Consider the following 70,257-nt stretch of genomic DNA (forward strand, 5'->3'; position numbering starts at 1 on the left):
TCTGGTATGGGGGTTGATGGCCAAAATATCAGTATTGGGAAGCCTGGCAGATTGCTTATATCACACTGCCACAAATCCACCAAGACAAATACCACATGCTTACAATGGTAGAAGTGACAACCAGATGTCTGGAAATATATCCTGTGCCCTATGCCACTGCTCCAAAGCACTAGCCTGAGCCTTGAAAGGAAAGTTTTACAGTGACGTGTTACCACAGAAAGAACTGAGACATCAGAATTCATTTCTGAAACAACCTCAAAGACACCAGTGTCAAAGAGTATGGCATTGAGTGGGTATATCACATCCCCTATCATGCACAAGCCTCTGGGAAAATGGAACAATACAATGGACTGTTAAAGACTACACTAAGAACAATGGGTGCTGGGACATTCAGACATTGGAATATGCATTTGGAAATAGCCACGTGCTCAGTCAATACTAGGAAATCTGCCAAGTGATCTGGCCCTTCACAGTCAAAACTTTTATTTAATGTAGAATGGGATAAAGTCCCTGTAATGCACATAAAAACAAAACAAGCAAACAAACGAACAACAACAAACTACATGCTGGCAAAGACAGTCTGGGTTATTCCTGCCTCAGGCAAGAGCAAACCAAAGAAGAATGAATTTTGATGGAACCAAAGTGCAACGATGATACAACTGGACAAGTATAGCAGTGTTACACCAGAGCTGGCCTCTGCATGCAAAAATTTAACACCACACACCACCTCTTCTACCCTGAAAGACCATTATGTCTGATGGAGCCCAAAGTCATGAAAGCAACAGCCCTGGCATAGAGGGCTGAACCATAGAGGGGTAGTCCGTACACCAAGGGATATCTGTGTGCATATACCAAAAGGCTGGAAAGGCGGTGATGATTAATGAGAATGTTTTGGAAACTGTGAGACCTGACCATGACATAAATGGTATAGAATAAGAGGTGGATATTGTCCTGGTTTTGGCTAGGACAGAGTTAATATTCTACATAGTGGCTGCTATGGTGCCATGTTTTGGATGTAGGAGGAAAACAGTGCTGATAACACACTGGTGTTTTAGCCGTTGCTAAGCAGTTCTTACCCTAAGCCAAGGACTTTTCAGCTTCTCATACTGCCCTGGTAGTGAGGAAGCTTAGGATCCACCAGAAATTGTGAGGGGACGCAGCCAGGACAGCTGACCCAAACTGAGCAGAGGTGTGTTCCATACCATATGATACCACACTGAGCAATAAAACTGCAGAGAGTTGACCAAGGGGGCTTCCATTATTTGGGGACAGGTTGGGCATGAGTTGGGTGTTAGTGAGAAATTGTGTTGTGTATCACTTGTGTTTTGTATTCTTCCTCCCCTCCCCCATTTTCTTTCCTATTAAACTGTCTTTATCTCAACCCATGAGTTTTATCTGTGTGGTACCTAGCTGCCGGCTGGGTTAAACCACAGCACATTGTCTGTCCAGGTCTCCAAGTACTCAGTGAAGAATCCTAAAATCTGAATAAGTCTGTGATGAACCTTTGTCTCTTCTATGATGGAGAACATTTGCATAAACTAAACTAAACTAAACTAAATTAAATTGAGGTAAATACCTGTATATTAAATGAGTAAGACTTTCCCATTCTTACACAGTAGCTTTGTTCTCTGTTCACCACTGCTTGATTTCCTGGACTACTATTTTATTGTGATAATGATAAATTACCAATATTTCATGCAATGCATTGATCTGAACAAAGAATATTTCTTAAAAAAAAGTTTGGACATTTTGAAAATTTTGATATAGAATATATATACTTCTATTCTACTTTCAGAAAAAATCAAAAATGTTTTCATATTTATTGTCAAGTCTTATGTTCTGCATTTTTTCACCCGATCACAAATATTCCACATGAAAACAAAAACAACAAAAAATAAATCTGGAACAACCATACATAAATTCCCTAGAATTTTTTAAAAATTAGAAACTTAGAAAAAAACTGGACCCTTAGTAAAAGGAACTACTATAATGGACAAGGGATGTTTTTATTGGTTTAATTATTGCTGTTGATTTTCTGTTTTCATACAGGTTCATTGTTTTATTAGTCTGCAACCACTTTGATTTCCAAGCAGTTATTACCTTCAGAGACAGCATTGTCATCTTAGTCTTCTGTCAATTGTTGTTATTTAAATTTCTTTTTATGATTCTATGATTCTTTTTCTAAAGCAAAAATCAGTTATTATGATGACATTATTTGCTTTGATTTTATATTTCTCTGTAAAAGAAAACAATCATCTATGAAAGGAATGACAGTTGTGAATTTCTCATTCTGAAAAAGATATTGTTGAGAAATTTCTTGATGGCATTCTTCATCTCTGTGTTCCTTAAAGTGTAGATTATGGGATTCAGCATTGGGGTGATGATAGTATAAAGAGATGACATGGCTTTTTCCGCCACAAACTTTTTGAATGGCCATGCATAGATGAAGATGCAGGGTACAAAATGGATGCTCACCACTGCAACCTGGGCTCCACAGGTGGAAAAGGCTTTGTGCTTCCCTTCTGTGATATGTGCCCTGATTTTGACCAAGATGACAACATGTGACACAATCAGGACAATAAATATGAGGATCATAAGCAGTCCACTGTTGGACACCATGAGCAACTCAACCGCATAGATATCTGTACAGGCTAGTTTGATTACCTGTGGGAAATCACAGTAGAAATTGTCTAGTAAATTTGGTCCACAGAATGGCAACTGAATGATCAGTGCTATCTGCACAATAGAATGAACAAATCCCCCTATCCATGCTCCTGTGACCAGGCCAAGGCAAACATTGTGATTCATGATGTTTAAGTACTGCAAAGGTTTATGAACAGCCACAAACCGGTCCAGAGTCATCACTGTGAGGATGAAAACCACAGCACCTCCTGTGAAATGGAAGAAAAAAATCTGTGCAATGCATCCTCCAAAACTAATGGACTTATACTCAGACAGGAAGTCCCATAGCATCTTGGGCAGAGTCACTGTGGATTCACTGAGGTCTATGAAGGCTAAATTTCCTAGAAAAAAGTACATAGGCTTGTGAAGCTCTTGATCTATGATTACTGTGGTGATGATGGTGACATTTCCAAGCCAAGTCATTATGTAGATTATGAGGAAAGTTGCAAAAAGTACATACTGTAACATGGCACTTTCAGTAAAACTAACAAAGAAAAAATTTTTCACAGTGGTGGTGGAATTCTCCAGCTCCATTACTACCCTATAGGATGCAACCAACAGAGATAAGATTAGGTGAAGTAGTTATTATTCATAAATACTGTTACTCAGAGTAGTCTGTCAGATATTCTATTGTTCTGCCTCAAATGACATACCTGGCAGATTCTGGAGTTCCTTCTTCTCCGAAAGTGGCCTGATTCCTTGTCTGTGGTATGGATGATGAAGAGCTGTGATGGGAAACTTCTTGGGATAGCTAGCTTTGAAACCAGCAAAGATGATGTGAGGTATGGATTCTTCAGATACACAAGAGCCAGTTGTATTCTAGAGATGTCTGTTATTCCTTGTGTAGTTTTGTGGAGGCTTAAACTTCCTGCTAGTGGGTGAAAAGATTGTTGCAGATAACAGTTCACTTTCATGTGACATCTTATACACTAAAATAAAAAAATAGTTTATCTTCAAGGGCTTTAAAAATATTGTAGAATCTGCAAGGTACGTGTTCTCAGTGTTACTTGTACCTTTTGGAAAAACAGAAGTGTTTCTTCAGTCTATCCAGATGTTGACAGTTCCAACACACAAGATTCATTTTAGCTAGTTGTCTACACTGATTTCACATTAAACAGAAAGAAACAATTCTTTTCACAGGACAATTTTTAAAAGATCTTTTAGGTGTTTACCCCAAAGTAAATGAAATCAAGTTCAGTAAGTATTGCTTTCTTCTTAAACTATACAATCTTAACGTCTATCTCCAATGAGTTTCTGAATAATTTCAGCTAAGGGCTTGTTAATGATTGCAGCACTGCAACAAGTAGTTGCTTAGTAAAATTGTCATAATTGAGTATGTAATTGGCTGGTTTAAGGCAAGAGTGAAGGGGGTGTATTCCACATAAATTTAAGCATTTAGACACTTTAATTAGGAGTGAGCAAGCATGCAAGCAAACAAATAAGATTATTCACTGTTTTCATTTTTTTTTTTCCCCAGGCAATGAGATCTGCTAGGTAGCGTAATGTAGACAGATAGGATTGATCTCACTTAAACATAGCTGCCTAAAACTCTATTGACTAAGTCTACACATCATCCAGATCCTATCTGTAATCAGTGGGAGATTTTACAAGGAGAATTTATCTCATCAGAGTTGTCCAAGACTGGTCAGATGAATCACCACAGCTGCTGATACAATTTCAAAAGGGGAGTAACATCCATTTACCACAGAAGGAGTAAGGGAGCTGGTGCTCATATTTCTCCAGGCCTAGTCTAGGAGACAAGCTATTCTTTGTCTAGCGTACATGAATGGAAAGGGTTGTTTCTATTGTTACTTCACTGCCTTGATTTTTTTAAACTTTTGCCACCTTAGGAAATATCTTCACTTTGCCAACTAAGTTACCTGTGCAATTTGCCTTCAATGCCTCTTGTGATTACTCATTTGGGATTACTCTTGCTTCAATTCCATTCTCTTTAAGATGTTCTGAAGACTGGTACAGTTCTGAGGAGAGTTCACTCCATTTTCTGTTTTCTATTGGAAGTAAGGTTGACACCACATAAACTTTGACTTTTTTCACCAGAAACAATTTGTAAAGCTATCACAGCTGTTACTGCACTCTCAAACACTCCTAGATGACCTTACCTTATCGTATGTAACAATGGCACTTTGGCATTCATGTTTCAACCCTTCTTCTGGGTTACGGTTCAGGCACTTCAGCGTGTAATAATAACAATTACGTTTTAAGATGCTTTATTGGTCTCTGAGAGAGGTCTAGCTTAACCGATCATAACGTGAATACAGCCAGTCCTGTGCAGTGAGCATGAGCTGTTCTGCAAGATTTTTTTTAGAGGGAAAAAAATAACTCCTTAGGACAGCTGTTTGTATTACAGATAAATACATCATGTTAGCAATCAAGGTGAGGCTGATGCAGCCCCATGTGTCCAGGACCAACCAGTACCAAGGCTGAATATATATCCCCAGTTGGCACACACACACACACGCAGAGCAAACCTACACACCATATGTATGTACATATATACATGGCTGGAACACAGAGCACCCATGAACACAGACAGTGCCAACAGCCTCCCCTCTTTACCAGGACAGGATGGAAGTCCACTAGTGAGAACATGCATATACGTACAAGGTGGATCCCTCCAGCAGATGGGCTCAGACACTCACTCTGCTCAGTAGCTAGCCCTGGATCCCAGTCTCCCCAGTTGCTGGTATCCGGACATACAAATCCCTGAACACAGACAGTGGGATTAAGTGCACCATCAGGAATTTTGGAAACAACACCAAGACGGGTGCTATGGTCCATACAAGGATGCCATCCAGATGGGAAAGTTGTTATGGTCAATACAAGGATGCCATCCAGATGGAAAAGGTGCTATGGTCAATACAAGGATGTCAACTCACTGGGGTCTCTCCCTGGTGACCAGACCATTTGGACACAAGCATCTTAATGGTTATGGGTGTGTAGAAGCAGAAGTGAGTGAAACCACTCTAAGGATGAGTATGAGTGACTGAAATCAGATTTTTAAAATGAATGTCACTTTCCCTTTCTAGAAGATCTCACTTTGTACCATGCTACATTAATTGCTTATACTCCAAGGTTGCATACATGCACCTTCCCACGTATTAGTGGAATTTACAAGAAAATTTCCTCCAAACCACCAAATGTAGGAAGGGCTTGAAAGCTGATTGCAAATGGAGCTTAATCCTAAAAGCCTAATCCTAAAACATTCAACAGAGAATTTCCTTACTGGGACCAAGCAGAAGAATTCTTCAGTGTCCATGTGGTTATGCCAGTCTTTGAAGGCTGTCTCTTTTAGGAAGCAGTACACACTGCAGCTGTCAGTTAACTAACAGTAAAAGGGTGGGGGGAAATGAGATTTTTCAGTAAACAATGACTAACAACTCAATAGAAAATATATACTCTTAATCATGTGAAAATATGGTTTATAGAATCATAAACTTCAGTAATAGAGGACCAAAAGTTAAAAAATAAAAATAAAATAAAAAATAAAAAATAAAAAATAATTGGATGAGGAACATTGACAGAATAAAATGCAAACTCTGCTAACTGCTGGCCTACAAAATGTTGATTTTTTAGTTTGCTTTTTAAAGAGAAAGGTAATGTAAGCCATCTCAGGATACATTGTTTGCCTGACTTCAGAATCTTCACAACAACTAACTAATGGCAAAATGGTTAATTATATTTAGCAATTGTTTTTTGTTTAGATGTGCCCAGGGAAATTAACTTCCCTGTGCAACATTGGAAGCCTTATCTCTTCATAATTAAAACACTGGAGAAACAAAGTTAAGGAAACTTCATTTAAGCTTCAACTAACTTTGCTTCTGAGAGATGATCTACTTTTACCTCCATGAAAAGAGTTAGAAAATTCAAATTTTAAATTTTATTTCCAAAACAAGCAAGGTAAGACCTGAAGTGACTTTTTGTTTTGTTTTGTAAAAAGATTATTTAATTTAATACAGTAACTCTACAGTGAGCAGCCTGAATCACTTCAAGGGACCATGCCTTTAAAATGGCTACAGATTTTAATTTTGCCTCTTTTAAAGATGATTCAGATTGCGCTCCAAGAGGAAATAGACGTTCAAAATCATTCATCCATTTAGAATAAACATTATTTATAGTTGCTGCAGAGCCCACCCATCAAACTCTACCATCAATATACCATGTTCCCCGAATTCACCTCTCCTGCTCCCTGTTTCTATATGCCACATGTGCATGAAAGAAACCCCAAATGAATAGCTCGCACAAACAGGAACTTATGTTTTTGATAGTGAGATTGGTCTTCAGCTAGTGTAAATCAGAATTTCACCTCTAATAATAAATACTGACTTTTGGTGTCTAAGAAACACAGCTATTGATTTTGCTAGAGTCTACCTCACTCACACATGCCATCCTGTCTCCTTTATAAAGAAGGCAAGTTCTGGTTAAATTGTGTCATTTAGTAGCTCATAGTTTCACAGGCTGTAGCCAAAATAGACCTAGGAAGCAGCTTGTGGTTGGATTCATGTCTCTAACTCCCATACATGATCTATTGATTCCAACATGTCCAAATGACGTGTTTTTTTTTCTTTGTTTGGTTGCTTTTGTTCTTTTTCTTTTTCTTTTTCTTTTTCTTTTTCTTTTTCTTTTTCTTTTTCTTTTTCTTTTTCTTTTTCTTTTTCTTTTTCTTTTTCTTTTTCTTTTTCTTTTTCTTTTTTTTTTCTTTTTCTTTTTCTTTTTCTTTTTCTTTTTCTTTTTCTTTTTTTTTTCTTTTTCTTTTTCTTTTTCTTTTTTTTTCTTTTTCTTTTTCTTTTTCTTTTTCTTTTTCTTTTTCTTTTTTTTTCTTTTTCTTTTTCTTTTTCTTTTTCTTTTTCTTTTTCTTTTTCTTTTTCTTTTTCTTTTTCTTTTTCTTTTTCTTTTTCTTTTTCTTTTTCTTTTTCTTTTTCTTTTTCCTTGTCTGGCATTAATTAATTAATTCATTTATTTTTCCTGTGCCTTGAAGAGAAACTTTTGGGACTCCACAGGGAACATTCCCTTTATTTATGTAACATTGATTCAAAGACCAACATAATATTAGGAGTACATGAAGAAGATGGAGAAATTTTTGAGAATATGCCATCGAGTGTAATATAGGCATCACTCTTAGGTATCCCTCCACAGAACTAGCATGGCACCGATCTTGGAAAGGTATTTTTTTTCATCAAGTACTGCTGCCCAACAGATATTCTCAGGCCTCTCACGAACTGAGACATGCACATACCTGGTTCTTTAGGTGTATATCAGGAATGATCTTTAATCATTAGTTTCATTCAGAGTTCATGATTAGCTGTAACAGAGATAAAACTTGTGCTGATACAGAACTTGTATAAGAATAAAGAAGAAACAGAAGTTGCAAAGGCATTTTTTTGGCTCTTCACTAGCCTTAAGGTATATATATGCATGCTTGAAGGTTCACCTCTCTATGTGCATACACACAAACACAGCACACTTTCTGAAGTAAATAAATGCATTGTACTTGTGATATGTTATATAATATTTATAATGAATACAGTATCACATTTTTTTTGGAAAGGTATCCCTTCAAGGAAGAAGTTTTATTTCACCCAGGCAAAGGGACCACCATGGAGAAAGGCATCCAGTACCTGAGACAATTAGCTGTGCTGGAGGTGATTTATGGTGACCTAGACAATAAACCCAAATACAAAGATCCACATGAAGTCAGATGCACACGGCCCATGTGGTGGAAGTTTGTACAGAATGCACCATCGTTGTATGCCAACTCATTGGCAGTAACAACCTGGAAAGATGGAGAGGAACACAAGGTAGATGCATTGTCTGTCCAACTTTAGCAATATGAAGAAAGCCTCTCTTCCACTCTATGAGCATGTGTCTCAGCGATGAAGAAACTTTCCCAAGAGGTCCACCAAATCAAAGAGTTATGCCCTATTCCTCATCTATATGAACCAGTGTCTCAGCTATTAGGAGTAAGTGTTCCTCTGCCCAAGAGAGGACATAGTGGGTACACACCATGTGCCATCCTGTGGTTTTTACCTGCACAACCGCAGAGAGGACATGAAGTGGGATGGAAAATCTACCTCAACACTAACGCATAGGTACATGAATGACAAGGAAAAACAATGGAAAAAGGGAGTGAAAAAGGGACTGCTAAGAAAATGACTGCTGCAGTATCCAGTGAACAGATCTCCAGAGTAGATGAGTTGAGTTTACTCCTGGCTTCAATGAAGGGACATTTGATCCACATTTACATGAAGTGAGTAATGAATTTCAACACAATGACCAGGATTGATTGGAAGGACCCTGCCTCCAGCCAGGCAGAGGAAAGAAACAATCAGGTTTATTGGACTGCGTGGATTCAAAGGCTTGGCACATCAGACCCACAGTAGTATTAGGCTCTAGTGGACACTAATACACAGTGTACCTTAATGCCAACAAGCTAGAAAGGGGCAGAACCCATCTTTATTACTGGAGTGACAGGGACAGATGGTTGTATTGGAGGCCAAGGTGAGTCTAACAGGGAATGAGTGGCAAAAGCACTCCACTGTGACAAGTGTGGAGGCTCTGTGCATCTTTGTCATAGACTACCTCATGGTATTTTAAGGATGCAAAAGGGTACTAGTGGGCTTTTGGCATAGCTGCCTTGGAGACAGAGGAAATTAAACAGCTGTCTGCCTTGCCCAGTCTCTCAGAAGATCCTTCTGTTGTGGGATTGAAGAGGGTTGAAGAACAGCTGATATTGCTAATACATTTTTCTCAATCCCTTTGGCAGCAGAGTGCAGGCCACACTTGGCTTTCACTTGGAGTGGTGTCCAGGACACCTGGAATCGACTGCCCCAGGGTGGAAATACAGCCCTACCATTTCCCATGGATTGATTCAGACTGTGCTGGAACAGGGGGAAGCTCCAGAGCACCCGCAATACATTGATGACACCATCAAGTGGATCGGTACAGCAGAAGAAGTATTTGAGAAAGGGAAGTAAATAATCCAAGTCCTTCTGAAAGCTAGTTTTGCTATAAACCAAAATGCAACGCTACAGGCTTGGGGCAGAGTGGCTCGAAAGATGTGCAGAGGAAAAGGATCTGAGGGTGCTAATTGATGCTCGCCTAACCATGAGCCAGCAGTGTGCCCAGGTGGCCAAGAAGGACACTGGCACCCTGGCTTGTATCAGGCTTGTGCCAGCAAGACCAGGGACGTGATCTGTATTCTGCTCTGGTGAGGCTGCACCTTGAGTAGTGTTCAGTTTTGGGCTCCTCACTACAAGGCCATCGAGACCCTGGAGCATGTCCAGAGAGGGGCTACAAAAGTAGGAGAGGAGAGGAACTACTGGTCTGTAGTTCCTCAGTTCTTCCTTTATACCCTTTTTAAAAATGAGAGTGATATATCCCTTTTTCCAGTCACCGGGTACTTTTGGCCTGAGTGCCTTGATTTTTCAAATATGATGGCGACAGGCTTGGCGACTACATCAGCCATTTCCTTCAGGACTCTGGGATGCATGTCATCAGGACCCATAGATTTGTAGTTGTTAAGTTGCATCAGGAGGTCCCAGGCTTGTTCTTTGCTTAGAGTGGGAGGGACTCTGTTCCCCCAGCCCCTGCCTAGAGGTTCGGGGACTCAAGAGATATGGGAAGCCTGACCACTAGTAAAGACTGAGGCAAAGAAATTAAGTATCTCTGCCTTCTCCACATGTGTCATTATCAGATCTCTGTCTTCATTTGTCAGAGGCGGTACTCTCTCCTTAGTCTTTCTTTTGTGGCCAATGTACATGTAGAACCCCTTCGTATTATTCTTTGCATCCCTCGCCTAGTTTAGCTCTTGGTAACTGGAGATTCCTCTCTGAGAGGCGCTGAGGGACCCATTTGCCACCCAGACAATCTCTCAGGAGGTTTGCTGCCTACCTTGAACCCGTATTCATGACATCACAAAGATGCTACCAAGATTGGTCAAGCCGGAGGACTATCACTCATTCCTCCTCTTAAATAATCATATACCTTAGGGCTTTTATTAAGACCCCTGGGCGTCTCACTTAGCGCTCTGGAAGCACAGCTGCTTTCTATAATTATGTAACCTCCACACTTGGAACAAGAAACCACCTGCAGTCCCAGTTGTCTGTTAAGGAGACAAAGAAACTAACATACAGAGGATGCGAAGAAACAAAAACTTCTTCATCCTCTGGCATGCACCATTCATCCTTTATTGGCAGTTGGTGAGTGAAGCAGCTAAGGTCATAGGCAATCTGGTTGCAGTCTGTTGTGCTAGTGCTGACAAGCAGACAGGGAAAAATCACTGAGAATGGGCATGGAATTTAACAGAATTGAACCTCTGGTGCATGCACAGCAGTGCTAAACACAGGGGTGTGGGGGAGAGGAAGAGAAAGAAGACTTCAAGCCAAGATGATGGACTACCAACAGAGATCCTGAAAGTGAGATATGTATTGAAGATTTTATGTATTTTAGCTTTTGTAGGATTCTAAAGCTGGGATTGTTTCAGAAATAACATCACGGCTTGGAGTGAAGCTGAGAGTTTGGTAGCTGGAGAGCTGTTGGTACCTGGGAAGCACTTGGGAAAACAGTAGGTAAGAGATGGAAGGATTAGGGGAGTTCAAGTCTTAGCTGTCTTGCATTCACACGTGATTCAGGGAATGCTGATAAAACTGATGTCAGTAAGAATAACCCCAAATCAATGAACTCTCACAACCAATAAGGAAGAAAAGAATTACAGGCAATACTGTTCTCCTCCCAATACGGGGCTTGAGATGTTAACTGCTCACCTTGCCTGAGGAGGAAGGACGTTCTACCTTGAACAGTGGATGACAAGAAGGGTGAGAACACTAGTTGCACAGACATTTAGGTTCAAGAATGCCAGTCAGAACCAGGGAATAAATTCAGAGATTATATATAATTTTAATCTGTCCAAAGAAAAATGCAACTGAAAGTCTGAGGTAGACATGTAGAGCAGAATTCGAACAGCGGAACATAGCATTCAGTGCTGTCAGGTTAAGGGCTGGGATATCTCAGACATCTTTACCAGGTCTGCCATAGCTGAGACGCAGGACCCATCATTTTAGATCTGAAACTGTAGAGCAGAGCACATAAAATGGCACAAGAGAATTGTGTTTATGAACCTGTGTTCTATCCCTACACTTGCTAAGGAGAATTGTATCTTTTACCTTATACTGTGTCCCCGTGGCTGATATGTTTGTTATGTTGACATCTTCAGATGTAGATATGTACACACCAGCATCATAAATTATGCAGGAAGTAACTAACTCTAAAAAGGTGGCTTTGCTGTAGAAAATACGAGAATAAGTCATCACACTCAGATTGTGATTCCTTGGGCTCCTGTAAACAGTTTCTTTTTGAAGCAGATGACTTAATGAAATGAAAAGACAAAAGAAGGTATTACATGTCTTTCCTGGCAAGTTTCTTTCCAGTAGTGAAGACTCAAATGCAGCAGGGGAAATAGGAAGAAGGCAAAAGAAGGAATAAACTTGAGTTCAGAGTAGCCACTCTTTTTCACAGTGGAATGGAAACTGGGTGAACTGCAATCGGCAGCTGAAGAGCGGAGAGAATCTTGACACAAGAAGGCTTGTGTCAAGACTTGGGTCATCAGGGAAGTAGGTACAAAAACTGGGAAATATTTACCACCCTTCTGACATGGCACGGCAGGAAACAGCAAAGCGGATGTAGCTTCAATTGCTTCTTTAGCAGTTAGGGCTGAGCAACCTAGGTAGTAGAGATGTGCAGTCATGAAAGTCAAGTGCAACCACAAAAGTATCTATAGCTAAGTAGAGGTGAAAGGAGAGTGTTACTGCATTGGATGGGTGTGTAGGGTCAGATAAAGGACAGCAGTGTGGAGCAATAGATTCCTTCAGGAATCTTCCTGACATGTGATGGGATGGGAAGGGTTGTTAGATTAGTTCCAGAGCTGACCAGATCAATGAGAGGAAATTTTAAGTGAGGCAGAGACACTTAGCTCCAGATGCCTGTCGGTATGGATTTGCAGGTAGCTGAGAAATTAAATATTGGACAATATGGACCTATTTACACACACATCTAGCACAATGAGATTTTCAACTGTCCATGTAATAAAGGAGCAAATAAAAAAAAAAAAAACACAAAATGTCAATAATGGTTTTTTTGTTTGTTTATTTCCAGGAATGGTGAGAAATTTTGATATTTGACAGAAACATCAAAAAGTGTCTAAAAGGGTATTTTTCTCTCTTTATTCCTTCTTTTCCTTTATTTCTTTATTTTATTTTAAAGTTTGACTATTTTTTGCGACTTTCTCTTCCTCTCACTTGTTTTTCTATTTTCAGTTTCCACTGTCAAGACCAATTTCATTTCTCACTGGTCTCAATAAGGGAACTAACTACAACTGTTCTAAAACTAAATGATGCTTACAGATCTGAGCATCTTTTCCCATCACAGCATTTTCAGTATGGTTTATTCTATTGCAAACTATGAATGCAGTAACAGGCAGACATAGTCATGCATACAAACATACCATCTTTGCAGCAAAATGAAAGAAAGATATTAAAAAAGAAAGGGAGACAAAATCTCATGTAACTTTCTTCTGACTCAGAAGAAACAGAATTGGAAGGAATGGCAGAACTTATTTTACAAGTCTTTCTATTTAACTAAATTTGACTGTTTTTTTTTTCTGTTTTGTTTTGTTTTTTAATGCTTGTCTTTGTGAGGGAGGAGTTAAAATCCACAATTTCATTCAAATGTATGGAAATTGAAATGACTTGATACATTCCAAGGAAAATCTCACTTTGTTTTCAAAAATCTGTCTTCAAGTCAATTCTTGGTGGATTAATTTCAGAGAGATATTTAGATAATGGAATTTTCTTGATGGTTCCAATGCTCTGACGATTTCATTGGAAAATTAGACACTGCTGAGGGATTTCTTTGAGGAAAGGTGGAAGTCAGTATGTGATCTCGGCACCCTTGAAAGACAATCGGGGAAAATATATTCTTTTAGAAAATACTTGAATCGATGTATTCTTGGGAAAATTTATGATGGAATTATTCACTCCTTAGGCTAGCTGTACCGATATTGACTCTGAAGTGATTTTAAATTGTTCAGTTATAATACTCTTTGCAGCTGCCAGACAAATTCACCCAAAGAATTCATACACATTCATTCAGATATGAGTGATCTATACTTAGTTTCCTTTCATACTCCTTGGATGTTATTGTTAGGTTTATTGAGTAAGTAGAGTGCTAGAGTGCAATTCATCCAGACTTGTTTGACTGTCTATATTAGAATGAATTGTATAGTACCCTGGAAGGGCCTACTTTTGTCATTTGGAGAGGGTGTATACAGGAGTAGCTCAGATAGACAGTTACATTGTAAACCACAAAAGTTAGCCTACTATAGGAGACTGGACTGATACTTTATGATTTACACTTAATCCTGGTGCCCGTTCACAGGGTGTAGAGAAAATGTGGAGCCCCTGACAACATGTGGATGTTTTCAGTTTATATTTCCAGTACAATGCCCAAGTTAGTGGGAATCTAAACTACTAGCTTTCAAGTATTTCACCATAAGGAGTTCCTTAAAACTAGACAATGGTCAAAGGGTGTGCATATTAGGCAGTCTAAGTACACCTGAATTTGCTTAAATATTTTAGTATATTTACACTGGTATTTGTTTATTTTTCTGTGATTGCTGTTTTTCAGGGTTTTACAGAGTCAAAATGGAGTATGAGAACAACACAGTGGTTAAAGAGTTTGTTCTGTTAGGATTTTCTCAAACCCACAAAGTCCAGATGATTCTCTTCTTCTTCTTCCTGCTGTTCTATATGATAATTCTCCCAGGCAACATCCTTATCATTCTCACAATTCAAAGGGAGTCCCAACTGGGAACACCCATGTATTTTTTCCTGGCCAATTTGGCATTCTTGGACATCTGTTACTGTTGTGTGACCCCACCTAAAATGTTGGCTGACTTTTTCTCACACCATAAGACAATCTGCTACAATGCTTGTATGGCGCAGCTTTTCTTCCTCCACTTCCTGGGAGCAGCTGAAGCTTTCCTGCTCATGGCCATGGCCTATGACCGTTATGTAGCCATTTGCAAACCTTTTCACTACACCAGGCTTGTGAACAGGGCAGTATGCTATGTCCTGGTTGGAGCTTCATGGGCAGGGGGCTTCATCCATGGCATCACTCTATTTGCTCTCACCATTGCTCTCCCCTTCTGTGGCCCCAACATCCTGGACAACTTCTTCTGTGATGTCCATCAACTGGTTAAATTGGCCTGTGCTAATACTCACATGGTGGAACTTTTGATGTTTCTCAACAATGGAGTTGTCATTGTCATGTGCTTTGCACTTCTCCTCATCTCCTACGCTGTCCTGCTGCTGAAGCTCCAAACACAGTCCTCCAAGGCAAAGAGCAAAATTGCTTCCACCTGTCTTTCCCACATCATTGTGGTTTTTGTCATGTGTGGCCCAGCTATGTATATCTATGTCTTACCCTTCCAAGCTGTCCCAATGGAAAAGGTTGTTGCTCTTTTCCATACAGTCATCTTCCCACTGACTAATCCCTTGATCTATACCCTGTGTAACAAGGAGATCAGAAGCTCAGCGTGGAAGTTGGTCAGCAAATACATATTTACATGTGGAAAAATAAAACAAACAAACAAACAAGTATTTTAAAGTAAATGAAACTGTTGTTGTTTTGTTTGTTAATGCAGTTCTCTTAGGAACAACTCCATGTTGTACATTATGTAAGAGCATAATATATAATCAGTAATCTTTAAGTAATTTTCTTCCATCCAAAAGTCATAGGGTGATACTAATTACTGTATGGAATAGTTTAGAGAACCAAGCTGTGTAAAGGAATCGTATCAGTTGTGCTATGAAGTTACTGTTAAAAATCTTTTTTTTTTTTTTTTTTTTTTGAGAAATAATCTGGTAGGAGTTGAGACCTTCTAGAATTATTAATGGACTTCTGGTTCTGATGCAGAGAGTCACAATGGTTGCAAGCATGTTAATTCAAGATTTCGGTTTATAGTTGAACTTGAACGTTGATGCTGCCGCCCTGGAGGCATGACTGCCTCCCCTCTTCCATGGCTGCCTTTTAAATGAGTTGATTGCTTCCCCACAGAGGGACAATGTGTAAACTGCTGGATCACCTAGTTTGTAGGCAAGCTTTTGCTTCTCATACAGCATAGGTAGTCCACTGCAATCTGAAACTGTTAAGTAAAAATCAAAGGCAATGTGGTCATGGTCTTACGGAGGCATAGAATCATATGTTTGGATTGGAAGAGACCTTAAAGATCATCTAACTCCAAACCCTCTGCCATGGGCAGGGATGCCACCCTCTAGACCAAGTTGCTCAAAGCCCCATCCAACCTGGCCTTGAACACTTCCAGGGATGGGAAATCCACAACTTTTCAGGGCAACCTGTCCCAGAACCTCACCACACATTGATTGTATTGTTTATCTATACAGTTATAGACATCTGCAACATAGAATCCTATGGATTCCTAAGGATTCCTGCAAAAAGCATTTCTAGAGAGAAATTCCGCTAACACATTTTTAATTCCTACTTTGAGTTGAAATAAACTGTGCCTTAGATTTTTTCTGTCTTGGCCCTTACATGCCCTGTAATTTACCTCTTGTTTTGTCTCTAAAGTAGAATTGGCCAAATAATTCCTTGTTGAGAAAAATTAATTCCTTTTGTTGAAAAATCAGGATTTCGGATCAGGAATATACTTCTTACTGAAGTATATATTCCATAGACAATGTAGATGCAGAATATGCTAAATATAGCTCCATCCACAAAGTCTCCAATAATATCCAAGAAGGCACTGCACCGTACAGAATCACAGAATGGCTGAGGTTGGGAGGGACCTCTTGAGATCATCTAGTCCAACCCCCCTGCCAAGCAGGATCACCTAGAGCACATTGCATAGCATGGCATCCAGGCAGGTTTTGAATATATCCAAAGGAGAGTCCACAACCTCTCTGGGCAGCCTGTTCCAGTGGTCTGTCACCCTCACAGTAGAAAAATGTTTCCTCATATTAAGCTGGAACTTTCTGTGATTCAACTTGTGCCCGTTGTCTCTTGTCCTGTTGCTGGGCACCACTGAAAAGAGTCTGGCCCCATGCTCTTGACACCCTCCCTTCAGGTATTTGTACTCATAAGACCCACTCTCAGTCTTCTCCAAGCTAAAGAGGCCCAGCTCTCTCAGTCTCTCCTCATATGCGAGGTGCTCCACTCCCCTCATCATCTCTGTAGCCGCCTGCTGGACTTGCTCCAGGAGCTCCATGTCCCTCTTCTACTGGGGAGCCCATAACTGGATGCAGTACTCCAGGTAAAGCCTCACCAGGGCTGAGTAGAGGAGGACGATCACCTCCCTCGACCTGCTAGCAACGCTCTTCCTAATGCACCCCAGGATACCATTGGCCTTCTTGGCCACAAGGGCACATTGCTGGCTCATAGTTAACTTGCTGTCCACCAGGACTCCCAGATCCTTCTCTGCAGGCCTGTTTTCTAGCAGGTCAGCTCCCAACCTGTACTGGTGCTTTGGGTTATTCCTCCATAGGTGCAGGACCCTGAACTTGCCCTTGTTGAACTTCATGATGTTCCTTACGAACCAATGCTTCAGCCTGTCAAGGTCCCTCTGAATGGCAGCACAGTGCTCTGGGATATCAGCCACTCCTCTGAGCTTTGTGTTGTCAGCAAACTTGCTGAGGTGCACTCTATTCCATCAACCAGGTCATTGACGAATAAATTGAACAGGACTGGACTTGATATGGACCCCTGGAGGACACCACTAGCTACAGGCCTCCAACTAGACTGTGTCACTGATCACAACCCTATGAGCTCTTCCATCCAGCCAGTGTACCTCACTGTCCACTCATCCACCCCATACTTCCTGAGCTTGCCTACGCGTATGTTATGGGAGAGTGCCAAAAGCCTTACTGATATCAAGGTAGACATCATCCACTGCTCTCCCCTCATCCACCCAGCTAGTCATTCCATCATAGAAGGCTATTGGGTTAGTCAAGTGTCATGTCCCCTTGGTGAACCCATGACTACTCCTGATCACTTTCTTCTCCTCCATGTGCTTGTACAGGTCAGTGTTCTCAGTTCTTATGTAACACCATCTGTAGCATGCTCTAAATAACCAAATATAGTTGCCTGTAAAGTAGGATTTATTTTGTTGTTGCTGTTTATCCCCTTATTTAACTATCTTCTGCATACCATTTGGCAAAAGAAAATTGTCAAGTTGAAAATTGACTTTTCTAAGGTCAGCTTTCTTTACTGACCCCTTTCTGAGGTTGGTCTTCCTAGTTACACTACTTTGAAGACAGCTAGATCCCCACTTGTGGGATTGGTTTGTTAGCTAGTGGTATTGGTTATCTTTTGAATATATGTATGTGCCTATAAGCAATCAATAATGAGTATATTTGCTATTTCACTAGCATTGTTTGTAATAACCTGTAATATTAGTATATATCCTTACTGCTTTATTACTGACTGCTGCTATTGACTTTTTATATATAAACACATAAATACACACACACTCGTTTTCCTGATAATAATTCGTAATAGCTTGATAAATATACTTGTGTTATTAAACGCATGTATACTTGCTAGCAGTGATTTGTAGTAACTTGTCATAAAGCAGAAAAACTTATGAATGAAAGCCCTTGGATATGTATTCCATAATATGGATACTATGGAATCCTGCAAATCCACCTGTGGGGGCACAATGCTCAGGCCGAGTCTGCTGGAGGTTCTGACACCTTTGCTCTAGCACAAATCTACCAGAAAAAAAGGAGAAGGCACGGTCTCCAAGTCACCCATATCCATCATTCTCTGTGCCCCCTCAAATGGATCCCCCCACCAAGCTTAATTACAAGCTTACAATTAATTAATTAATTACAATTTCCTATGAGATTGAGACGAGCAAAACAGAAGAGCACTAAGTCTCTTGAGAACATATGGTGAAAGACATTGGGAAAAACAGGCAGAGGGACTTCCAGTAACATGGAGAAGAATTACAACACCTGATGATCTTCCCTGCTGCCATACCTCTTTTGCAGGGGCAGACACATCCTTCCCCCAAGGTGCTCTGTGAGCAGCTCACATACACGCTGTGGAAAAGAGATGGCAGATTCAGCAGTCACAATCCTTAAAGAGGTCTGTGCCCTTCACCAAAAGCAGGTGGAAATTGCAGTTGGAAATAGGAAGGATGTCTCCTAAACTGGAGATGCACAAAAGAAGACAGAACAGGAAAAGACACCCTCTTTCACCCAAGGGAAGGTATATGAGCCAGGGAACCACAAAAAAAAGGCCCTAAACAGCCTGAACAAGGAATACTCAAGCCACAATGTCCTTCAAAGCTGCAGAAAGGTCAGGAAAGATGAAATGGTAGCCGCTCTCCAGGGTGCGCTTTGGTACCACTTTCTGGCCCTCCAACAACATAACAGCCCGCTCGACCCCAAAGACAGCTCGCACAGCCCAGGCAGGCACTGGCAGTAGGGCTGGGCGTCCCAGGGCTGCAGCAAACTCCTGAGTGAAGGTGCTGTTGGAGGTGGCAGGAGAAGACGGGGAGACACCATTAAAGACCCCTTGCAGGCACTCATTCTCCAGGGCATGACATATGATCCCAGCCAGGTCCTGAATGTGGATCCACGGGAATGGCTGGTGCCCAGACCCTATGGGGCCTCCCAGTCCTAGCCAGAATGGCCAGAGCATCTGAGAGATTGCGCCACCACCTCGGCCCAGCACTACACCTGTGGAAAGAACAGAGTGAGACAGGGACCCTCTCCAGCCCCAGACCTACAGCCAGGAGACAATCCTTAGAAGGCTGGACCTGAGACCGAACCCCAACAAGAAGAGATACGTAATCCGATGCACTTCTCCCACCCCTTCCCCTCATGCCCCAGCTCCAAAGCAGAGACACTCCAGACACGCACAATGTCCCATCTTACCAGATCTCACCAGAACACCACGAGTTGGACCCTCAGGGATGAGAGCTGCAGCTTCCCAGGAGCTCACCAGGCGCGAGAAGAAGTCAAAATTCCCCCCAGGGCTATCCTCAGTATACTCAGCTGTGGGGCTAGGGCGGTAATAGCCTGGGGATATAACAGTAAAAAGCGGGTTGGGGTTGAATCCCAACATCAGCTGTCCCTCTTCTCCCCAACCCTTATCCCTGTCTCCAGGGACATCCTCATATGAACAGCACAAGGTTTTGAACTACAAATGCACTCTGCAGGTTCAACAGGATGTGCTAGTATTCCAGTCAAGATGGCAATGCCATGAATCAAATGCACCTGCAAACAAGGCACTGAGCTGGCTGCATAGAAAGAAACTTCCTGCCTGTCATAAATGCTAACCTGCAGCAGCTTCAAAGCCTGTAGGAAGCAGAAATGCAAAGCTGGAGATGTATGGGGGGATTCAGCTGAGTCCTTGCTTAGACGACTTGGTTCTACAGATGCCTTAAGGCTTTCACAGGGAAAAGGTCCTGTCCTAATGCCACCAAGTGAAAGCATGAGGACCTAAATTCCTCTCCAGTACAAAAAACGCTGACCAAGCCTTGCCTAAACACAGTGATACTGATGGCAATAAAGCTGGCATTTCAAGGCAAGATATATTTTCCCCAGAAGCATGCTTCTGTCTGGAGGTACACCTCTCCTCATCAGCATGAGGCACACTGGGCCCAACCAATACCTACGCCGGTGACGACGACCCAAGCATTGGGTGGCTGGTTAGCATCAGCAATGGCTTTGGCCAAGGTCTTGGTGGTTTCAACTCGGCTGCTGATAACTTCCTTGCAGAAAGCATCACCCCATCTGGAAAAAGGAGAGCCACTCATACTTCCCATCAGGATATCCCAGGAAACAATAGCCCCAGGGGGAGCCCCCACGGTCACCTCAAAAGCACAGGAGATGTCACATAAATTCTCCCCACCCCAGAGTAGGAGGAGGACATAGAATATTACTACTTAAACATATGGTAACTGTGGGAGAACACAGCTCACGATTTCCTATAAAAGGCTGTAGGTTTTGGATGCCCTTAGGGCAAACACATCAGAAAATGTTGGCACCAAAGCTGTGTGAATTCTCCTCAAACACCTGGAAGAGGCATTTCCAAAAACACCCTCAGCAATACAAGAACAACTTCCACAGTCCATTTTGGTTCTGATTTTATCTAAGCATATTATCATCTAAGCATAGGCATCTGGTGCCTTTTTGGATGTATGCAACTACTTTGCCTGGCCTCCCCCGTCAGTCCAGAAGGAAATCTGTCTTTCAAAATTCTCCGGGGACTTAACAGGCCTACAGAAATGTTCTGGATACCTGAAGACCCAGAAGTCAACAGCCAGGGAACCCAGGTTGTCCTTTCTGGACACCCTACTCCCTTGCCAGACCCACTCCACATTTTCTGACAACATTGGGCTGTCTTGCCTTCACCTTGTCCCTGCAACACTATGGGAGATCAAGTTACCTGCGGAAAGGGTTGAGGACATTCTCACCAGCCAAGTTCACCACTGCATCACACTGTGGCAGTCCAAGGCGGGACAGCTCTTCCTAAACAGGGGTAACAGAGACATCACACACCCAGCCTCCCCTCTTCTCAAGCCTTCCCAACAACAAAGCAGGATGAGCTCCCAAAACACCCAGCCAGTTCCTTCCTGACCCTTGTAAAACACTGCCTGTCGCACAAGCATGAATGGAGAACATTTTGCTCCTTGAAGCTGCAGCAGTACCCACCCCAACTGACCACAACCAGTACAGCACCTAGGAGCTGCAGGGTACATCAGTGGGAAACAGTTTGCCCACTACAAATTCCCTGCATGCCGCGCCAGGTAGGCTTGTTCCTCAGCCTTGAAATGGTCTTCCTTTTGTAATCACTCTTATTTCGTACCCAGCTGATGCGATCCTTGCCCCCTTGTCGAGAGACATGGGTCACCTCATGACCACGGCTCTGAAGCAAATGAGTCAGGGCTCTGCCCACAAATCCAGTCCCACCACCTGTGAAAAAGACAGGATATTAGAGACCAGAAGCAGCTCACAAAGCTAGCACAGGAGTTCCTGTTACCATGGCCATCCTCCCAGGGTACACCACTGGGCCCTGATCACCCTCTCCCCAGCCCTCCTACTGCAGGCCTCCACCACTCCCCATACCCTGGCTCCACGCACTGCATCCTACCCCCTCAGGGTGCCTGGATCCCAACTGCTACACGCACCATGCTGAATCACGCAGGACATCGAGATGCTCAAGCGTGTCTAGAAAAGGGCAATGAAGCTCTTGAGGGGTCTGGAGAACAAGTCTTACAAGGAGCGGCTGAGGGAGCTGGGGTTGTTTAGCCTGGAGAAGAGGAGGCTCGGGAACGATCTTATTGCACTCTATAGGTACCTTAAAGGAGGCTGTAGTGAGGTGGGGATATGTCTATTCTCCCACGTGCCCAGTGGCAGGACAAGGGGGAATGGGCTAAAGTTGTGCCAGAGGAGGCTTAGATTGGATATTAGGAAAAATTTCTTTACTGAAAGGGTTGTTAGGCATTGGAATGGGCTGCCCAGGGAGGTGGTTGAGTCACCATCCCTGGAGGTCTTTAAAAGACGTTTAGATGTAGCCCTTAGTGATATGGTTTAGTGGAGGACTTGTTAGTGTTAGGTGAGAGGTTGGACTGGGTGATCTCGGAAGTCTCTTCCAACCTAAATGATCCTGCGATTCTGTGAATCCAGGCCCAGGCCCCCCCATTTCCAAACCACAACTCCCTCAGGGCTCCTGCAGCCACCCCCGCGCCCTACGGCTTCCCGGGGCCCCCCACCCAGCACCAGCCGCCCCCCCTCACAGCTCCCTACGCAGCGCCCAGAACCAACGGCGCGCCGGAAGCCCCCGCCCCGCACTCACCCACCAGCACCCGCATGGCTGCCCGGCTGCGCATGCGCAACCGCTCCCGCCCGCGGTGTCCCGGCGCGTACAGTTCCGCACCCCGCTGGGCGATCCTTAAAGGGCCAGCGTGCTCCGGGCGCTGACGGGAGGGGTTTAGACGGGAACGCGGCCAAGAATGGCAGGCACCCGCCGGGGGTGACGGGTCCTGCGGTGGGAAGATGGCGGCGGAGAAACGGCTGCCGTGAGCCCGGCGGGCGTTCGGGAATGTGCGGCCCCCCCCAACCCAAAGCTGGTGGAACGCGGGTTAGCATGACACAGGTGACGCCTATTGGAAGAATGCGATGAAATGAGAGTGTGGCCACCTACTTAAACAGTGAATGAGGCAGAAATTACGGGTGTTGCATGGAGAGGTAAGAAAGGAATCTGGGCAACAACAGCGAATTTGCTTTGGAGATGGAGAAACTCTGAGTTTGGCCTTGGGGTGATGTGGCCAGTGAAAGAGTTGGGAGCTTATGTTGAATGTCTACAGTAGAAAGCAGTAAAGAGTGAAAACAATAACCCAGGGGGAGAATTCACTCACCAACCACCAGCACTGTCGACAGGACTGTCCTAAAATCATAGAAACAAAAGGTTGGAAAGGACCTACAAGATCATCTAGTCCAACTGTTCTCCTATCACCAATAATATCCACTAAGCTACTAAATCATATCTCGACGTCATGCCCTCAAGGTGGAACTGCTGTGTGCAAATTGCTGCTTGCCAGCCAGGTCTTGTCACCTCCAACAGCTGCAGTGAGTGTGTCGCTCTCCTGAGCAGGGATCTCGGACCAGAAGCCTTGACTCATGTCAGAGCTCTGCCCAGATGCATGTGTTTGTGAATAGAAATTGGCACCTGCTGCCATAGACATCAACTTGGTTGGTAAATGGAACCTACAATGTATGCCACTGAGTAGTGGTGTTCTGTGCCTGCAATTGCCCTGTCCCCAGCTTCCCTGGGACAGCTGTGTTACAGACAGGGAGCCTCTTGGGCTGGAAACAAGGCCATTTCCAAACTCTTTATGATCCAGGCATGAAACTGGGTTTACCCAACAAGAAACAGGCACCTGCTGCAGGTACACTCTGCCTGGCATTGTGACTTGCTAAGTATTACCTCACCTTGATCACTTGAATATCTGGCCTAAATTTCAGCATGCTTCACTACAAGGTATTTGTCTAGCTGAGGTGGGGTATCATAGCTTTGCTTTGTATAGGCAATACCTATGCATACAGTAGCTGGAAGTGGTGAGCCATGACAAACAGGACAATGTGAACAGGATGTGAACAACCTTGGGTCAGTGAGTGACAGGAGAACATCTGAAACTGCTGCAATGACATCATCATGAACTCATCTGATTTGTGGCCTGGACAGGCATCTGGCAATAAAATAAAATAATAAAATAAAATAAAATAAAATAAAATAAAATAAAATAAAATAAAATAAAATAAAATAAAATAAAATAAAATAAATCTGTAGTAAATATGGGAGGGTAATATTTCTACTTGGATGACTGACAGTGCTCTAGTTCTCCCTGTGTCCCCTGTGTCTATGAGGGCTGCATGTCACAACTCAGAGCTAAAGTCAGACTCTTTCTGCTCTACACTTCCTCTTGCTGTTCAGTCTCATTCCAGAGGTCCTGCACTGTAGACCCTGGCCATTTCTCTCTTTGTCTTGAGGGACTCGGTGTACCAACCATTTGTATACTTCATTTCCCAAGCTCATTACCAACCCACCAGAGAGCTGAAGTTCTTTGTTCCCTTCCTGTTGTCACTGCGTGAATGTGTTTCTGTGTTAGAAGAAAGGCCTTGCAAAAGCAAAGAGTGAAAAATATTCAACTGGTACCACAGACTTGTAATGACTCAAAGAAATAGTGGATAGGTACTGACCAGAGATTTCATAGGGGTGGGAAATTATGTTTCTCTATGCCAAAAATACTTTTCTTTAATCAAGACTTTATCTACAATGTCAGAAAAATTTTCCCTCATGAAAGGAAAAAAAAAAAAAAAAAAGAAAAAAGAAAAAGAAAAAAAAAGAAAAAGAAAAAGAAAGAAAAAAAGAATGAAAAAAGAAAAAGAATGAGAAAAAGGATGAGAAAAAGGAGAGTAAATCCAAATCCCTTATGCTTTAGCAGCAGCTTAAAAAATAAAGGGTAACAAGGTTATCTGTTTTAATTAATATGTTCAGTATTTTAGGCAACCAAATCTTTAAACCTTTTTGGATTCAAGAACCAGAAAACTCAAATGCAAAATATTGAAACATGGTATCAAACAAGCAGAGATGCGTTTAAAGTGTGTTCTGTAAGCATTTAATAAAAATTGGCTAATACTGCCATCATCTGTTCTAAAGAGTTATTGGCTCAGAATTAGATATATGTATTGCAGAATGTACATTTGGGTGATAAATCTCACCATTTTTGTCTACAAGAGGTTTAGGATTACATTCAGGTGTCTTGACATTAGACATTTACAATATAGTTGTTACAAACTGAGCTAGCTGCCTAGAAAAGCTTTACAGGCAAAGGAGAGAAAGTGCGTCAGCAGAAACCTTTTTTTTTTTTTTTTTTAACTTAAATGTATGCCTCTGGCAGGGATGCTACCCACTAGATCAAGTTCCCAAGGGCCTCGTCCAGCCTGGTCTTGAACACCTCCAGGGACGGGGAATCCACAACCTCTCTGGGCAACCTGTTCCAATGCCTCACTACGCTCTGAGTGAAGAATTTCCTCCTAGCGTCTAATCTAAATCTCCCTTCTTTTATCATAGAATCATAGAATGGCCTGGGTTGAAAAGGACCTTAAAGATATCTAGCTTCAGCCCCCCTGCTCTGGGCAGGGTTGCCAACTACTAGAGCAGGCTGCCCAGAGCTGCATCCAACCTGGCCTTGAATGCCTCCAGAGATGGGGCATCCACAACCTCTCTGGGCAACCTGTTCCAGTGCCTCACCACCCTCTGAGTGAAACACTTTCTCCTAATTTCTAACCTAAATCTCCCCTGTCTTAGTTTAAAACCATTCCCCCTTGTCCTATCACTATCAACACATATAAACAGGTGTTCCCCCTCCTGTTTATATGCTCCCTTCAAGTACTGGAAGGCCGCAATGAGGTCTCCCTGGAGCCTTCTCTTCTCCACTCTAAACAAGCACAGTTCCCTCAACCTTTTTGCATAGGAGAGGTGCTCCAGCCCTCTGATCCTCTTAGTGGCCCTCCTCTGGACCTGTTCCAAGAGCTCCACAACCTTCTGGTGCTGGGGGCCCCAGGCCTGCACGCAGTATTCCAGGTGGGTTCTCACAAGAGCAGAGTAGAGGGGGACAATCACCTCCTTCTCCCTGCTGGCCACCCCTTTTTTAATGCAGCCCAGGACATAGTTGGCCTTCCGGGCTGCAAGCGTGCACTGCTGGCTCATGTCCAGCTTCTCATCCATCAGGACCCCCAAGTCCTTCTCTGCAGGGCTGCTCTCGAGTTCTTCTTCACCCAGTCTATATAAATACCTGGGATTGCCCCAGCCCAAGTGCAACATCTTGCACTTGGCCTTGTTGAACCTCATTAGGTTCTCATGGGCCCACTTCTCCAGCCTGTCCAGGTCCCTCTGGATGGCATCCCTTCCCTCTATTGTATCGACTGCACTGCTCAGCTTGGTGTCATCTGCAGGCTTGCTGAGGGTGCACTTGATTCTGTCATCTATGTCGTTTGAAAAAGATGTTGAAGAGCACCGGTCCCAAGACCGACCCCTGAGGGACACCACTTGTGACCGGCCTCCACCCAGACATAGAACTGTTGACCACAACCCTTTGGCTGAGACCAGCCTACCAATTATTTATCCACCTAACAGTCCATCCTTCAAATCCATACCTCTCCAATTCAGAAAGAAGAACGTGGTGAGGGACCATATCAAAGGCTTTGCTCAAGTCTGGGTAGATGATATCCATCGCCCTTCCTTTGTCCACTGACACCATCGCTCCATCATAGAAGGCCACCAGATTGGTTAGGCAAGATCTGCCTTTGGTGAAGTCATGCTGGCTGTCTGGGATCACCTCGTTGTCTTTCACGTTCCTTGACATTGCTTCCAGGAGGATCTGTCCTGTGATCTTGCCAGGACTCAGAGGTGAGGCTCACTGGTCTGTAGTTCCTCGGGTCCTCCTTTCTACCCTTTTTAAAAATGGGAGTGGTTTCCCTTTTTCCAGTCACCATCAACTTCACCTGATTTGAAAAGCCAGTACTTTTCAAATATGATGGGGACAGGCTTGGCAACTGCATAAGCCAATTCCTTCAGGACCCTGGGATGCATGTATCAGGCCCCATAGACTTGTACTTGTTTAGTTTCATCAAGTGGTTTCGAACCTGTTCTTTGCTTACAGTGGGTGGGTCTTTGCTCCGAGAAGGGAGGGCAGAAGATAGACCAATTTCTTCTATTCTGCGAGCAACAAGAAACATCCTTCTACTGAAACAAAAATAGCCATTATCTAACATGGTGCAGCTTCTGGACTTTTCTCACAGAGGCCACCCATGCAGCCCCATGCTACCAAACCTTTGCCACATAAACCCAATACAGGCACATAGATGCTCACATACCCATAGTTGTGCCACTGGAGAACACCAAAACAACCAGCAGGTGGATCAGGCTGCTAGAATTGAAGTGGTTCAGGTGAATTTGGAATGGCAGTGAAAGGAGTTTTCTTAGTACCTTGGTGGGACAATGGCATCTCAAGCCATCAAGGAAGAAATGCAACATATAGGTGGGCTCAGGATCGAGGGGTGGACTTGAGCATGGACACTATTGCTCAGATTATCCATGAATGTGAAACATGCACTGCAATCAAGCATGCCAAGCAGTTAAAGCCTCTCTGATATTGTGGAAATGGTTGAATACAAATACAGGGAGGCCTGGCAGGTTGGTTATATCACACTCCCACAAACCTGCCAAGGCACGCACCATGTGCTTACAATGGTGCAAGCTACCACCAGAAGGTTTGAAACATACTCAGTGCTTCATGCCACTATCGGAAACACCATCTTGGGCCTTGAAAAGAAAGATTTATGGCAAAGTGACGCTCCAGAAAGAACTGAATCAGAAAACAGGACTCATTTCTGAAACAACCTCATAGACACCTGGGACAAAGAACATGGCATTGAGTAGGTGTATAACATTCCCTGTCATGCACTAGCCTCTGGGAAGACAATAATATGATGGACTTCTAAAGACTGAGAGCAATGGGTGATGGAACATCCAAACACACAGATATAGATTTAGCAAAAGCCGCTTGGTTAGTTAATACTCAATTATTTGCTAATTGATATGGTCCTCCCAATTGAAACCTGTGTGCACTGTAAAAGGGGATAAAGTCCCTGAAGTGCATGTAAAAAAAACATGCTGGGGAAGACAGTCTGGGTTATTGCTGCCTCAGGCAAAGGCAAACACATCTGTGGGATTGCTTTTGCTGAAGACCTGGGAGTACTTGGTGGAAAATGCATAGGGTTTGGGAAGTCTGATGTGTATCTTGAGGGGATTTGATTTTATCAAAGAATAGCCAATGATTTTAATTGTAAGATGTTAGTTGCTATATGATGCTGTTCATTATATGATGCCATCATTGCTATGGCTGCTATATGTCATGTCAATGTTATTACAGTAAGAATCACCCAAACTAATGAAGAAAATACTTTGATGGAACCAAGCAAAGTGAAGCAGAGATGGAATCAGAGCTGACCTCAGCATGCAACTATCCAACACCATACACCATCTCTCTTGCCCTCAGAAATGCCCCATTAAGACAGGTGGAGCCCAAAATTATAAACTAAATGAACTCAATGGACATTTTAGTGGGAAGGCTTATAGACTAAGGGTATGATATCTGTGTTTATATGTCAAAAGACAAGAAGTGTGGTGGTGATTAATTGGGATGTATTGGAAAGTGTGGGACGTGAGCATGACGCACATAGAATAAGAGGTAGATATTGTCCTGGTTTTGGTTGGGATAGGATTGATTTTCTTCCTTGTAGCTGTTATGGTACTGTGTTTTGGACTTAGCAGAAAAATAAAGCTGATAACACACTGATATTTTAGTTGTAGAGCAGTGCTTACACTAAGCCAAGGACTTTTCAGTTTCTCATCCTGGCCAGGTAGAGAGGAGCTGGAAGACTGGGGGTGCACCAGAAGCTGGGAGGGGACGGAACCAGGACAGCAGACCCAAACTGGCCCAAGTGGTATTCCATACAATATGACATCATGCTGAACAATAAAACTTGGGGAAGGTGGCCAGTGAGGAGCTCCCATTACTTGGGGATTGGCTGGGCATCAATTAGCTGGTGGCAAGTAATTGTGTTGTGCAGCACTTGTTTTGTTTACTCTTTTCTCTATGGTTTTTTTTTTTCTTCTTTTTTTTTTTTCTTATTAAACTGTTCTTATTTCAACCCATGAGTTCTGACACTTTTACCTTTTCTTATTCGTTCCCCTGTCCCACTACTACAGGGGAGTAAGTGAATAGATGTGTGGTGCTTAGCTGCATGACAGGTTAAATCACAAGAATTGATTATATAGGAGAATGGTCTGCAAAAGCAGGAGTCTTCCCCTGACCTTAACACCACATTTACCTTTGACTGTTACTATTAATTCTCCTTAAAAGGACCTATGGGGACGTTCATAGTGACATAAGACCATGAGTACGACTGTGTGTCATTCAGTTCCCTGCAATTCCAACATTTAAAGAAAAAAACATTTTTGGACCAGCTTGCTTCAGCTTCTGAAGTACAAACCAGAGTTTCTCATAACTTGATTTAATTATAAAATCCATTGTTTTTATATGGTTTTATTATCTTTCCAATCTCTTTTTAAACCTGCTGATGCTTCTGCAAGGAAACTGTTTTGCTGAAGAAAGACCTTTTAACAGCATCCTTGATTTCCTGGTTTCTTAGGCTGTAAATTATGGGGTTGAAGAGAGGAACAACAATAGAATAGAAAGCAGACACAATTTTGTGTGAGTCATGAACTGCAAGTGTTTTGGGCCTCACATAGATGAAAATGCTTGTTGCATAGAAGACAATGACCACTATAAGGTGGGAGGCACAGGTGGAAAAGGCTTTTTGGCAACCTTGTACAGATGAAATGTGAAGAACAGTGAAGATAATATAGGCATAGGATAGCATTACTATGGAGAGAGGCATCAGGAGAATAAATAAGGCAGCCACAAAATCCATAAGAACAGCTCTTTCCATATCTGTGCAGGCTAAGTTCAAGAGAGGCGAAACATCACAGAAGAAATGGTTAATTATATTGGGTCCACAGTAAGTTAACTGAGAGATAAAAAATACTTTACATCCAGAAATTAAGAAACCAGTCAACCAGGATCCCATAGTAAGGTAGACACAGACAATATGTCTCATAATGGTGGAGTAATGGAAAGGCTTACAAATGGCAACATAGCGGTCATATGCCATGACTGCTAGGAGGAGGCACTCAGTGTTCCCCAGGCTGAGGAAGAAGTACAACTGTGTCATGCATCCCATGAAGGAGATTTCCTTTGCCTCTGACACAAAGCTCAGCATTGTCTTGGGAAGCGTGACTGTCACATACCAGATTTCCAGGAAGGACAAGTTAATTAGAAAGAAATACATGGGGCAGTGGAGGTTATAGTTTGTCCAGACAGCCAGAATGATGATAACATTTTCTGCTAAAACTAAGATATATGCGATGAGAAATATTGCAAAGAAGAGAATCTTCAAGTGAGGAGCAATGGGAAATCCAAGAAGAATGAACTCTTTGACCGTGGTGTGATTGCCAACTTCCATGTCTCCCATCTACCTCTGTAAAGACAATGACATCAAAGACTTACTGTTAGTGAATATAATACACTTGTCTCTCTGTATCTCTCTCTCATTTTACAGTTGTTTTACATTTCTTTCATACTACATTAGTGTTGATAGTGCTATACTTACTAGTACCGTTAATCATTAAGGTAGTCAAAGACATGCTAGTTAGAAGAAAATAACAGTAACTCAGGAAGATTATGAATTCTCTGAGCTACATAATGCCTAACTCCTATTTGACCTTCTAGAGAGAATTATCTGTTACTCTGTCTTGTCCTTTTCTAAATTTTACAGTGCACTAATCTGTGGATTTGTGAACAGAGTTGCCAGAAAATCAATCCCCATAGGTACTTGTGAAAATCACAGTTATCAACATCATTAGCAGCATCTACATAGTCACTACGAATGCATTATTATTTTGTAAAGTGGAAATTTTCACAAAAGTCAGAACTTAAGCTGTAACTATAATGAAATTAAAATAGCTATCATAAATAAAGCTTTTCTGCTCTGTAGACCACACATCCAGAAACTGTGGTCTTAATCCACAGCACAATTTGAAAATTTTCTATATTGTGTCACATTTTCAAAGAATTTTGAAAAATTTGCAAGCATGTTCCCATCTCGTATAATATATTCCAGTTCTGGAAAAGAAAGTGTACAAACCTGAATAACTACTGAGTTTTGGGGTCCTCTTTCCCCAAGGACAAGATTCAGTTGGATACATATAGCTATGTAATACCACTTAAGAAACATCAAGATATCTGAGATTTCCTAATGTGTGTATCAGCTGAGATGCAATGTGGTACTGTAATTATCAATTAATTTTAGCTAGACATAACACAGAACCTAAAGAGGACCTCTGACCTGGTGAAATGGCACCTGGGAGCTGAGCAGAACATTTCTGAGCATCTCAATAGTGGACAATTTATTCAAATCTATTTTGTTAAGTTAAATTGGTATCTTGACTTTCTTGTCTTTACTGATGTAAGCCTGTTAACTAACATACAACCATAGAATATCCTCAGTTGGAAGGGATCCAAAAGGGTCATCTAGTCCAACTCCTGACTCCACACAGAGCAACCTAAGAGTTAAACCATATGCCTAAGAGTATTGTCCAAACACTTCTTGAACACTGACGTGCTACTACAATAGAAGTTTTGACACATACAGACTGATTAAGTTATCTAAATAGTTACTTACTATTATTCAAGATAGCCTAAGCTATCCAATATACACCCCATGAGTTGTTACATGCCCATCATTAATTGGAGGTGTTGTGGTTTAACCCGGCTGGCAGCTAAACACCACACAGCCGTTCGCTCACCCTCCCCCCTCCCTCTCTGGGATGGGGGAGAGAAACGGGAAAGTGAAGCCTGTGAGTTGAGATAAAGACAGTTTATTAAGACAGGAAAATAATAATAACAATAATAATAATAATAGTGATAATGGTAATAGTATTAACAATAATAATGTGTAAGAAAACAAGTGATGCACAATGCAATTGCTCACCACCCGCTGACCGATGCCCAGCTTATTCCCAAGCAGCCGGCCCCCCCACCCCGGCCAGCCACCCCTATATATTGTTTAGCATGACGTCAGATGGTATGGAATACCCCTTTGGCCAGTTTGGGTCAGCTGTCCTGGGTCTGTCCCCTCCCAGCTCCTGCTGCACCCCCAACCTGCTCGCTGGCAGGACAGAGCAAGAAGCCGAAAAGTCCTTGGCCTGGTGTAAACACTGCTCTGCAACAATTAAAACATCAGCATGTTATCAGCGCTCTTCTCATCCTAATCCAAAACATAGCACCCTACCAGCTACTATGAGCTACTTAACTCTGTCCTAACTGGAACCAGGACAGGAGGTTATCATCTAGCATATCTCAAGGGGTATTAGACAGCTACACTTTGGCAATTGAATTTTAACTCCTATCTCACATGAGGACGCCTACATGTAGACCCCAAAATTAAGAACTCTTATGCTGAGAGCTGAATAACATCACTGCTGTCTGATTATTGGGGAGAAAAAGAAACAAAAAAAGTGAAATTCAGAAAACATATGTATCTGAATGAAAAACATTGGGTTTTTTTCTCGTTTTTCTTTAAGAGAGCCAGTGTTTGCTTTCACAAATTTAGATGTCTAAATTCTAAAGGCTTCAAAGCACATATTTTTGTTATTAAAAGCAAATCATATGGATTATACCTTGAAGAATTTCTTGAAAAAGTTTTCAGTACTCTTGTGATCTATTACATTAACATTCATAACATGTTTAGATCTTACGTGCCTAAATATAGAGGTCTTCATAGTGTCTTTTTGTAACAGTAGTCCTTTTTCTCAGTTATTTGAATGAATCAAGGGAAGGGAAGGGAAGGGAAGGGAAGGGAAGGGAAGGGAAGGGAAGGGAAGGGGGAAGGGGGAAGGGAAGGGAAGGGAAGGGAAGGGAAGGGAAGGGAAGGGAAGGGGGAAGGGAAGGGAAGGGAAGGGAAGGGAAGGGAAGGGAAGGGAAGGGAAGGGAAGGGAAGGGAAGGGAAGGGAAGGGAAGGGAAGGGAAGGGAAGGGAAGGGAAGGGAAGGGAAGGGGGAAGGGAAGGGAAGGGAAGGGAAGGGAAGGGAAGGGAAGGGAAGGGAAGGGAAGGGAAGGGAAGGGAAGGGAAGGGAAGGGAAGGGAAGGGAAGGGAAGGGAAGGGAAGGGAAGGGAAGGGAAGGGAAGGGAAGGGAAGGGAAGGGAAGGGAAGGGAAGGGAAGGGAAGGGAAGGGAAGGGAAGGGAAGGGAAGGGAAAAGATTGACAAAAGGTATCTTCAATTGAAAGATATCATGTGTGTGTTATTTTTTTTCTTTGCGTGAAAACTCACGTGTTCTATGAGAAATAAGGTTTATTTTGTGGCTTCTCACTAAAAATATTTAGTTAAAAATGTATGCATTTTGTCATATTTTTTACCAGCTTCCTTAACCAATATAATACATGAGAGACACAGTGTTATTTTTATTTACAGTAAGAAATATTTAAATAGCAAATATTACAATTTCACTTACAAATTTGAATCCTTCTACCAACGTTGAATGTGTTGCTTGATGTTCAAAGAGAAGCTGAGAAGTTCAGAGAGAATGTGCTCTGATATCCATTTATGATTTCTTCACTTTCCTGAAGACTTTATTTGTGCATTTGGTTTGTTCTTCCAAAGGGACCAATCAAAGAAACAAATAATTTCTTCTCTTCCCCAGCCTGGCAGTAGTATTTGTCATTGAACTTAAAGACATATATCTGTTGTAGTGTAAACTAGCAGGCAGCTAGACAGCATACAGCCTTTTGCTCACTCCACCTATTCTGCAGTGGGATGGGGGGGAATATTGGAAAGAAAAGTGCAAGAAGTCATGGGTTGAGATAAGGACAGTTTTATGTTAAAGGAAAAAATAAAGCAACTAAAAGAATAACAAAACAAGTGAGGCAGAATACAATTGCTCACCATCACACAAACAATGTCCAGCCAGTCCCCAAACAAAGGCATTCCCCTTGCCAATTCACCCCTCAATTTTATCGCTGAGTATGACATCATATGGTATGGAATATCCCTTTGGCCAGTTTGGGTGAGCTGTCCTCGTTGTGTCCCCTCCCAGCTTCTTGTGCACCCCTAGTCTCCTTGCTGGCATGGCAGCATAAGAAGCAGAAACATCCTTGACTTTGTGTAAGCGCTGCTCTGCAACAACTAAAAACATTGGTGCTTTATCACCACTAATTTCATCAAAAAAATCCAAAACATAGCATTGTGTGAGCTTCTACATAAAAATTAACTCTCTCCCAGGCAAAACCATGACAGACAATGATGAAGATTAAAGTGAAAATTAGCTAGTCTTAAAAGAAAAGTTTTCAGTTTCATCATGATTTTTTTTCTATTGTGTGGAGTGGACTGAAATGGAGCAGACGTACACAAATGACATCAGAATTACCTCCTCTGAAACAAATAATGATAAACATAGAACCCAGAACAGAGTCTGACATTGTTTATTACTTTTAGATTAATTTCACTTTATTATAATAAAGAATTATGGAAGCAATTTGAGAATTCTGGTCTTACTAGGGATACTTGAATACCAATTGCCTTATATAAGGCAAGGTCAAATAAAATGGAATTTATTTCACATGGAATGTGAAACTACCAGGTAGGAAGCATATGTTGAGATAGTTTACCACTGCCCCTGAGATTTTGGGATACATATTATAGTTGTTGCGATGCAGGAGTAAGAGGCCACTACCACAAGCAATGGTAGGAGAATTATAACCAATGCCAGGATGAAATCCACTGTCACTGCAATTGACATATCCCTGCAGGCAAAGGTTGAGCAGATGTGAGATGTCACAGAAAAAAAGGTTGATGGCATGAGATGAAGACTACGTTGAGCATGTAACTGGTAAAACTACCCACCCTAGACCCAGCTGCTAAGAAGAAGCAAAGAAGCAAATGTCATTGGCTATGATGGGTGGATAGAGAAATGGGCTGCAAACAGCCACAAAGTGATTGTAAGCCATGACAGCTAGAAGCAAACACTTGGTATGGGCCATTGCAATGAAAAATAGACCTGAGCCATGCATCCCACAAAAGAGATGATCTTGCAACCAGTCAATAAGTTGTAAAACAATTTAGGCACAGTAACTGTAATATACCACATCTCCAGAAAGGAGAGATTGTTCGTGAAGAAATATACAGGGGTATAGAGGGAGCAGTTAATACGGATTGACCATATTCTGTTGCAGTGTCAGTATATAGATAGCAATGAAGGCAATTGCAAGTAGGACCTGAAGTTCTCTGAGAACAATGGATATTCCCTGAAGGACAAATTCTTGAGAGCTTGCCTTTTCTTTTTTCATCTCTGTTGTTAACCAAAGGAAAGAACAAAACAGTATATTGTTATCTATTATAAAAAAATATTATATATATATTTTCCTCGTCATCAGTGAAGAATTTCAGTAGCGTTGGACCCACAACTGGGTGGGACTCCTGAGGTACTCCACTAGTGACTGGGTTCCAGCTGCACTTCATGTGATCACAGAGGATCGCAATCTTCTGAGCCTGACAGTTCAGACAGCTGTCAGTTCAACTAAGTCTATTTATCTAGCCTCTACTTCCTAAGTTTTCCTATGGGGATGTTATGAGATAAAAAGTCAAAAGCCTCACTAAAGTCAAGATGACAACATCCCCTCATATACCTGACCCATTAGCTGATTCATCATCCATCCCAAGGCAGAGTTTCATGCATTCCTGCAGCTCCCTGCCCCTCCTCTCCCTCCTATCACGTCCTTCCTAAAGTGCCTATATCCTTTCATAGCAGTGTTCCAGTTGTGCAATCTGTTCACCTCATGCCTCCATAATCACAGGGAGATTGTAGCTATGCAACTACACACAACTCTAGCTCATCCTTGTTTCTTCTGCTGCATACATTAATGTACAGACATTCACTCATGCTGCTTTCATAGAAAAGGTATGAATGCCAATATGAGTGCCCATTTCCCCATAATTCCGCCCCATAGACACTTCTTCATTCATGTGCCTATGCTTGAACTGGACTTCTTTCAAACTGACTTTGTTCATTATGATCTTCGTTTTGTTTACATCCCTCTGCATGCTTTGTCTGCCAAACCAATCCACTACTTCCTCACATTGTTTTAGGTCATCTTCTCCCACCTGCATCATTGCTAGTATAAAGCTCTCCTTACTAGGTGTTTTATACCAGAAAAAAGTGCTGGGTCCTTATGATCCTCATGAAAAAAGCACTCAGACTCTATAACATATTCCTTTAAATGTCATTTATTGGAGCTAGCACTGTAAAGAAATAGTATAGTATAGATAATCAAGTCAGTTCAGATGCTGGGAACACCTACCAATTTTACTTTTTGTGTGTGTGTGTATCATTCTTAGTGACACTGAAGACCTAATTCTGTGACTGTACCCTGGATCTCATGCTAGTTCTGGTACATGAGTTAAATGGCCCTCCTAGCAGAGGTAAGAATGTAATTGCCTCAAGCCCTGTGTTTTGCAGCAGGAGTTGCTGGCTCATTATGAAACCAGTAAGAAAGGAGCTCAGATTTTGTAAAGTATTGCTCAAAATGTAATTTTTAGGTGCTACCAGTATAAAGAAAAAGAAAAGGGTACTAATAATCATAGAATGGCTTGGGTTGGAAGGGACCATAAAGGTCATCTAGTTCCAACCCACCTGCCATGGGCAGGGATGCCACCCACTAGATCAGGTTGGCCAAGGCCCCATCCAACCTGGTCTTGAATACTTCCATGGATGGGGCATCCACAACTTCTCTGGGAAATCTGTTCCAGTGCCTCACTACTCTTACAGTGAAGCACTTCTTCCTAATAATCTTACGTCCTTTTTTCAGGTGCTGGCAATCCTGAATTGTATAGCATCAAAGAGACCTCCAATCAGGTTACAGCATGCTGCGCATAACCCTTGTGCCAAAATATGATATCTTTTTGGCCAGTTGAACCAGTATAGTATTTTCTTGGATAGAATTGTTTTCTTCTACCGTTTCAACCATCAAACAGAATGGATGTTCACATGAGAAGTTCTTGCTGCACTTTTAGATAAAGGCAAGGGTACGAGTGGCATGATCACAGGTACTGCTGGCTCTACTGTTAAAAATCAAATGGAAAAGTTTACCCTGTTGCCAATGGATGCACACATCACAATACAGGCCTGAAGACTGAGCTGTATGTGCAGCATGGCAAAAACTTGTGCCAGCTCAGGTTAAAAATTACATGGATTACTAACTCCTCAAGGTACAATTGTCTTCCAGTCAGGTTTACTATACACCAAACATGAGGTCATGTGAAGGTACGGCTAACACAAGTAGTATACATACAGCAAGGGTGACATTTCCTGTATACAGCAAGATTGTGATAGTATAAGAAAGTCAGACAATTTCTTTGACATGTACTTAGCTCTCTGTAACTCTGTCCATAGGGATTTGGCTAACTGATTTTCATTGATATCCAACCTTCTTACATGGTTTTGAAAATAATAAATCTTATTATTAGGTTTTCTAAAAGAAAATTATCTATTACCAAGAACGTGGTAGGAATTATTGCATTATTATTGTAGCAGAATAGTTTACAGCCAGGTGAGTTTATTCATGTAAGAATCCTCACAAACAGGAAGGAGACATTTCCACATAGAAACAATGATACAAATTCTTCCTTACCAGACTTCAGTGCAACAAGTCGTTGATGACTGGGGCAACAATGAAGAAGTTGTAGTGGTCCTACGCAAATGCATTTCAAGAAGGAAGCTTCTCAGTAGTGTCTTTGCTCTTCAGTATCCTTATCCTAGGCACTTAGCAATGTGCAGAGCAGCTTGTGACTATGATCTTTCTCAGAACCTCTTTCACTTCCTTGTTCCTGAGACAATAGATTAGAGGATTTAGTGCTGGAGTGAATACCGCATAAAAGATGGACACTATCTTGTTGAGGTTGAATGGATGGATCCTTCTGGGCCTGGCATACATGAAGAGAGTGGCTGAAAAGAAGATGATGACAACAGTGAAATGGGATGTGCAAGTGGAAAAAGCTTTTCTCCTTCCCTGGGTTGAAGGCATACTCAAAATGGTTGACAAGATACAGCAGTAGGAGAAAATAATGGTCAGGAGAGGTACCAGAAGGATCACCAAAGCCAGTGCAAAGTCCACTGTTTCCGCAAGGGACATGTCAGTGCACGAAAGGTTCAAGACTGGAGAAATGTCACAAAAGAAGTGGTTTATGACTTGTGGGCCACAGAATGTGAGGCGTGAAATAAAAGATACCTTGACCAAGGAAATAGAAAAGCCTCCTGTCCATGAGAGAATTGACAGCTGCAAGCACAACTTGTGGGTCATGATGGCTGGGTAGCGCAGAGGATGGCAGACAGCCAAGTAGCGGTCATAGGCCATTACAGCCAGGAGGACACATTCAGTGCACATGAGGGAGATAAAGAAGTATAACTGGGTCATGCAGCTGGAGAATGAGATGGTCTTGTTCTGCGACCAGAACCCAAACAAAAGCTTGGGCAACGTTACTGAGACATACCAAATCTCCAGGAAGGACAAGTTTCCCAAGAAATAATACATGGGCTTCTGTAGATGATGGTTCCTTTTCACCACAAAGATGATGATTGCATTCTCAGTGATTGTCACCATATAGGTGACAAGAAAGACCAGATAAAGTAAGGTCTGGACCTGCAGACCATAGGAAAATCCCAGAAGAATGAACTCATTGATAGCAGTTTGGTTCTTCATACCATATTGGGTGCACACAGCTATCCCTGCAGAAGTCAAAGCAGAAGAAATAGAAGAATGTTGAGTTCCACAAAAGTAAGACTGTGTGAAGAATTAGGTCACTTAGTAAACTGCTTCCCATGGAAACTGTTTTTCACAAAGTAGAACCAAAATTTCTGACCAGAATGAAGTGAGAGTTACACCTGTCATTGTTTCCCTTGACTTGTTATCTTGCTTTTAATAGCAACGCTGGAAAAAGCAAAACAAACCAAAAATGAACAAAAAAGCACCAGAAGACCTTCTTAAAGTTCACTATTTTCCTGTAGGACAGAGAATGGGGAAAAAAAAAAAAAAAAAAAAAAAAAGCTAACTCACATTGCTGAAAAAAGCACCACAAAAGCTCAGATAGTATGCAGACAAAAATGTTTAAGAAAAATAATATAAATTGAACAGATCATTTTGAAAATATTACAGATTTTAATAGTTTATATTTAAGCAAGTCAAATGAGATTTACCATGAAAGGCAAGACTGGCTTCTTCAGCCCACAATTCATCTAACTGAAACACATCTTAGAAAGAGAAGAGTAATTCTCTCTTCCACTTAGATCTCTTCATCTTAGCTCTAGACATCTATCTAATGGATGTTTTAATTTCAATAACTTATAGTAGATATTACATGTTTCTATTAACTGTTTTGCTCTAGATTCCATTTATAATCAATGGATATCTGGATAATAGGTATTAATTGAGCATTTATAACCTAGAGTATAACATAGTCTTCAGATATAACTTATACTAAAACATATAATGTATTTGCACTCTAGAAATGCCTATTTCTCTTCATAGAGATTTCAGTGACCCTTGATTAACCTTTAAGTAGATGCCACTGTTTACAGTAGAACTGTAGATGATTTAAAATAGAGGAGATAAGGTTTGTTCTTACTGCTTTTAAGGGAAACGAGCATATAATTAACACACAAACATACCTCATCCCAATCTACTTGCTTTGAGATTTTACAACTCATTAATACAAGCAAGTTTGTGGATAGCTAAGAAAGAAAGATGTCAACACAAGAGATGTACTTACGTACTGAGAACAGAAACATACTCTTTAGCTATTTTCTTTCATTACCTACCAGAATATGTACAGTCCTTTGATAAAGGGAGGACAAATAGAACTGGAGACAAGGAGTACTCGCATTCAGCAGTTTCAAAATCTTGCACTTTCATTAAGAGGGAATGAAAAGACTTAATACATTTTGCTATTACTCTTAATTTACAGGTATTTTCCCTTATCATACAACTGTCAGTTTACATGAAGTGCATGGCATAACAAAGAATAAATTGTTTTTGAAGCATTCAGATCAATAACTTACACCAGAATGGATCTGAGATTTCTTGTGTCATCTGTTACTACAAGAAAGCATTAAGACTTGCTTACCAGTTCAGGATTCCCAAGTATGCATTTGGCCATTAAACTCTTGCAACAGGCAGAGGTATCAGATAGAGTTTTTCTGAAATACCTGAAGGGATGTCCTTTAAAGGAATCAGTGATTATTTTTTTTTTTGGTTGGTTGGTTGTTTTTCTTCTCTTTCTTTCCCTCTTTTTCTTTTTTTCTTTTATGGGAAAGCTTCCCTTGCAGCAAAAAGGGCTGAGCTAGTAAAGTCTTTTACCAATTAAAGTAATGGAGGGTGTAGAAGCTTATTATCTCTAATTATCTCCAGTAATTATCTCCAGAATACTCTGCTTTGTTGTGGCACACCATGGGCTGCAGGGAGATAACCTGCTCTACCATGGGCCTCTCCCCAGGCCACGGGGGAAATTCTGCTCCAGTGTCCAAGCACCTTCTCCTCCTTTTTCACTGCCCTTAGTGTCTGCAGGGTGGGTTCTCAGTCCTCTCTCCTCTAGCTGCTATTGCACAGCGGATTTTTTTATGTTTCTTGAAGTGCTCTCAGAGGTGCAACCAATGTCACATTGGCACAGCTGTAGCCAGTGGTGGGCCCCTTTTGGAGCTGTCTGGAGCTGGCTTTTAACCATCATGGGGAAATTCTGGACCCTTCTGACAGAGGCCAGCACTGCAGCCTTCCTGCTAACGAACTTTTGCCGTGTAAACCCAGTACAAAATTGCATGTCCTGGGGGTCTGCATGAGGGCATATAAGTACATTAAATGGACCAAACAAACATCCTTGAATTGATTCAAGAAGAAATCTATGTGTTGATACAGATATATCTCCACCAAATAACTTAGTTAGGCTTTCTGGGGTGATTCACTGTTCCTTTCTTACTTTTATTTCTCCATATTTTGAAAGATTTCAGTTAAACTAAGAATTTTGATCTCTAAAAGAATTTGTTTATGGTAAGTTTGAACTTTAGCTGTTATTCAAAACAAAACTCCTGCTTACCTAGGCTTACATTTACTTGCAGTCTGATTCCTAGGAGACACAAACTCCCAGAGATGAAAAGTTGACAACCCTACCTTCAGTGTTTTCCAGATGCATAGAACTGAAGTGATTGTGTAGACAAACATGGATGGCTGGAACTAATTATTTGCTTTACTGTAGCTATTGAAAAATTAGGTGATTCAGTTTGCAGATAAAAACAACAATATTTAAGAGTGTCATTCAGTCAGACACCTAAAAAATGTTTGTAGACACTGACCACCCAAACTTTCCTTATGGCAAAGATGAATTGGATAAAAATGTGGGTGGAATCTAGACATCGGTTCAGTTAATCAAATGCAGGGCCAGTATTCACCTGTCCAACAACCTGAAGTAGCAAGAACACCTACAGTGCATCAGCTGAAGGCTGAAAAGAAAGCTAATTGTCAGGGCTGGCCCGAGAAAGAAGATGAAAATATAGTATTGGAAGGCTTGATGGAGCTGAGCTTTTGTACTGAGTCTGGCTGGGATGGCACTAACCTTCCCTGCAGCAGCCCATACAGTGCTGTGCTCTGCACTTGTAGCTAGAACAGCATTGGTATCACACCAGGGTTTTGTCTATTGCTGAGCAATACTGGCACAGCATCAGGACTTGCTCCAACCCCCACCTCCCCCAAGAGCCAGCAGGCTGGAAGTGAGCAGGAGGTGGGGAGGGGATGTCCCCAGGGCAGCTGACATAAACCAACCAAAGGGATGACCATATGATGTCACACTCAGCAATAAAAGATGGGAAAGGGGAAGGAGAGGGGGGGCTCTCATTATGAAAATGTCTGTCCTTCCAAACAACGGCTACATGTATTGAGGCCTGACTTCAGGAACATGGCCAAGCACAGCTTATTGATAGGAAGTAGAGAGTAATTTCTTTCCTCTCTCTCTGTAATTCCACATGGCCTTTGCTTGTTTTTCGTTTGTTTGTTTTTCCCCTCTTCCTTTTCCCTTTAATTAAATTATCCTTATCTCAACTCCTGAGTTGGTTTTGTTTTGTTTTGTTTTGTTTTGTTTTTTGTTTTTTCCAGCATACTTTCTTCTTCCCCTCTTCTTCTAAGGAAGGGGAGTGAGAGAGCAGTTGTGGTGGAGTTCAGATGCCTAGCAAGGTAAAGCCACCACAACTTTGTCTGCTGAGCATTTTCATTACTTCTCCCAACAACAGTAACTATGGCTAGTGAAGACATAACATTTACAGAATATTTTCTCCTTTGATGGAATAAATCTAACAGCATTCTACATCAGCTCATCCAATGTGTGTCCCCACACCCTCCTGTGGACCTGGCTTAGGAGGATAAAAGGCATGAAAAGCCCAAACCTTAGCCAGGGCATGGACTTCTGACACAGGCTTCCTGAGGAATTGTCCTCAGGTCAATACCCTGCCCAATTGTGTTTTGTTCCAGCAGACAGCTAAACGCCATATAGCTGTTCACTCACTCCTCCACCCCCTCAGTGGGATGGGGGAGAAAATTGAAAAGGAGTGTGAAAGAAGGTGCAGGTTGAGATGAGGGCAGTTTAATAAAAATAAAGAAAAAAAAAGGAATGGAACAGAAAGGAAAGGAAAGAAATGACAAGGCAAGGCAAGGTAAGGCAAGGCAGGCCAAGGCAGGGCAGGGCAAGGCAGGGCAAGGCAGGGCAAGGCAGGGCAGGGCAGGGCAGGGCAAGGCAATGCAAGGCAAGACAAGGCAAGGCAAGGCAAAATGCAATAACAACAAAAAGAATAAACAAAGCAAGCGATGAATAATGCAAACGTCACTGTGTTATCACCATTAGTTTCATCAAAAATCCAAAACACAGCACCATACCAGCTACTAGAAGCAAATTAACTTTATCCTAGCCAAACACTGAAGGGTACTCTGGGATATCTTGGAATCCAAAACAGCAAGGTGTCACAGAATTAGATTTACACAACTTCCCCTTCTATAGTAGAGAAGAGTTTTGATTGGGCAGGGCCAGCTTAATCGGCAGATCCCCTAGTGTTAACTAACCAGATGGTTTTAGCTATATGTGTATCCTAATGCCCCAGAGCCGTCTGCTCTCAGTGTGGTCTTTAACAGTCCATTGTATTGTTCTACTATTGCAGAGGTTGGTGCATAGAATCATAGGGTCACAGAATCATTAAGGTTGGAAAAGACCCTCCAGATCATCTCATCCAACCATCACCCTACTACCAATGTCACCCACTAAGCCATGTCCCTGAGGACCACGTCCAACCTTTCCTTGAGCACCCCCAGGGACAGTGATGCCACCACTTCCCTGGACAACACGTTCCAATGCCTGACCACTCTTTCTGAGAAGAAATGACTCCTAATTTCTAACGTAAACCTCCCTTGGCACAACTTGAGGCCATTCCCTGTAGTCCTATCACTAGTTACCTGTGAGAAGGGGCCGAACCCCAGCTCCCCACAACTTCCTTTCAGGAGTTGTAGAGAGCAATAAGGTCTCCCCCTGAGCCTTCTCTTCTCAAGATTAAACAACCGCAGTTCCCTCAGCCGCTCTGCATGGGACTTGTGCTCCAGACCCTTCACACCAGTTTAGTAGCCCTTCTCTGAACATGTTCCAGGGCTTCAATGTCCTTCCTGTACTGTGGGGCCCAAAACTGATCACAGTACTCAAGGTGTGGCCTCATCAGAGCATAGTACAGGGGAACAATCACCTCCCTGCTCCTGCTGGCTACACTATTCCTGATACAAGCCAGGATGCTGTGGCCTTCTTGGCCACCTAGGCACACTGCCGGCTCATGTTCAGGTGAGCATTGACCAACACCCCCATATCCTTTTCCTCTGCACAGCTTTTAAGCCACTCTCCCCCAAGCCTGTAGCATTGCTTGGGGTTTTTGTGGCCAAAGTGCAGGACCTGCCACTAAGCCATGTTGAACCTCATCCCATTGGCCTCTGCCTATCGACCCATCCTGTCCAGGTCCCTCTGCAGAGCCTTCCTACCCTCTGGCAGAATGACACTTCCCCCTCAACTTGTTGTCATCTGCAGACTTACTGAGGATGCACTCAATTCCCTCATCCAAATCATCAATAAAGATATTAAAGAGAATGGGCCCCAGTATGGACCCCTGGGGAACACCACTCATGGGGGAATGGGACATACTACTCAAGGGCATGCTCTTTGGCCTAGGTGTCTGTAAGGCTGATTCAGAAATCAGTCCCGTTGTCTGAATAACTTCTTTCTGTCATAGGACTTGCTTTTCACGGTCCAGGATAGTGGTCCAGGCAGTGGCATGGGGTATTGGAATTTTCCAGCCATCTGTTCAGTGGTTGCTTCCAGGATTGTAAGCACACAGCTCTTGCCTTGGTGAGTTTGTTGAAGTGTGATATCTGCCAGGTCTCCACACACTTATATTTCAGCCATTGTCCTCTATACCAGATAAGTTTTAACTGTTTGTCTTGCTTGATTGTGGTGTATGTTTTGCATTCATGGCTCACCCATGCAATGGTGTCCAAGATCAAGCCCACCCCTTGATCACAAGTCCATTTATATGTTGCATCTCTTCCTTGATCTCCTCAGGTGTCATGGACCCATTGAGCTATAAATAACTCACACTTATGTTGCCAGTCCAGATCCACCTGAGCTTCTTCAATCTTAGCAGCCTGATCCACCTGCTGGTTGTTCTGGTGTTCTTCAGTGGCACTACTCTTGGGTATACTAGCATTTAGATGGCATACTTCTACCACCAGCTTTTCTACCTGGGCAGCAATATCTTGCCACAGTGTGGCAGCCCAGATGGGTTTGCCTCAGCAATGACAGTTGCTCTACTTCCATTGCTGTAACCATCCCCAAAGGGCATTTGTCACCATACATGAGTATCGCAGAATTAAATTCATGCAACTCTAATGTAGCAGCAATTAAGGATTTATTCTATACCTTTATAGCAGATAACAAAATTATATGATTTTAACAGCACTTAATCAGTATCTAAGTATTAGTCAATTAACAGAATGATTTAAAGAAATTTGCTACAATAGAAACAGCAATTTATTTAAAGATTCATGAATGGCAAGGTTCACCCAAGACCAGGGGTAAGGGGAATGGAAGTCATGTGCTTCCAAAATACCTGCTAGTGTGAATTACTCACACTACTCCTTTGTTGGCAGATGAGCTTGTTCATCAGAGTCAGCCCTGATATGTACATCCCCTCAGGGATACCCTGACAAGCAGCCCAGATCAGGGGCAGATCAAGGGTGCAACCTGCTGCGGACCCTGGGAGCTCAAGAGTTCTTGTCTGGGATCACTGTTTATAGGATTGCATGGCCATTATCTTTTACTCACTGATTTTCCAGGATTCAGATCTTTGCCAATATAATAAGGAATCAGGTTGCACAGTCTCCCTCTCCTTAGCACATGTGTCAAATAGTCACACCACAGGGCACAGATACAGTCAAAGGGCAGATTGTACGGGACTTTGAGCAACCTGGTCTAGTGGAATGTGTCTCTGCCTGTTGCAGGGGGTTGGAATTAGATGATCTTTATGGTCCCTTCTAGCCCAAACCATTCTATGATTCTGTGATTCTATGTTTCTTTTTGACTACAGGGGCAACTGAGCATCAATGGCTGGCTCTCTTATTTAGCCACAATGTCTGTATCCAGAGTTGGATTACCTACAGAGCCTGTTTTGGAGGTGGGATGAGATCCAGAGACCCCCTCTTCTCCTTGAGGGTGCTGAATAGTGTTGACTAGTGTTGGGGTGGTTCCTGCTGACTGGAAGGTAGTCAATGTTACACTCATTTACAAAAAGGGCATGAGAGAAGACCTAGAAAACTACAGACTTGTCAGTCCAACCTCAGTACCTAGAAAATAAATTGAGAAGATTCTGATGGGGTATACGGAAAGGCAGTTAATGAACAAAGCAATTACCAGGCATAGTCAACATGGATGTATGAAGGGAAAGTCCTGCCTTAATAACTCAGTCTCCTTGTATGATAAGGTCACTCTTTGTGAGTGAAGGGAAGACAATGGATATAATATTTCTGGGTTGTAGTAAGGCCTTAAATACCATTGCTCACAGGATCCTTCTGGACAAGTTGTCCAAATGTGAGTGGAAGAGGTTCAGGCTACACTTGATAATGAACTGGCTCATCAGTAGATGACCATTCATTATGACCTCAAAGGGTCATAGTGAATGGGGGCTACATCTGGCTGGTGGGCAGTCATTAACAGTGTTCCTCAGGGCTCAGTTCTAGGGTCTGTCCTGTTCAACATTGTTACCAATGATCAGGATGCAGGAGTTGAATGCATCCTTAGCAAGTTTGCTGAGAGATCTATTCTATTATCTTTGTCTTCCAAATGGGGGTGGGGGGTGGGGTGCAGAGAATAAAAATGCCTACGAATATACCCAGTAGACTTGTCTTACACTGTCTGTAGTTGCAGAGGTCACAACATGAGATCAGATGTAGGGCACTACTATGTTACAGAGCCTACTGCTATTGAGATAGTGACTGTCACCGTCTGAAAAGTTAGTTCCTTCAGACTACTCAGTGACACATCCCTCTGGGGTGGGGGAGGGGGGAGGGGGGAAGGAGGGAGCAAATAAGAAGCCCTGCAACGGCAAAGGGGACCTGCCTTCTCTCTCACATCATGCAGATATGGCAACAAAATGTCTAAGATACTATTCCCTTTTCCTTTCTCTTTGTCAGGCAGGAACCAAACTATTTCATATTTTATTATTCTGTTTTGACAGTTCTCAGGTTCTCTCACTCCCGCCTGGACTCCTGAATCTCTGTAGTACTCACAGAGAGCAATACAGACTTGTTATTGTCCTTCGAAGGGCTTCTTTGACCTCCTTGTTCCTCAAGCTGTAAATTATAGGGTTCAGCATGGGTATTGCCAGTGTATAAAACATAGAGATGATCTTGTCATACTCCATAGAGTATTTTGAACTGGGTCGTAAGTACATGAAGGAGCCTGTCCCATAGAAGATGGCAACAACAGTCAGATGGGAAGCACATGTGGAGAAGGCTTTGCATCTGCCTTTGGCAGATTTCAACTTGTAGATTGTAACCCCAATGCAGATATAGGAGATGAGAATAAGGAGGATCGTTGAGATGATAAGCACAGTAGCACAGGTGAAATGGACCAGGTCAGTGATGTAAGTATCAGAGCAGGAGAGCTTCAGGATGGGGGGCACATCACAGAAGAAATGATCGATGATGGAATTGCAGAGGGACAGGCGGAATATAAATAAAGTCTGAATGGTTGCATTCACACAACTCATGAAGTAGGACCCACACACAAGGAGGATGCAGAACCTCCTAGACATAATGACAGGGTAGAGCAAGGGGTTGCAGATGGCTATAAATCGGTCATATGCCATCACTGCCAGGAGGTAGCACTCGCCTGTCACTGCAATGCAGAACAGGAAGAGCTGAGTTGTGCATGTTGTGTATGATATGACTTTTGTCTCAGACACAAGGGTCATGAGTGTGCTGGGTATAATGATGGTGGAGTAGCTGACATCTAAGAAAGAAAGGTTGCTGATGAAGAAGTACATGGGGGTGTGGAGCTTGGAGTTGATTTGGATGAGCACGATCAGCCCCAGATTTCCCACTAGGGTCAACAGATAGATAAGTAGAAACACTGTGAAGAGAAGGACCTGTAACTTCAGGTTGTCGGTGAATCCCAATAAGAAAAACTTAGTCACCACGGTGTGATTCCCTTCTGCCATCTATCATTGGTAGGAAAAAACAGAGTTATGCTGCAAAAAAAAAAAAAAGGCAAATGCCCATCAATACATCAAACTGGCTAGAGTCAGGCTGATGTAGGATAAAGATATAATTTTGCCAATCATCCTATTTACATTTTTTAAGTTCTGAACTCAAATTATCTCATTGTCATTTACTGCATTTCAAAGCCTTGTATTATTGCTGTGTACTCTGAATGAGCACAAGTTAACAAATCACACTTACTACTGCAGATCTCACTACCCCTTCCTCCCCAAATGCTTAGTTTAATGTGTAAATGAGTAATCTGCACAGCTAACATTAATCCCATAATATTTGTTTCACCTCACATAATTTAGACGTCTACTCAAACATGATTTGCAGGACACTCTTGAAATGCTCATTTTTCCCATATGGATAATTAACTTTGTACATAACAATGTACAAAGTTATATACAAATAACTTTTATAATATATATAATATAATACATAATATATAATATAAAGTCAAACACATGCTAAACTAAAAAATCTATCAAAGAAAAGAAATGGGGTCAGAGATATGTACCTTATGACTATTTCAAAATTATATTTCAGGTTAATTATGGTAAGCAGAAAGCCAAAGCTAGGGATTTGGAATAGCTCACCTATAAATATTAATGGCATTTCAGCTTGAAAGGGAGCAGAACTTCTGCTCTGCTATTATTTTCAAAAAATCAAGAATAACATGAGAATTATAATCAGTTGACTTCTTGAGCACATTCTGTTTCTGAAGGCTAGAAATAAGCTTTATATGCCCAGGAATAAAAAATTTTGAAGAGACCTTGGAAGAACTGATCTTGTCCGTTTCACTTTTCCAAGGAAGAAAGAAGTCTGTTGATGTAACTTATGAAAATATTTGTCTGATTTGTTCTTTAAACTCTCCAACAGCTTGGCTTGGAAGAGATCTTAAAGATCATCCAGTTCCCATCCCCTTGCCATGGCAGGAATGCCACCCACTAGATCAGGTTGCCCAGAGTTGCCCATCCAACCTGGTCTTGAACACCTCCATCCACAACTTCTCTGGGTAATCTGTTCCAGTGTCTCATCACCCTCTGAGTGGAGCTATTCCTCCTAACATCTAATCTAAATCTACCCTCTTCTGGTTCAAAACCATTTCCCTTTGTTCTCTCATTGTCTGCGTGAGCAAAGAGTTCTCTCCATTTTTTATAAGCCCCATTGAAGTACTGAAAAGCTGTAATAAGGTTACCCCACAGTCTTCTCTTCTTCAGGCTGAACATCCTCTGCTCTCTCAGCCTTTCTTCGCAAAAAGGTTATGATAGTTAGTATTCTCCATGAGATTAACCTAAATTTTCCCATTGCAATTAAAATGAAAATGATTTGCTCTATCTTGCCCCCTGCCCCCAGATTGTTGCCTTGAATTAAAGAGTGTACTCTCATGGCAAGCACGTCAAAGAGAAACTCATCAAAATGAGAAAGCTACTGCTAAGAAAGCTAGTAAACTCAGCTCCCACAACTTGAAAATAAATAAATAAATAAATAAAAACAGAGGTTATTTTCAAGAATACCCATATTGCTATGCTATAAGGGGAATCAACCCACCAAAAATAAAATAAAATAAAAAGTATAAAATATGTTCAGGCATTTGTGTTCATCACAAAACTCTTACTTCCAAGCCTGTTCTTATCTTACCATACACACTTTAGCATGCTTGGGCGTACTGGTGTTTCCTCTCATGTCAGTGGACTGTCCTGTAAAAGAAAAAGGAAAGAAGTTAACATTCAGCTATTGCAGATTTGAATGCAAGATTCACAGTCTTTATTGGCTCCTGACACTATGGGATTTATATTCTCTCAAACTAGAATGGAAATTATTCTGTATCTGTACAAATACAGAGAGAAAGTGTACCTGCAGGAGAGGAAAATCTCTTGTTCCTTATCAAAAAGGAGGTATTTTAGCAGCTTACATGCACATTCATATATTTGTGCTCTGTTTGGTTGTTGAATTTCTGGTTGGCCACAGAGTCTCTGAATCCAAGACAAGGTAGACAAGCCACAACGGGACCATTAAAATGTTCTTTGGGCTCCCCGTGGAGCCACCTTTCCTGCAATTAGACATACACACTTTATTCACCTGTTTTAAGGAGAATAATTTATTTTATTTTTTTTTTTCAGAATCACAGAATGTTAGGGATTGGAAGGGACCTTGGAAGATCATCTAGTCCAATCCCCCTACTGGAGCAGGAACACCTAGATCAGGTCACACGGAATGCATCCAGGCGGGTTTTGAATGTCTCCAGAGAAGGAGACTCCACAACCCACCCTGGGCAGCCTGTTCCAGTGCTCTGTCACACTCACCATGAAAAAGTTTCTTCTCATATTTTAAGCTTTCTATATTCCAGCTTGCACCCCTTGCCCCTTGTCCTATCATTACATGTCACTGAGAAGAGCCTGGCTCTGTCCTCCTGACACTCACCCTTTGCATATTTATAAACATTAATAAGGTCACCCCTCAGTCTCCTCTTCTCCAAGCTAAAGAGACCCAGCTCCCTCAACCTTTCCTCATAAGGGAGATGCTCCACTCCCTTAATCATCCTTGTGGTTCTGTGCTGGACTCTCTCAAGCAGTTCCCTTGTCCTTTCCTGTCCTTCTTGAGTTCCTTTCCCATATGATTCCTTACAGGGTCTGGCTGAGATGGAGTTAACTTTCCCTATAGCGGCCCACATAGTGCTGTGCTCTTCACTTGGAGCTAGAACAGCCCTCATATCACACCAATGTTTTGTCTGTTGTGGAGCAATGTTGGCACAGCAACAAGACTCTCTCCGACTCCCCCGAAAGCCAGTAGGCTAGGGGTGGGCAAAGGTGGAGAGGGGACATCACCAGGGCAACTGACCTAAACTGACCAAAGAGATATTACTATATACTCTACTATACTGTACTGTACTGTACTCTACTTTACTCTACATGATATACATACTATATCCTATATCCTATATCCTATATCCTATATCCTATATCCTATATCCTATATCCTATATCCTATATACTATACTATACATGATATACATACTATATCATGATACACTCAGCAATAAAAGGTGGGAAAAGGGAAAGGGGAAAGGTAGGGGGAAGAGGGGAAGTCAGTTTGTAGATGATATCAGGAATGGTACATCCTTCTTTCCCTGTGGGGTAATTAAAGCACCTTTTGATTTTTTCTAGCATCTATGGGTAACAAAAATACTCCTATTGCTAGGTCTCGAGAATGCTTTTTTGCCTTTTTTTTTTTCCTAAGATTAAATAATTACTTAAGAATGTCATGCCTGAATCTGCCCCAAAACAGTGTGGTGGTGGGCAGCAAGGTGTGTGGGAGGATATGGCTAGGTACCTGTCATGGTTGTCTCTTCTGATGATTTTGAACTTCACCCCTGAACAAATGTGAAATCCTGAAAAACTGATAGAATGCTTGAAAGACATGTGCCCTGATCCTGGAAATGCCAGAGAACTCCAGCTTGCTGCACTGCGCTGGGGCCTAGCCTATGCTTATCAAACAGTAATAGGACAACAGGTAAGAGGAAAGGGACAACCAGATTTACTGGACTGAGTGGATCTGAACACAGTACTGCAGGTGGGGTCTCATGAGAACAGAGTAGAGGCAGAGAATCACCCACCACCCGCCTTCTGGCCATTCTTCTTTTGATGCAGCCCAGGATATGGTTGGCTTTTTGTGCTACAAGTGCACATTGCCAGCTCATGTCAAGCTTCTTGTCAGCCAGCACCCATAGGTCCTTCTCATCAGGGCTGCTTTCAATCCATTCTCCACCCAACCTGTTTTTGTCCTGAGGATTGCTCTGGCCAAGATGCAGGACCTTGCACTTGGCCTTGTTGAACCTCATGAGGTTTGCACAGGCCCACCTCTCAAGCCTGTCCAGGTCCCTCTGGATGGCATCCCTTCCCTCTACCGTGTTGACCGCACCAAATAGCTTGGTCTTGTCAGCAAACTTGCTGAGGGTGCACTCAGTCTCACTGTCCATGTCACCAATAACAATGTTAAATAGTGCCAGTCCTAATACTGACCCCTGAGGAACACCACTCATTACTGATATCCTCTTGGACATTGAGACATTGACCACAACTCTTTGAGTGTGACCATCCAGCCAATTCCTTACCCACCAAGTGGTCCATCCATCAAAACCACGTCTCTCCAATTTAGAGACTAGTCTATCATGGAGGACAGCGTCAAATGCTGTGCACAAGTCCAGGTAGATGATGTCAATTGCTCTCTCCCTATCCACCAATGCTGTAACCCATCAGAGAAGGCCACCAGATTTGTCAGGCACGATCTACCCTTAGTGAAGCCATGTTGGCTGTCACCAATCACCTCCTTATTTTCCATGTGCCTTAGCATAGTTTCCAGTAGGATCTACTTTATGATCTTGCTGAGCACAGAGATGAGACTGACTGGCCTGTAGTTCTCTGGGTGACAGGACCTAAAGCACAGGGAAAAACAAACAAACAAACAAACAAAACAAAAAACACACCTACCAGGAAAATAGAAACAGAACTTTATCATTACACATACATATTGACCACCGGTATGTTAAATATCAAGTACATTTCCTTTCATGTCTTTTTGAGACAGTCTCTGTTTAAAGCCAATGTTACCCTCAAGGAATAACGGCTGATATCCAAGGATTAGATATATCAGGACATATGATCAAAGTGTGTAACAGCAATCTCAATTTATTTGAGAAGGATGGCATAAATATCCTCAAGAATCCTAGTTATCACCTTTGCCTCTTCTGAAAAAGAAGACTAATAATAAGGTCCCCTATTGACCCACTTTTATGCTAGGTTGTTGATTTGGAAACAAGAAGCTGACCCAAAGGAACAGTGCAGCTCTAATTCAAATCTCAACACTTCAGCTATGGCCTGAGGAAGGTCCCTGCTCATGAATAACTTTCCTTTTTAAACCTCTAAGGAAAAGCAGCAGCCCTCCTTATTATCCCTATGATTGTGATAGACCTGAATAAGCTCAGCCACAGAAAGACCTATCACAAGTTTTCTTGGAGCACCTTTCTGACAGTACATAGATGAATTAATTTGCACAAATGATGTGTTAGCTGGGTTTTGTATACCTCACTCAAATACCATATTGAGAATGGAAGCTGTCAGGTATACATATGTAGTGACACTGGGATAATAAATGTACCACTGGTACCTCTCTACTCACAAACCCCCATGAATTCACTTTTGTGGCATATCCATGTGGTAAATGGGTGTCAATAATGCACAATTTGTATATGAAGAGAGAAAAAACACAACCTTGTCTATTATACTGGTGAGTCTTGGCTTCTGAATCCTGTTCAATAGTCACAGGTCACTCAGTTCTTTCCCCTCAGCAATCTGCCTCACCGACCAGCTATTCCCCAACCTGGGCAGCAGGAAAATGCTGTTTTGTGTCTCCATCTCTGTATCCGTGCCTCTTCATGTGCAGAGGGAAAGCAATGTGGGGATGACCAAAGTGTGTGTGTGTGTTAAGACCATTTTGGGGTATGTGAAAAGCTTGGGGGACAATGTGAGAATGTGGTACTGAACATGTGGGAAGTGCTGTTACCAGCTCCTGAGTACTGTAACACTGACAACATCCTTTTGATAAATCCTCCTGGAAACAGCATATAACTGGAGGGGTGTGGGGGGAAGCAACTAATACATCAACTTAAACAAAGTCTAAAAAATCTGTGAATGAGATTGTTCTTTTTCATAAAATCAGCCTAACAAAAGTCACTCAAAAGAAATGTCTGTTTTCAAAGGTAGGATTTCACAGTCAAGCTTGAACAATGCAAAGGGACAATAACAAAAAACCTACAAAGCAAGTCTCCAAGAGTTGGCTTGCTATTGCTGCTCTGGATGCCCTTCTCTGACCGCTTTAGGTGGTTTCATGGCCACGTCTCAGATGCAAGTTGCTACTTAGATGTCATGACAGCATTCCACATCTATGCCAATTCTGAAACCCAGAGGCTGGAATGGATGGCCTGACTGTCTATTCCCATTTCTCATTCTGCAAAAAAAAATAACTTTCAAGAGCATCTGCAGGAACAACTCTTTCACAAGCTGAGGCAGAAAGATTTAAAGTATATCATACAAGAGAAACACAACACTATCAGGAATAACAACACCCCAGAAGTATATGAAGACTTCTTTGTCAAAAATCACCAGTGAGGAGCTAAAAATTGTACTTTGGATGACTTTTGGGATAGTCACTGGAGGGTGATTGTCCTGGTTTCCTCTGGAAATTAATTATCTCTAGTAGCTGGTTTGGTGCTGTGTTTTGGATTTAGGATGAGAATATTGCTGATAACATAATGAAGTTTTATTTGTAGCAGAGCAGTTCTTATACTCAGTCAAGGACTTTTTAGCTTCTCATACTGCCCTGCCAGCAAGGAGGCTGAGGGTGCACGAGAAACTGGGAGGGGACAGAACCAGGACAGCTGACTCGAACTGACCAGAAGAATATTCCATACCATATGGTCTCACGCTCAACAATAAAACTAGGTGGAGGCGGTTGAGGGGGCCTGACATTGCTCAGGGACTGGCTGGGCATTGTTCAGTTTGGTAAAAAACTGAAAACCAAATAAATCTTGTTTGTTTTTGTTTCCGTTGTTGTTTTGTTGTTTGTTTGTTGTTTTCTTTTGTTTCTTATTATTAAATTCTCCTTTCCTACATCCATGGGTTTTTGCAGTTTTAATTCCATGGGATGGAATTAACTTTCCCTGCAGTGGCCCATATATTGTTGTGCTCTGCACTTGTAGCTAGAACAGCATTGGTATCACACCAGTGTTTTGTTTGTTGCTGAGCAAGGCTGGCACAGCATCAGGACTTCCTCCAAAACCCCCCAAGAGCCAACAGGCTGGGGGTGGGCAAGAGGTGAGGAGGGGACATAGGCAGGGCAGTTGACATAAACCAACCAAAGGGATATTCCATACCATATGAGGTCACACTCAGCAAAAATTTGGGAAAGGGTAAGGTGAGTGGGATGGGGGAAGAGGGGCTCTGAAGATGTTGTAGTGGTTTTATTCAGGTGGGCAACCAAGCTCCACCACAACCACTTTCTCACTCCCCCTCCTCAAAGGGAAAGGGGGAGAAAATACAATGAAAAGGGCTCAAGGGTTGAGATAAGGACAGGAAGATCATTCAACAATTACCGTGATTGGCAAAACAGACTCAACGTAGGGAAATTAAAGTAATTTATTATCTATTACTAACAAACTAGAGAAGTGAGAAATAAAAATAAATAAATACATTAATTAATTAAAAAAAAAAACACAAACCCCCCATCCACCCTCTTCCACCTCCTCCCCATGAGTGGCACAGGGGAACAGGGGAATGGGGTTTGCGGTCAGTCTATAGCACTTGGTCTCCGCTGCTCCTTCTCAGTCCCTCTCTTCCCCTGCTCCAATGTGGGGTCCTTCCCACAGGATGCCATCCTTCATGAACTGTTCCTGTGTGGGCTTCCCACAGGCAGCAGGTCTTAAACAACCACTCCAGATATGGGTCCGTACCACAGGGTCCATCCGTCAGGAGCACACTGCTCCAACCTGGGTCCCCCATGGGCAGCAGCTCTTGAAAGATCACCTGCTCCTGCGTGGGCTCCCTCCTCTCCATGGGCCACAGGTCTGGCCCAGAATCTGCTGTAGCAGGGGTTCTCCACAGGCCGCAGCCTCCTTCAGGTCAGAGCCACCTGCTCCACCGAGGGCTCCTCCACAGGCTGCAGAGTGGAAACCTGCTCCACCGTGATACACTATGGGCTGCAGGGGGACAGCCTGCTCCACCATGGTCCTTTCCACAGGCCCCAGGGGAACTTCAGCTCCAGTGCCTGGAGCACCTCCTTCCCCTCCTTCTTCACTGACCTTGGTGCTTGCAGGGCTGTTTCTCACTCCTCACTCTCCCAGATGCTGTTGCATGGCAGGTTTTTCCCTTTCTTGAATATGCTATCACAGAGACACAATCAACATCACTTACTGGCTCAGCTCTGGGCAGTGGCAGGTCCCTTTGGAGCTGGTTGAAACTGGCCCTTATCTAACATGTGGCAGCTTCTGGATTCTTCTCACAGGAGCCACCCCTGCAGCCCTTCGCTACCAAAACCTTATCATGTATACCCACTACAGACATCTGTCTTCCCAAATTACCTCTACGCATATTGTGGCCCTGCTTTCCAGGTCACGGCCAAACATTGCTCATTGATGGGAAGTAGAGAGCAATTTTTTTTTTCTACTCTCCGTGCTTCAGCACGGCCTTTGCTTGCTTTTTTCCTCTTCCTTTTTCCTTTAATTAAATTATCCTTACCTCAACCTATGAGCCTAGCCTTTTTTTTTTCTTTCCAGCATAATTTCTTCTTCTCCTCTTCTTCTGAGGAGAGGGAGTAAGAAAGCGGTTTGGTGTTCAGCTGCCCTCTCAAGGTAAAACCACCACAGGGTGGTGTCAATGACAGCTGAAATACTGCAAAAAGGACTTGATGCCTTCAAATTGGAAGGGAGAAGATTCCCCTCCTGTTACCTGCATCAGCAAATAACATAACTAGCACCTAATATCAGTTTTTTATTTGCTAATGTATGGATTCAAAATAGCAGAATGTTGTTCAGCTAGCAGAAAGGGGCCTACTTTGATGTTATTGCTTCCAGCAGCAGGTAAGGATAGTCTTCTCTTCTTACAAGTCAGGGTTACAGAGCAGATGAAGTTTATCTGAAAGTTTACATATGGGAGAACTCCAAGTAATGGTCTAGATGACATTTTTGATACTTTTGATAGTATTTATTTATTTACTAGTGTTTCCGTAGTGCTCAGGAACCTTAGGCCTGGGTCTGTGACAGTCAAAGGGAATAGAAAGGGGATCCTTTCTTGTTACAGTTTATATTGTTCTTCAAATCAGAAGATACACCTTCAGATCTTCCTAATTACAATAGGAGCTAAAAGACAGCTTGTCTTTCAGAGGGAGTTCTTGGGAAATTTTCAGAAGAACTATCATGAGCGATACTTGATCTCTGACACTTTTGAAAAGTTACTGTTTTTCTACACCTCTCCCTTTTCATGTCCTGATTCTTTACTCCACAGTTTTTTTATGGCATTCTTCACCTCCTCATTTCTGAGTGTATAGATGAGTGGGTTCAGCATGGGTGTGATGACAGTGTAAAACACTGCCACACTCTTGTCCTCTGACAGATTGCTGGACGGGCGTATGTAGGAGAACGTGCATGGCCCGAAGAACAGAATCACTACAGTGATGTGGGACCCACAAGTAGAGAGGGCCTTGTGTCGCCCTTCGGATGTTTGTCTTTTCAAGGAAACCAGGATGACAATGTAGGACACAACCAGGATGAAGAAACAGCTCAGAGCTATCATTCCGCTGTTGGCAACAACAATGATGCCCACAGCATAGGTGTCAGTACAAGCCAGTTGTAGTAGGGGGTGGACATCACAGAAGAAGTGGTCAATTTTGTTGGGGCCGCAAAAGGGTAGAAAAGAGGTTAGGAGCGTTTGCACCATGGAATGCACAAAGCCTCCCACCCATGAGCAGATCAACATCCGGTCACAAGCACGCCTGGTCATGAGAGTGGTGTAGTGGAGAGGTCTGCAGATAGCAGTATAACGATCATAGGCCATCACTGTGAGGATGAAGATCTCGGTGCAGCCAAAGAAATGTACCCCGAACAGCTGCGCTATGCAACCCACGAAGGAGATGGTTTTATTTTCAATGAGGAAGTCAGCAATCATTTTGGGAGCTGTGACAGAAGAGTAACAGATATCTACAAAGGATAGGTAGGAAAGGAAGAAATACATGGGCGATTTCAGATGTTGACTGCTCATTACAGTGACAACAATGAGCAGATTTCCTGACATGATAATCATATAGAAGAATAAAAACATAACAAAACATATTTTCTGAATTACTTGATTTTCTGAGAGTCCAAGAAGAATGAATTCCTTCACGCTGCTTGCATTCTCCATGTTAATCATTTGATTGGCAATATACAATATACAGCCTATACACCTGGAAAGAAAAGGACATGTTATTCTTCACTTTTTTCATTATTAATAATGACTTCGTATCAGAATTATATACAGACTAAGAAATATATAGGATTAGTATTAAGCTTACAAACTGATTAATTTACATATTATTTTAGTAGATATTTAATTCTACATGCATACAAATTCAGATATATCTGTGAGTTCAGGATTTTGAAGAACTGGCTCTATGGCTGGTGAAAGGGAAATTCAGATTGTTACTGCTCAGCAATATTAATTTGTGACCAAGGAATGACCTGACATGGAGGGCAAGAAGGCCTGACTACAGAAAAGGTTAAAAATTGGCTGGAAGCAGGAATGTCAGGAAAAGAAGGACTTCTTGTAAAGGAGTGAAGTTTCCCTTGCTGAAGAGATAAAAAAGAGATGCAGAGTTGTCTTAGAATGAGAGAACTCAAATGCTGCCTTTGGGCAACAGAGCTGGTGCTGGGAGATGAACCGCTCACTGGGCTAAGGAGACTAATGCAGATGCTCCCAGGACTGATGCTGGGGCAAGTATATATAAGGGGAGATATTAGGAACATGTTTTCGTGGGTGATATTGATGGTAGGGGGGGTGGTTGAACCAGATGATCTTGGAGATCTTTTCTAATTCTTACTCATTCTATGATTCTATAGGGAATAGAGTTGTGCCGCATATTTGCAGACTCCTTGTAGTACCACTTATGATGGTAGGACTCTATTCAATGCATTGTTCACTAAATCTTTTTATAATTGAGCCAAAGTGAGCCAAAGGATCAATAAGAACAACAGGATATCAATTTCTACCTGTTAATAGAAACCTTTGATCCTTTCCATCCCTCCTTTCATTTAGCAATAGCCCAGATTTCTCCAGAAAATAACATAAAAAGATTAAATAACCACACAGTTATGGCAGTACAGTTACCCAGTGGAAAATAAATATCTGGGCTCAATCCAGGCAATAGCAGAACTGGAAGCAAACAGCACTAGTCCTTGTGTCATGTTTAGGTAATCAGCTGTTCAGAAAGGAATGACCAAGAGATAAATGATCAAAGAAAACTGAATTCTTGAACAATGGCAGATAGGAAATTCCTAAGCTAAAAACAAGGTGTATGTTTTTTTGAAAGGATAGTGAAGATACAACCTGTTAACAATACAGATTTACTACATATCCCTCTTGGTAAGGTCCCTGCTACAACCACCAAATTCCTTTTACAAAATATATATCTGACTGAGGGATGAGAAGAGAAGGGAAGGGAAGGGAAGGGAAGGGAAGGGAAGGGAAGGGAAGGGAAGGGAAGGGAAGGGAAGGGAAGGGAAGGGAAGGGAAGGGAAGGGAAGGGAAGGGAAGGGAAGGGAAGGGAAGGGAAGGGAAGGGAAGGGAAGGGAAGGGAAGGGAAGGGAAGGGAAGGGAAGGGAAGGGAAGGGAAGGGAAGGGAAGGGAAGGGAAGGGAAGGGAAGGGAAGGGAAGGGAAGGGAAGGGAAGGGAAGGGAAGGGAAGGGAAGGGAAGGGAAGGGAAGGGGGAAGGGAAGGGAAGGGAAGGGAAGGGAAGGGAAGGGAAGGGAAGGGAAGGGAAGGGAAGGGAAGGGAAGGGAAGGGAAGGGAAGGGAAGGGAAGGGAAGGGAAGGGAAGGGAAGGGAAGGGAAGGGAAGGGAAGGGAAGGGAAGGGAAGGGAAGGGAAGGGAAGGGAAGGGAAGGGAAGGGAAGGGAAGGGAAGGGAAGGGAAGGGAAGGGAAGGGAAGGGAAGGGAAGGGAAGGGAAGGGAAGGGAAGGGAAGGGAAGGGAAGGGAAAAAAAAAACAGACAAACTGGAAAACTTACCTTTTCTGTATTTAGAGATCTAAGTTTTTCTGAAAGTGCTATACAATTTTATCTCCTCAGTGTCTGCCGTCCCTGGTATGAATGTGTCAGAACACAGACTCTTTAAAGAACATAGAATTGAATCTTAAAAGCTTCCAAAAATTGCTTAGAATGTGTCTTTTATTGCATAATCCCATCTAATTTATTTTCTTGCTTTCTTGTATCACAAGTGTTTCTTGACATTTCCTGCTTTTGTGACAACAGTGTTCATGGTCTGTCTCAATTATGTGGCCTGTGTGCACTGAATGATGTTTTCATCACCCAGCAGCAGCAAGAAGGGTGGAGAACAAAACTGTTGAAGTACCACTCTTTAAACCTTCTCCCAGGGAATCCACCACATGAAGATCTCTTGAGGATATAGCTGGGAGTCATGGAGATGTAGTGAAGGAAAGGCCTGAAACGAAGGGGCAAAGGAGGAGAAATGAATTCTGTCTTAACTGAAAAGTTTAAGCAAATGTATTTTAAATTAGTAGTCATTGATCCGTAGTTTTATACTATGATCCACCATAATCAAATGGAGAAATTTCAGGATTTTTCCGCTAGAAATAACAGCAGATGCATTAGTCGAATATTAAATGGGACAAGCAAACTCATCCAGTTAACTCTCTCCAGAATCTTTCATTAAACCAGGCTGATAACCTTATGGTTTTCCCAAGAGCAGACGGCCATTAGGTCCACTGCTTTGGCTTTCTAGCATTGTGAACACTAAAATAGTGCTTTTAAAACTTAAAATTTAAATTTAAAAATTTAAAATAACTCCACACACACACACATACACCCAAAAAAACAAACAAACAAACAAACAAAAGCAATTCCTCGATAAAAAATAAATAAATAAATAAAATAAAAAGAGAGAGAGATTTCCAAGTAGTAAGGAGAGAGGCAGCATCCTCTGGGGGAGTACCTAATGATACCAAATCAGAAGGACATAAGGTTGTCTCCATGGTAGAATAATAGACCCAAATCTGAAATATTTTATGAACAGATAGGCCAAACTTTTATTATGTTTAGTTAGACAGAAGGAAGTTTAGAAACTTTGTATGTGTAAATGATGAACCAGGCCTGGAGGATGTGTCTGAAAAGATTAGTAGAAGAACTCATGGTCTTTCTGGCCCAAACCATGGTCCTCGTGGTCCAAGCTCATATATCCTTGGACATGTAAATGACTTAGCTTAGTATGCATGCCTAAATTGTCTATGGAAGAACATTGGAAGAACCCAAAAGACCACCAGTAGAAAAAAAAAAAAGTGCATTTTAAAAAAAAAAAAAAAGAGGATCCTGTGGAGGTGGGATACCAATTTCCTGGGGCCTATTTCCTTATGTCAGGGATATTTACATACTTTAATGAGTTCTGGGAAAAAGTGTGGATATGTTAGTTATTTCTTGGAAATCAAATGAATATGTATGTTTTGGTTGTATATAACCCCTGTAGCTTGAACAATTCAGCACACACACCACACACTAGGTGGAGTGCTTTCCACTGCAATTGTGTTCATTTTTTTGTGCCGTGCTTGATTCAGTGTTGGATCCTCAGATCAAATGTTTGAGGAACAAAGAGGTGAAAGAGGTTTGAGGAACAAGCTGTTTTGTACACTGTTAGGTCAGTCGGTAGGTTGCAGAGATGCAGGTTAGAGTGTAATGGGGAAAAACACACTTCCTTCTGGCAGTATAGATGAGTAAGACCACTAAGACAGTTTTATTTGCTGGCTCAGTCATCACTTGACTGCTCGTGGTCTGCCAGTTTATTGTTTTTCAAGGAATAATCTGTTACAGGGTTGCTTTTGTGTGTGAATGGATCCTTCCTATACATGGGAGTGCTTTGATGACTAAACCCAACACATCAGAAAACTATTCTGCTCTGATATAAGGATCTTGGTGGAGGAATACATATGTTTGTTTAAATCATAATAATGTGGTTTCGTGGTGGTTTTTTTTGTTTGTTTGTTTGTTTTTTCAAAATCATGTTGGAATATTGGCTATTACCAAAAAAGAGTTATCCAAACCTTTACAGAACCAGTTATTCATAACTGACTGAAGTTGTATGTGAAAGAACTGCAACTTCCACCAGCCTTGCTGTAACAATACTGTGTCTGTTAGCCCTACATTGACATAATCTTATGTTTCATATCACAGGGTTGAAGACAAATGCCAGGAGATCTATTCAGCTCATTTGGACCAGAAGCAGAGTAAGATCTGATATACAGTAAATACTCTAAAGTTATATGGAAGGAGAAAACTTCTATTCCTTTAAGAGTATGCGGTCAAGGGCCTTTTCAATAAAAACAAAATGAATGATGAGAAAAGGAGGAAGCCATAAACAAAACCACAGAGAGACACATACCTGATTAACAAATGACAAGGGCAGTTGCAAGAGACTGAAAAGCAAAAAAAAAAAAAAAACCACACTCAAACACTTGTCAACTTGTCAGGGAAAAGGTGTTATAATGCTAACGAGGTAAGATACTGTCAGAAAAGAGGATCCTGTGGCGGTGGGATGCCACTTTCCTGGGGCCTATTTCCTTTTCTTGGGTAAGCATCTGAGACACCTTGGCACGAGTGGTTCTGTAGCTGGAGGAGAAAGGCATCAGCAACGCCCTCCCCCCACACCAACACTCTCTCAAGAAGGTCTTGGGACACAGTCTTGGAATAATTAGCGTACAAAGCAAGAGCTGGAGGTGGGGACTAATTCAGAAATAGCACAACTCAGAGGGCCACATGTGCCCCCACCATCATCACAGACACAACAACTGGAGCAGAGATGTTGCTGGAACCCAGGGTGGTTATCTGGGCCTTTCCTCTACTTCTGCCTTTTTAACTCTCTCTCTCTCTCTCTCTTTCTCTCTCTCAATGTATGTTATGGGCTGATCAGCCTTTCAGCCTTTTTTTTTTTTTTTTTTTTTTAAATGACAAGGTTTAAATAGCTCCAGTTAAAAACTAGGTTTAATCAGTTTCTTCCAGAATAGTTTCTGTCGTCAATAAAATTTTTCAATAGATTGTTTGGTGTTATGTCACCTTAATGTAGCCCAAGGGTACTTTGAACATCAGTGACCTCTAAGTGGGTCATCCAGGACTGTCCTCTCTGGGACCCCACAGCAGTAACAAGAAACAAACCGGTCAATGACCCTAATTGATAAGTGGGCATGGAATGTCGGAATGTTTATTTCAGTAAGATTATCCCCACCAACCACTGGGATGGGAATGATGTGTGTCCCAAAAACCAGATGCTAGGGTGAGTGTTGGTATGTGCGTGCAAGATGGCTGCAACGTCTAGGGGCTAGTGATACTGAATCAGGACATATGTTTCTCTCCATAATAGAATAATAGAGCCAAATCCAAAATGTTTTATAAACAGATAGGCCAAATCTTTACTATGTTTAGTTAGATAGGAGGGAGTTTAGAAACTTTGTATCTCTGGTGTTACCTTACTCACTAATTAGTCATCTTTACCTATAAGACCATACGGAATTGTATCCCAGGACAGGGCAGGGGGCAACATAACCTAGGCCTGGAGGATGTGTCTAAAAAGAATAGGTTAGGAACTCATTGTGTAAATGACTTAGCTTAGTATGCATGCCCAAGTTAAAACAAGAAGATAAAAAAGAAAGTGATGGTCTGAGCATGCACAAGAACTGGTTCAAGCAGTGAACATAGTGAGGAAGACTATTGACAACCACCAGAGACTCCTGAAAGACCAGTAGAAACAATGGCGCATGTGTCAGGGACATTTGAATATTTTAATGAGATATTGGAAATAGTATGAATATGTTGATTATTTCTAGGAAATCTAATGAATATATATGTTTTGATTGTATGCAACTCTTGCAGCTTGAACAATTCCGCACACACAGTAGGTGGATTGATGCCCTGTGTATTTGGCACACAATCAAAGAATGCCCACTTTCTAAAACTCCAAATTGAGTCTTAGAGAGTTTCTTTGAACAGTTTTTATGGTAACACTAGCTACTGCTTCACAGGTGTGAATGGATTAGGGACCAGACTGGGGGTGTAAATTCCCCTGGCCTGTAGTGGCAGGTACTAGAGCAAATGGGAGTCTCATACAGCTACCAGACATTGGGCAGGAAACGGTGTGTGTCTCCAAAACCAGCGTATGGCAGGCCTTACCAAATGCCATACAAAGGAGAAGATCTAACACAAGTAGGAAACCAATATTTATGACAACATATTATAGTTTTGGGCAAGCAACTAGAACAAATTGATAAGAACATTTTAGGCACTAGACCTTTTATTAGCCTCCCAAGGAGGAATATGCACATTAATAAATATTAGTTGCTGTATGCATGTAGATGAGGCAGGGCGAATTGAGACTGATCTCAAAAATATTTGGGAAAAGACCAAGATCTTACATAAGGTAGTTTAAGATGACACCTTGTGGGGTTTTCGAGAATTACAGAATAAATTTACCTCAGTTACCCAACTTTTCTTGGCTTAAGCAATTGTTTATAGGAATATAGATCTTGCTTTTACTAGTATTCTTAACCTGTGTATTAGTACAGTGTGCATTTTGGTGCTGTATAAAAGCGTTAGATGAAACCTGGAAGTGTAACCAAATCAAGCACCAGGTAAAAACTGGTAAGAATTTTATGAAAACTTTGAATCAAGAAGGAGTGTTATAAGCAAAGAATTTGCTTAGGATAAAGAAAAGGGGGGACTTCAGACAGGGAACAAGGGAAAGCATGTTGATTTTGCAGGTTTTAGCTAACAGACGGAGTATATTGTATATCAACCACAAGGACAGGACTGAGGCAGGGAGTATGTTTTACATCAACCGACAGGTGCCCCCTTTACCAGGGGCCAACCGTAGCACTGCAGTTGTGACGCTTACCTCTCACCCGGCCCTGGGCAAAGGCTGAGGTTGTGGGTCTGAGCCCAGACCCAGGACGCTCCACGAGCATCCTTTTTCCACCCACCCTACCAAGATGCCTGGTCCCTCAACCCCCTCTTTTTGCACCCGCCTGACCCCGACACGCCCTCCACGCCTTGCATGCCTTCCACACACCCCACACCCCACCACCTTTTTTTCCTCCACCACCGCCACCACCACCATGCTTTCACACACACTCTGCTACTCTCACTAACCCCCCTACACCCACCCGTGCCCACACCACTGCAGGGGGGGGGAGGACAATACCCAACACAACCTCCCCAACGCGCCTGTCCCACTGCGCTGCTTTCACCTACCATATGCTTCCCCTTCACTGCTAACATGACCTGATGGCCATCGCTCAGCACTTGGCAAGCAACTGCCTTGCGTGTCGCTTGCTAGGCACATTCTATTGACAGGTGTGCTACTTTCACCTACCGTACGCTTCCCCTTCACCGTCCCCGGGGTGTATAAGGGAAGTTTGGTTGTGGTACATAGGGACATGATCTAGTATATAATATTGGTGGTAGGGGGGTGGTTGAAGCAGATGATCTTCAAGGTCTTTTCAAACTTTAATGATTATATGGTTCTTTAATTCTGAACCACGCTTCTAAAATCTGTCTTTCCTGCTCAGAGAGGAGCAGTTGGTGAAGATTTCAGTCTGCTTTCAAACACCGTACCCCAGGAGAGTCTGTCAGCCCTGAGGCCTTGGGGACACTTCAAGGGAGCCCAATGGGACAGAGCAAGTGATATTACGGTCAGGTGCTGTGCTGCTAAATGGGGCCAGGCTCCTGGGACAGATAAAGCTCCTGGGAAGAGGGCCATTGAGCAGAGAGACAGCTAGAGGCTGGAGAGTCCATCAGGATGGAGGTCTTTGTCCCCTTGGCTATGGGTGATGTCTCTGCCACTGAGGCCTATGAGGAGACACATTGTCCTCATGACACTGAGGCCTTGCTGCCTTCTTGCCACCCCGCAGACAGGCCCTGTGGTGTCATACCTTTGTCGTGCACTCAGCATCACACGGCCCACACCCCACTGCCGTATAGATGAGGGACAGGACCTCTCTTCCCAGGGCTGGGCTCAGGGCTTGGCCTTTCTGCTTCATAAAAGCCAAGGCTTTTCTCAGCATCAGAGCCATCTGCAAAATGCTCTTAGCCAATCTAAAATCATGGTCTCCAATTATCTGGTCAGATATGTCCATTGGGAGACTGTCAATTTTGACCCTCAGCTGGGCCAGTTTATTGCTCCAAGAATCTTTGTTATTTGCTCTGTCTACCTTCTGGTTCTTCAGTCTCCTCACAGTACCTGAGCACCAAATACACCATGGGGGTCATTAAAATGCCGAACGCCCTAACAAGCCATGTCTGTTCTGGCAATTTCCTTAAGTCTTCAAGACTTGCACAACTAATTAGTGAAGTTTCAGAAATGTAGTTAAAGAGGAAGACTGCTATGAGCACTTGATAAAGAAGGATTTTTTCATGATTATAGATATTTTTCATAGCTCTTGAGATTAGGCAAAAAGTGATAGCAACATTCTCCCATTTACGCTGATCCATGGTGTCTACTTAGGAGGTCTGGACAGGTAGGAAAAGCAGACTACTGAAGCAGGACACTCTCTGGACAAACTTTCTCTTCACCTGGCAGGTGAAGAGAACCTTCCATTATTAAGTGAACCTTCTCTTCACTCAAGCAGTGACACCTGCAGAGCTCTGTTATATGAGTATTTTCCTGTGTCTGGCAGCTGTCAGAAAGGTCCTGAAGGAGACCAGAGCCCTTTGGGAAATTCAGACAGAGCTGAGTGGATTTCCTAAAGCACCTCTACTGCCAGCAGTAGAGGTCTTTGTCCCTGTAACTGCAGCCCAGCCCAGCACATGAAACCCCTCCAAAGAGAAGTGAGGGGGTTCTTGGGACTGACCCATAGACGAAATGGTCATTTGGAATGTAAGAAACTCTGGCTGATTCTTTGTAGACACCTGAACATCCATGAACCATCTTGGGTCATCTGTGGCAAACTTAGGCTGAAAGACTCAAAGGCAGGTCCCTTCAAGTGGCGATGGTGGTACCCATCAGCTTGCCCCAGTTTGGGAAATTGTCCCCTTCCAGCCAGGGAAAAACCTACCAGGCACTGAGGGGCAGCCCAAAGGGCCACTGGGGCTGCTCCTCCATGTGGTACCTGGGCTCTTAGCCCTGAGCCACTCCTGCATGCTGGGGCTTCTCCCCCAGCTGCAGAGGAAAAGGGAAGAAACGGCAGCTGAGACCATTTGAGTTCTCAAGGCTTCTTTATTGTCTTTATCTACACAAGAAGCCACTCCTATACATACATGAGATGATTGGGAAAAGTAAATAAATTAATTAAGAGGCCAGATGCTAAGAATAACATAAAATCAAAATCACATTTTTTTAGGAAACAATGATAATAAAAAATATAATTACAAGATACTGTATTAAGAGATTTTTCCAATAATCTTGGTGTCCCATTAGTATTATAGGCATATTGTTGATGCTAAAGAAGCAGGTATCCAAAGAGTTTCCTCACTGCATTCTTGAGCTCCTGGTTCCTCATGCTGTAGATGAGGGGGTTCACTGCTGGAGGCACTACCAAGTACAGAACTGCCACCATCACATTTAGGAATGAGGAGGAAATGGAAGGGGGCTTTATGTAGGCAAACATGATGGTGCTTAGAAACAGGGAAACCACGGCCAGGTGAGGGAGACACATGGAAAAGGCTTTGTGCCGGCCATGCTCAGAGGGCATCCTCAGCACAGCCCTGAAGATCTGCACATAGGACAGCACAATGAAAACAAAACAACCAACACCTAAACAGGCAGAAAACATGATGAGCACTATCTCTGTGAGGTAAGAATCTGAGCAGGAGAGACTGAGGATCTGAGGAATTTCACAGAAGAACTGGTCCACAGCATTGCCTTGGCAGAGGGGCAGTGGAAATGTGTTGGCAGTGTGCAGGACAGCATGGACAAAGCCACTGCCCCAGGCAGCTGCTGCCATCTTGGCACAAGCTCTGCTGCCCAGGAGGCTCCCGTAGTGCAGTGGCTTGCAGATGGCAACGTAGCGGTCGTAGGCCATGACAGTGAGAAGGGAATACTCTGCTCCAACCAAGAAGACTAAAAAGAAGACCTGGGCAGCACATCCTGTGTAAAAGATGGTCCTGGTGTCCCAGAGGGTATTGGCCATGGCTTTGGGGAGAGTGGTGGAGATGCAGCCCAGGTCGAGGAGGGCAAGGTTGAGGAGGAAGAAGTACATGGGGGTATGGAGGCGGTGGTCGCAGGTTACAGCAGTGAGGATGAGGCCATTGCCCAGGAGGGCAGCCAGGTAGATGCCCAGGAAGAGCCCGAAGTGCAGGAGCTGCAGCTCCCGTGTGTCTGCGAATGCCAGCAGGAGGAACTCGCTCACAGAGCTGCTGTTGGGCATTTGCTGGTTCTGGGCATGGGGCCCTGCCCAAGGAATAGAAAGACGGTGATAGTTTACCACAGAGTTATCTGAGAATAAACTATTTCAATTTCTCATTAAAACCCCCTAACACACTTGCCCACTTCCAGGCAGACATTTGGCAGGTCACTTTCAAGAGTTCTGATTAATGCTGCCTGAGAATGTCCTTGGGAGCAGGGTGCTCTGCTGTGGGCAATGCAGGAGTCAGTTCTGCCTTACAGCAAGAGGTGAAGAGGAACATGGGGTAATCCCAGATTCAATTCACTCCTGATATCTGGAGATTGTGCACATTGTTGCTTCCAGTTCACCCAACTGCAGAGCAGGGTTGTGGGGCTTTCTTTTTCGTATTTTTTGTTGTTATTGTTTTGTTCCAGCTGCCCCACCGCATCTGAGGGGTGTTTCTAAGGCAGAAATCCTTGGCATTTCTGCTGCACTCCAAGTGAAACCCTGTGGATCATCAGAGGCAAAGGGACAGTCCCTTAAGTGCAGATTGTCCTGTAGAGAGGACAGCCAGGCTGTCAGTCAGTCCTAGTCTCTGCTGCCCTGTGCTGGCGTCTCTTTGAGCTTCAGGACAATTGCACTCAGAGGCTCACCTGAAAAGAACCTGGACACTGCTGAGATCAGAAGAATCAAGGCTCAAATTGCACATCTCCAGCCCCCTCACCCTGTCCCTGTACTCCACTTCCAGCCAAGCACACCAAGGGCTCACTCCATATACATCTGAATCCCCCATTCCTAGCCAGCCTGGAAACAAGAACAGCAGCAGTATGTCCAGATAGAGAAGCTGGAAGGAATGTCACCGTGCTGCTGCCATGGGAGGCAAGGCCAGGGAGGGACATACAGCCACTCAGGAGCCCCTCCTCTGCTGCAGCTCCAGCTGCAGGGAAGGCAGCTCATGCTCATTGCAAATGCTGTGTGCTCAGGTCTGGCCTGCAGACACCTCCCAAAGACAGGGCACTGTCCATAGGCATCACAGGGGTTGCAGCGCTTAAAGATCATCTCCAGTAAGCCCTGAGAAAGGTCACAAATGTAATGTTGCAGTCTTTAAGCTGTGGTGGCTGAAGGGACTTTAAGTTCATTGCTATCATACTGATCTCTCAGTGCAATGCTCTAGGAGTCTCAGTCTCCTGTACAATCCTGACAACCAATTACCATGAAATCTGACTCCCCTCCACTGCAGAAATCTGAAAGCACAGACTCCAGAAAAAGTCTTACCCTTCAGGTAGACCCTGTCTTGGTCTTCCTCTTGAAAAATCCAGTCATAAATGCCATTCTCTAAAACATCTTCTACTCTGTGCTGGAGAAACAGAGAGAGGCATCCTTACAGACACTATCAGTCATCAGATGTGCCAGTTGTAGAAGAACCCTTTGGCAACTGAATCTACATTACTTTGCAGCCGGAGACTCACAGTGTCAAGAGTCTGCAGAACTGTCCTGCCTCACACTGTCCTCTGTTGTTGCACACCTCCAGCCCTTCTGCGCTGTGCAGAGGAGCTGCTCATGGGCAGAGCTGTCTCTCTGCACCGTGTTCCTCTTGTCAGGAGCTCTCTCTGTCCCAGGAGCCCAGCCCAGCTCAACAGCAGAGGCCCAGCCCAAGGCATTGTAATGACACCTCTGGTGGCTTTGGTGATGAGCCCATGAAATGCTGGCACTAAGAGGAAATTGAAGAAATCTCTCAAGAAGTCCAAGTCAAATGCAACTTTCCTGGCATGCCCCCCTGAGGGCCAGAACTGACATAGCCTCCCTTGGAGCTCGTTAGAGCATAGTATTGGAGGTAGTGAAGACAAGTAGACAATGGCAATGTGAAAGTGACACTGACGCACAGAAAAACTACTGCTCGTGTTTCACCAAACACAAGGGCCAGGCCTTGACTCCTGGCCCCTGGGAAGGGCGTAGGAGATGGGGATGTGCATGGCCAAGTGCAGCAGAATGGTCTGTCCCCTGCCTGGTTCACGGGTGGCGGCAAGGAGTCATTGAGGCCCTGGTGCTTAAACAATAATCTGTCTTCTCATAGGCCTCAGTGGCAGAGAGAACAGACATAGCCATGGACACGAAGACCTCGGTTCTGCTGGAACTTTCAGTCTTGCCACAGTCCTTGCTCCTCTCCACACTGCTGTCCTAGGGACTCCCAGACTTGCACTTCTTTCCCTTCTGGCTGTAGACCCTTGTCCATGTGGTGTCACACCAGATCTGAGCTGAGTATGATAATGCAGATTTTCCTGGTGGCCATGCTCCTCGTAAGGCAGCTCTGTATGAAGCTGGCCTTGTTCCTGGTGAGCAGGCACCACTGCTCATAT

General features: G+C 42.8%; 8 protein-coding genes across 11 annotated transcripts in view; 1 reads left to right on the plus strand and 7 right to left on the minus strand.

Moving 5' to 3' along the window:
• Positions 1–220: 220 nt before the first annotated feature.
• LOC106045969 (olfactory receptor 4D1-like) lies at positions 221–7,357 on the minus strand. Of its 3 annotated transcripts, none has more exons than XM_066981746.1 (3): positions 4,563–7,357; positions 3,336–3,550; positions 221–3,223 (listed from the first exon to the last, which is right to left on the minus strand). In XM_066981746.1, exon 3 carries the CDS (start codon positions 3,214–3,216, stop codon positions 2,257–2,259), a length of 960 nt encoding a protein of 319 aa, XP_066837847.1. In that variant the 5' UTR covers positions 3,217–3,223; positions 3,336–3,550; positions 4,563–7,357; the 3' UTR covers positions 221–2,256. The 3 variants fall into 3 exon arrangements, with proteins under 3 accessions (XP_066837847.1, XP_047902413.2, XP_066837846.1); XM_048046456.2 differs by having other exon boundaries at positions 3,336–3,553; XM_066981745.1 differs by lacking the exon at positions 4,563–7,357 and having other exon boundaries at positions 3,336–4,507.
• A 5,466-nt stretch (positions 7,358–12,823) lies between these two features.
• Positions 12,824–22,717, minus strand: SDR39U1 (short chain dehydrogenase/reductase family 39U member 1). Of its 2 annotated transcripts, none has more exons than XM_048046458.2 (6): positions 22,579–22,717; positions 21,589–21,695; positions 21,169–21,251; positions 20,392–20,513; positions 19,653–19,796; positions 12,824–19,454 (listed from the first exon to the last, which is right to left on the minus strand). In XM_048046458.2, exons 1-6 carry the CDS (start codon positions 22,610–22,612, stop codon positions 19,039–19,041), a joined length of 906 nt encoding a protein of 301 aa, XP_047902415.1. In that variant the 5' UTR covers positions 22,613–22,717; the 3' UTR covers positions 12,824–19,038. The 2 variants fall into 2 exon arrangements, with proteins under 2 accessions (XP_047902415.1, XP_013052260.2); XM_013196806.3 differs by lacking the exon at positions 22,579–22,717 and adding an exon at positions 21,911–21,947.
• On the plus strand, positions 14,397–15,359 carry LOC106046000 (olfactory receptor 4N5-like). The gene has a single exon (XM_013196816.3). The coding sequence runs from the start codon at positions 14,397–14,399 to the stop codon at positions 15,357–15,359; it is 963 nt and encodes a 320-aa protein (XP_013052270.3).
• Positions 22,718–29,417: 6,700 nt separating the features above from the next.
• Positions 29,418–30,994, minus strand: LOC106045961 (olfactory receptor 6A2-like). The gene has a single exon (XM_048046455.2). It carries the CDS (start codon positions 30,381–30,383, stop codon positions 29,418–29,420), a length of 966 nt encoding a protein of 321 aa, XP_047902412.1. The 5' UTR covers positions 30,384–30,994.
• A 6,230-nt stretch (positions 30,995–37,224) lies between these two features.
• Positions 37,225–40,783, minus strand: LOC106045995 (olfactory receptor 6B1-like). The gene has a single exon (XM_048046433.2). The coding sequence runs from the start codon at positions 38,657–38,659 to the stop codon at positions 37,724–37,726; it is 936 nt and encodes a 311-aa protein (XP_047902390.1). The 5' UTR covers positions 38,660–40,783; the 3' UTR covers positions 37,225–37,723.
• A 5,932-nt stretch (positions 40,784–46,715) lies between these two features.
• LOC106045996 (olfactory receptor 5AP2-like) lies at positions 46,716–48,061 on the minus strand. The gene has a single exon (XM_013196813.3). It carries the CDS (start codon positions 47,734–47,736, stop codon positions 46,801–46,803), a length of 936 nt encoding a protein of 311 aa, XP_013052267.3. The 5' UTR covers positions 47,737–48,061; the 3' UTR covers positions 46,716–46,800.
• A 6,754-nt stretch (positions 48,062–54,815) lies between these two features.
• Positions 54,816–60,411, minus strand: LOC106045960 (olfactory receptor 4S2-like). The gene is made up of 2 exons (XM_048046493.2): positions 59,592–60,411; positions 54,816–57,775 (listed from the first exon to the last, which is right to left on the minus strand). Exon 2 carries the CDS (start codon positions 57,739–57,741, stop codon positions 56,797–56,799), a length of 945 nt encoding a protein of 314 aa, XP_047902450.1. The 5' UTR covers positions 57,742–57,775; positions 59,592–60,411; the 3' UTR covers positions 54,816–56,796.
• A 6,580-nt stretch (positions 60,412–66,991) lies between these two features.
• The window catches only part of LOC136786739 (olfactory receptor 14C36-like), a 4,316-nt gene continuing 1,050 nt past the window's right edge, over positions 66,992–70,257 (minus strand). Inside the window, exons 2-3 of the mRNA XM_066981416.1 lie at positions 69,176–69,257; positions 66,992–68,010 (exon numbers count right to left, since the gene is read on the minus strand). Coding sequence (XP_066837517.1) covers positions 67,016–68,010; positions 69,176–69,257 — 1,077 coding nt within the window. The 3' untranslated portion in view covers positions 66,992–67,015. The remainder of the gene's footprint in view (positions 68,011–69,175; positions 69,258–70,257) is intronic.

The sequence above is a fragment of the Anser cygnoides genome, chromosome 22 (genome assembly GCF_040182565.1).
Source record: "Anser cygnoides isolate HZ-2024a breed goose chromosome 22, Taihu_goose_T2T_genome, whole genome shotgun sequence".
Lineage (NCBI taxonomy): Eukaryota > Metazoa > Chordata > Aves > Anseriformes > Anatidae > Anser > Anser cygnoides.

Excerpts from the sequence above, each read along its gene's own strand:
- LOC106045969 (XM_066981746.1), bottom strand. The coding sequence starts at position 3,216 with ATGGAGCTGGAGAATTCCACCACCACTGTGAAAAATTTTTTCTTTGTT.
- LOC106046000 (XM_013196816.3), top strand. The coding sequence starts at position 14,397 with ATGGAGTATGAGAACAACACAGTGGTTAAAGAGTTTGTTCTGTTAGGA.
- SDR39U1 (XM_048046458.2), bottom strand. The coding sequence starts at position 22,612 with ATGCGCAGCCGGGCAGCCATGCGGGTGCTGGTGG. Across the intron at positions 21,696-22,578 it reads AGCCATGCGGGTGCTGGTGG|GTGGTGGGACTGGATTTGTG; the intron begins GTGAGTGCGGGG and ends TCTTTTTCACAG. Across the intron at positions 19,455-19,652 it reads TGGTGTTCTGGTGAGATCTG|GTGTAGTGCTGGGCCGAGGT; the intron begins GTAAGATGGGAC and ends TTCTTTCCACAG.
- LOC106045961 (XM_048046455.2), bottom strand. The coding sequence starts at position 30,383 with ATGGGAGACATGGAAGTTGGCAATCACACCACGGTCAAAGAGTTCATT.
- LOC106045995 (XM_048046433.2), bottom strand. The coding sequence starts at position 38,659 with ATGAAGAACCAAACTGCTATCAATGAGTTCATTCTTCTGGGATTTTCC.
- LOC106045996 (XM_013196813.3), bottom strand. The coding sequence starts at position 47,736 with ATGGCAGAAGGGAATCACACCGTGGTGACTAAGTTTTTCTTATTGGGA.
- LOC106045960 (XM_048046493.2), bottom strand. The coding sequence starts at position 57,741 with ATGATTAACATGGAGAATGCAAGCAGCGTGAAGGAATTCATTCTTCTT.